Below are 72,089 nucleotides of genomic sequence, written 5' to 3' on the forward strand. Positions count from 1 at the left end.
CTTGCTTCAATTCTGCCCTGGTGAAACTACTCTGTCTTCCTTTTATTCCTCTCTTAATATTTGTAAATCTTTCTTATTGTTATTTCTCCCTTATTCATCTCTTTCATTTCTCTTGTCTCTCTGTCGTTTTCTTTTCCCCCTTCCTATGTTTTAATTTCTAACATCTCTCTCTCTCTCTCTCTCTCTCTCTACATTCTCTCATTTCTTTCTCTAAATTTCCTCTATGCCTACATCCCCAGTCTCCTATTCTTCTCTCTGATTGCTCCCTTTCCCTTTCTCTTATTTCTCATTTAGTCTCATATTCTCTTTCTATCGCTTCTGTCTCTCCATGCTTTGTCTTTATCACACACACATATATATATATATATATATATATATATATATATGTGTGTGTGTGTGTGTGCGTGCGTGTGTGCGTGTAACTGAAGTACGCAGGAACTCGGGTGCCTCAGTTGGGAGTCGATGTGCAGCTCGAGCGCTTTCACTTGTTTACAGAGAGTGTGTTTACTGTTCTCTGAAGCGCAGGACGTTTTAGGTCTGCAGTGAGTCAGAATATGTATGTGTACTGTACGTGTGTGTGTGTGTGTGTGTGTGTGTAGCCTGGATAAAACACATCAATCTGCATTAACTAAACAGTCCACAACCTCCCAGGTGTGTGTTAGTTTCTCTCCTGCGCAGGTCGGCACGTGTGTGATTTTATTCCTTGTGTGTGTTTGAGAGCAAGACTGTGTCACATCAGGACAAAAACATATCGTGATCATGTCAGGCCGTGATGAAGCCTCATTAATTAGACGTTTTTCTTTCGAACAAAGGGAGATCAAACTCCTTTTTAAATTAAGTGTCATGCATGTTGTTCCCAAAGCACTGCTTCGAGTTTGCTACAGTATGAAGTTGATTAATGTTCTGTAACAGCAGCTCTGACAGTTGTTCTGTCTACACGTCAAGTCACAGGTTGGACCGAATTAATACACTTGTCCTAATACACTGTCCTAAATATTGTTTTTAATAACAACTTGTAACGCTCAGGTTTTATTTTAGAGCTAATTACACTAATACGGGGTCTAGAATCTAGATACGGGCTAATATTATTCACTTCCGGTGTTGCGCAATCTTCGCGGAGCAAGACAAGACACGTGACAACAACAATTATCCAACCAAACCAAAGTGTATTAAAGTGAGAAAAATTATATATACAAACAAACAAGGTGCACCATAAGCCAATATATACAAAATATATACAAATATAAATAATGTGTGGAATGTATGTGTGTGTGTGTGAGTGCGTATGTATGAAAGTCCAAGTCCGTGTTATTGTGAGTATGAAATGGTGTACGGGAGAGATGGCTCGGCCTCACCGGTAAAAGATGTATAATCCAGGAGCACGAGAAAACGGAACGAGAAGGGTACTGAATGTGTCCAATGAAGATTAATCCAGTAATGGAAAGTAATCCTCCGTAACTACAAACAATCTCTCTCTCTCTCAAACCAAATGCAGCGCGCTGTCTCATCTCTCCGTCCCGAGTACTTTGCCGGTTCTGGCTTTATGCCGGCACATGTGACCCGACGCCGCTTCCGGGTTCCCTCGCGCTGCGATCGCGCATGCTCGCGAGAGCTTACCCTGGACCAACACTGTCTATGGGGACAAATAAAACCAGATCGGGCAAATTCCATTGCGCAGGTGAGCCGCATTAGCTCCGTAACCCTTTCCCTGCTACTTAAAATGCCCCTTTATGTGGCCGCGCTACATAGACCCCCCCCCCAAGCCTCCGGCGTCTGAGGAGAACGTCCGTAAAAGCGCTTCAGATTGACCACATTCAATAAATTAGTTTTTTGTGGATTGCCCCAAGACACTGTGTAGTTAATTGGTCCTTTTCTGTTTTTTATTTCTGCTGGTCCCTCCCACTTGGGCACTCGCGCAACTGAAAAGTTTTGATGGGCAGAGGAAAGAGAGGGTGTCCGTTGCCAAACCAGCTCGCCCGGTAGCTCTGGCGCCTTGTTCTGCCGGGAATTGAGGTAGCTGGCGTGTTTGGCTGACTGAGTTGCTGGTGGTTGTGCCTCTTCCTCCGCTGTGATCCTGGGGTCGGTCTGTGATGGATGTGAGGCTGGGTCGGTGGTGAGTTGTTGGGTGGCAGGCTGCTCCAGCGGTCCCTGGTGAGGTCTGGCATCTGATAGCTCCCGGGTCTTTTCCCAAGTTCACAAGGAGGTTGGGCTAGGGGCGCGGCCGATCTCCGATGGCCCCTGGTTCCCTTGGCCCGGCTCCGGGTGCTCCGGCAGACCTCGCACGCTTCCACGTACCGCCAGACGTCCTTGCGGATGGAAGGCCACCAGGCGACGTCTAGGAGGCTCAGTAGTGTCTTTAGCCCCCCCCCCGGTGGCCACCCGTAAGCTTTTGATGAAAGTCTTGCAGGAATGTCTGGGTCTGCGATGGCGGAATTACCAGCTGGAGAGCTCCTCCCTTCTTCCTCGGCACTCTACGATGTAACGCCCCTTGGTGGTGTTCGAAGGTCACCCCCTGGTTCTGGGTCTCTCCGGCATCCACCACAGTGGCCAGAAGAGCCACCTGGAGACCTTCCTGCTTTGGATGTTCCACCTCTGCCAGGTCTCTGGGTGGAGCCGAGGACAGCTCTGATGTGAAGTGTGGAGGTTCCGCTTTCTGTGGCAAGGCGTAGTAGAGCTGAGAGGGTGCAGACAGGGGCTGGGCGTTGGAGGGTCCGGCCTGGGATGGAGTAGAAGCGGGCTCTGGGGCTCCCTCCTTCACCTTCTCCTGGCTGTGTTGGGCCCCCTCCTTCTGCCGAAAATCCTTCGCCCCCAAGTGGTCCTTCTCTGTAGTTGCGATGCTTGGAAACTCGGGTGATTGTAGAGATGGAGATGGTGAAGACGCAGGGGTGTAGGCTTGTAACCTTTGTACGGTGGATGTGCTAAAGATGCGCAGCTTCCTCATCTGCTTTTCCCAGATGACATCACGGCGCAAAAAACAGTCCGTTATCGCTCTTTCCAGTTTTTCTAAAGACTCTTGGCAGTAGCGCTCCAGCTCTGCTAATCTAGCATCCACTGCCCGCCGAAAACTGAGTTCACGATTTAAACTGCTGTTAATGGAATCTTTAAAATCCCTCTCTAACAGGCCCACTTTCTCAGACATAGCCTCTACATCCCCTTTACATTGCTTAAATTCAGTCTGCATTGTTTCAACAACATCAGTAATTTTAGACATCTGACCCTCAATATCATCATGTCTATCTGATATATACAATGAGCTAAGCAATGAAGTAGGGTTACGTCGCGTCACAGGGACATCCACATCATCCGGTACAATACTAGCAACAGCAAAGTTGGCCCTCCGAGCACTACTAGCATTAGCGAAAACGTTAGCTTTAGCGCTAGCCATGTTGGCGGTTATTTTGCTGCTTAAAGTCACACAACACCGGAAAAATACCCTAACAAACAGATTCCCCGTACGGGCCACCACTATGTAACGCTCAGGTTTTATTTTAGAGCTAATTACACTAATACGGGGTCTAGAATCTAGATACGGGCTAATATTATTCACTTCCGGTGTTGCGCAATCTTCGCGGAGCAAGACAAGACACGTGACAACAACAATTATCCAACCAAACCAAAGTGTATTAAAGTGAGAAAAATTATATATACAAACAAACAAGGTGCACCATAAGCCAATATATACAAAATATATACAAATATAAATAATGTGTGGAATGTATGTGTGTGTGTGTGAGTGCGTATGTATGAAAGTCCAAGTCCGTGTTATTGTGAGTATGAAATGGTGTACGGGAGAGATGGCTCGGCCTCACCAGTAAAAGATGTATAATCCGGGAGCACGAGAAAACGGAACGAGAAGGGTACTGAATGTGTCCAATGAAAATTAATCCAGTAATGGAAAGTAATCCTCCGTCTCATCTCTCCGTCCCGAGTACTTTGCCGGTTCTGGCTTTATGCCGGCACACGTGACCCGACGCCGCTTCCGGGTTCCCTCGCGCTGCGATCGCGCATGCTCGCGAGAGCTTACCCTGGACCAACACTGTCTATGGGGACAAATAAAACCAGATCGGGCAAATTCCATTGCGCAGGTGAGCCGCATTAGCTCCGTAACCCTTTCCCTGCTACTTAAAATGCCCCTTTATGTGGCCGTGCTACAAACTTACACAAAAATAATAACAAACAAATAATATTGTATAGTTAAATACGTTACCAATCACTTATAGATGAATACTGTACATTTACATTTAGGCATTGGGAAACGCATTTATCCAGAGCGACGTCCAAAAGTGCTTGGAAGTTTACATCACTGGATAGATACTTACACTGGGTTACTAGGTTAATAACTAAGTGCCTTCAGTCAAACACACCTGGGAAGAGTTTTTTTTTAAAGGGGTAATTAGTCCAAGTATTGAAGAAACAGATGTGTCTTGAGTCGTCATTTAAAGACTCTGCTGTACTGACATCTAGAGGAAGTTCATTCCACCACCTAGGTGCCAGAAGTCTGGATGAATGTTGCCCTCGATCCCTGAGAGATGTTGGGACGAGGCGAGCAGTGCTGGAGGATCGGAGGGAACGTGGTGCGGTGCGTGGTGTGAATACGGATGGAAATCACCAGGTGCCACCTGATACGATATTATTGCGAAACCTGGGTGATGATTCGATTTGTCCAATCTTCATATATATATATATATATATATATATATGATATACATCATGTGATATATATTGACACTATGATGATTAAACTTTGCAATCCATTGCAGTGGAAAGGGGGTCTGATGAGTCCAGATTGCCCCTATTTCAGAGCGATGGGCGTGTCAGGGTAAGAGGGAAGGTACATAAAGCGATACACCCATGACGCATAGTGTCCACTGTATACAGTAAACATCTGGAGACAGTGTTATGATCTGGAGTTGTTTCAATGGCTCACGCCTAGACTCAGCAACGTTATGTGGCAATAACATTAAGTCAGCCGACCTGATAGTACCGAATGAGCAGGTTATCACATCTATGAAGTTTTTCTTTCCCTAAAGACACGGGTATATTCCAAGTCTCAGATTGTGAAAGAGTGGTTCTGGGAGTATTAGGAATCATCCTGGCCGCCACAATGTGTGCTGTAATTAAAGCTAAAAATGGTGAAACAAAATATAGATATAAATAGTAAAAGCAGTGTACGTATTCCAGGAGTGTATAGGTCTTTATTGTGGAAATACATTTTACTTAGGGTTAATTGTTCTACTAAACGTTTATACGGATGTCTTAATGTCTTTCAGAAAAGAACAACATGATTTGTAATGTAATCCAAAAGCAAGAAATGATTTGACTCTAAACTTCCTACTAAAACCCAGCTCATGTTCCTGATGGTGTCTCACGCATGCTACTGTATGTAATTATGAAATGAGAGAAGGATGTTATTAACGTGGACTAACATTGTTAACATTTACAAGACACACTGCCTAATGCGTCTATATTTTTAATTAAATACCTGGATGTTATTGATTTTATGTCATTCTGACAAGCTAATGAGAAAAGTTTATTCTTATAATGTTTAACCCGGTAGTGTTGAGCTAATAAAGAAAAAGTCATCAAGAGTGGATAGGACTACTGGGTTTTTATGCTTAAATATTAAAAAAGATTGCTTACAGTATAAAAAATAAATAAAATTATTATCCGAAATACATATACATATACATATACACACGGTTAGAGGGAGAACATACAGACTTGATGCAGATAGTAACCTGGACGCAGGACTGTTACAGAGACCCTGGAGCTGTGAGCTGACTGATGATTTTGTGTGTTTTTTTTTTGTTTTTTTTTTAATGTCTTACTTTTTGATTTTCTGTCTCTTTATATCCATATATTCAGCACTTTTCCAAGATTGTACAGCAGCCTTTGAAGTAATCATGTTTATCGTGTTTCGGTCTATAATCATGGCTGATATCTGATGCTGATGTTTAATATTATTATTATTATTATTATTATTGTTGTTGTTGTATATGTTGTTGTTGTATGTTATATTATTAGTGTTGTGCCAGGGAAACAGAGAAATATACAATAATTTAAATGAGCAAAAATTCAAAATTTATAAAACAATCTTTAATATAACCTTCTTTCACAAATATGAAAGATACTTTTTTGTGAAAAATTACTGTTTAAAAAGAACTTTTTGCCTCCCATACAAGAATTACAAGGAACTTTTCTTTAAATACCTTTAAAATACTTGAATGAAACATACATTAAATGTAATAAAAAATTTAAACGATCGGAAAAGAAAATACTAAAGTATTGCTTGTTGCACCTCCTTTTGAAATGTTACTGTCTTACACGTTGCACGAACATTTTCTGATGTGTGTACGTGTTGTTTCTGTTATGGGAGGTAATATATCACTACCGGTTTACTCTATTATATAGATATTTTTTTCTGAAACTGCAGCTGATGTCAGAGTCAGACCACGATTAGCCACGGGCTAATAATGTCATTTATTTCCTGATAAAACGGTTCCAGACAACCAGCTGAACATCGGCCCATACTGATGTCCATCTGATAAATCGGTGCCGATCTTACTGAAAACTGTGCTTGTTAATAAGTTTCATAGTAAGCCATGTTCTTTTTTCATAGTTACATGAGCGAGTGCCTTCCTTCCGCTATTATTTTGTTCCATATGGGTTTGTAGCGGCTGCTGAGTTTGTTGCTTGTGAGACATCTTAGCACTTGTATAATACTTCTAAAACAAAATAACACTAATCAGGGTGATCTTTAATTTTTTTTTAAACTTAATTCTTAGATTAGATTAGCAAAAAAGCTTGTTGTATTAACGCAGAAATGTATTACTTACATTTTGGCATATGTATAAAGCATTATCACGGCTGACCTGTTTGCGATATCAAAAATCCCTTCACAATTTTGCATCCTCGATGTATTAAGATCACAATGGCCTGGTTTAGTGGCGATCATTTAAATCCCCTAGGAGGAGTACATCAAAATCCATTTGTTTTAAAAATGACCAAAATTTGTCGACTTCCTATTGAGTAGAGCCCATGCGAAAGTTCAATAAGCTCTAGATGTGTACTGGGTGTATTGTGTGTATGAGCTATGCAGCAGAATGTCATGTGAGGGCCCTGTGCCACGCCCAGGACCCAGATTCTCAGGCATCCTAATGACAGCAGATTCCAACATGTCTGCCAGTTTTCATGACTTTTTGAGTCTCCAAAAAGTGAAAAAATATATACGAACATGTGTTCGCGCATGTTCAATCAAAAGTGTTAGATTGCACGTCTGGCATACAATGTCACGTGCTTGCAATGTCACGTGTGCATCCTCTGCAAGTGGTTGTGGTGTAGTGTACTGTATAGGGTAGAGCAGTGCGATTGCTTTCGCTGAAAACGCCAGTCAATGCCATGCAGACAAGAAGTAAAGAAATGACTGCTTGTTGTTTTATCACTTGCTAATGTGAACGCGAATATGCTAGTGTGACTTACATACTGTATGGTCTCTTCTTCCAGGAACAGCCATGTCGCCCAAAATAGACATACTCATCTTGTAATAATAGACTTTGCCTAGATTTTGTCCAGGTCTCTGGAGATGTACTGTATCTGCGGCATGCATTCAGCCAGGGTACTGAGTGAGCTTCGGGTATTTATTCCTGGTTATTTGTAGCTCGGTTAGCCGAGCGCTACAGATGGCTGTGATGACACACACCGTGAGGAGGAAGTGAAGTTTATCTGTGTGGGAAGCTGGATGGTGGAAAAACAGAACCGAACAAGTACATCCATGCAAAACCAGCAGCTGTCTGATCTTTAGTTTCTCCTTCTCCTCCTTGGGGGGAACGGTGTTGTGTGCACTCTATTAATAAGGAGTTGTCATGCTAAGCTTTAATGCCTCCCGTGAAAGACACAGCATGACATAAAGCGTGTGTTTGTTTTCTCACTCAGTAAGTAACCCTTCGGCCTGTGTTGTAGCTCAGCCTTGTTTGCATGCTTGCAGGTTCAAGAGAGCCAGTCCTGATTTGCATAACCCATCTGGATAAGGCTTATTGTGGTGCGCCCACACACACACACACACACACACACAAACACACACACACACTACTGCATGATTAAAGCAGTAAACACTAGTGGTATGTCCAGTCCAGAGGACCCCGCTTCAACTAATAGCGTCTCTCGGCTATTTCGGCTGCGGGCAGTTATTTTAATAGCTGCATGGCATGCTGGGAGTTTATGGCACACAAGGGGCTTTGAGGATACTGATGAGATGTTAAACATTAACTGCGTCGTTCCGATGAGAAGAGGATAAAAGAGTTTCTCGGGCATCTGTGTACCTCTGGGTATTTTTACAGTTGCCAGTGTTATTAGAAGAAACCACGCTTGTGTGCATTTGCACAACAACAAAAAAAAAAGGCTCAGGTAGTCAAATGGGTTCAGCGTCAGAGGTAAATTTAAGCCTGGAAGTCCAAGAGTTCCTCGTCCTAACTATTCTCTGTCTGTTGCTTCCTGCTTGTTTATTCCAAAGTGGATTTAGCCAGTGCATTTCTAATAGCGTTATAAAGCTCCCTTTAAAATTGCATTTAAATTGCAATTATGTAAAAGATCTAGTGTCCAAATCCATGTATATTAATAAACCAGTAGCGTTTCATTATTTCGTTTGGTGCAGCAGTAACACTACAGGATGTATTTGTATTGCTTAAACCACGAAAGGTGAATTCGCTCCGTTTTCATTGCCAAGAAAATCACCAAGAATGTCAATTTTTATTTTTTGTATTTATTCACCATAAACCTTATCACGTTGCTTGATTTCTTGGCTATTTGCATTGGTTTTGCTTTTGTCTCTCTAGTTACAGCGTTATAGACACTGCTCCGTGACACTACATGGTTACAGTACATCTGACGGAAGAATGTTTTATTTGCTTCGTTACAGAGCTGACAAAAACGTGGCTACTGGAATCCGAAGTGCTCCACAAAACACATCCATGTGCCAGAATATCGTACAGTAGCTAAATGACGTGAGCCAGCTAAAAATGTTTATTAAAGGCAACTCCTGAGGAGGAACATAACCAAGCTCTAAGGTGTCAGGCAGCTAGTTTTCTGATGCTTTTAAGTGCTATGTCAGTGTGTCAAAGCAGTCTAACGTAGTAGTGTTTGCTACTGTAACTAGAAAGCTTGTTAAATTCTTAGTTAGCAAGCCAGTTTAACTGGACTAATAATTATGCTGTGTTCATGACCAGGTTGGACATGGGACAGTTCTGAGTTCCTAGTGGAGAAGATTTGTGTGATGGCCTCCTACCCCTGATGGTATTTCTGAGTTTCTTGAGAGCTCTGACTGTTTATTTGGGGTCTGATTGAATTTGTAATTAACTAAATATTTGTAAAGTTTTACTTACTGGAAGATTTTTCATAACGGTAAAGCTGTAAATCATAGGTACACTGCTGAATTAATTCAGTTTGCATTTTTGGATATTACAATTTTCCATTCAATTTAATTTTTACTGTCTGATTTGTTTTAAGCTTTCATATTTCCTATAGTAATAAAACTATTAACAGTAACTTATAAGCATTAAAATCCTATGTTGTTGATTATTATACAGTATATGAATAACAGAACACAGTCATGAGGGTAAAAACACAGTCCATTTCTCTATAGTGCTTAAATACCATCAAGGTACAACATTTTCTCAGTACCCCGGAGCCATGATTGGACTGCCTGCTTTGCATCTAAAAAGCTGGCCTCCCAGGAACTCCTCTAATGGCCGAAACATGTGGAAATGGCTTGACTGGCTCTCAGCCAAGTTCCTGTAATGTGCAAGTGGTGTTGGTTAACACATGCGTCTTTTCCACAAGTTGACAACATGTTAGCCATTGAATTTCACGGATCAGGCCATTCCACTCCCTAAGTTTTCACAGGAAGGACTGTAACGAGCCACCTCGGCCGCGATCGTCATTCACCGAAATACGGGCTTTTTAAAAACACTTACACTATTCAAATGCTTTACTGCGGCTAAGTGTCTCTTGACTTGAAGTCTTCTGTAAATGTCAATCATTATTACAACTTCATTCTACTTAAATTCCCTTAAAAATCCCAGATTGGCTTAAACGGCAAAAATGAATGTGTATTAAAAGAATCTATGAATTTTAGACATTTTACCATTGGTAAGTTTACTTATATAACTTTAAAAAAGTGTGAATTGTTTTTGAATTGACAACTGACTCATCGATCCAGTGAATGATCCAGTGAATGAAATCAACCAACAAAGCACAATTTATGAAATCACCCAGCTCTAATAAGCAGTAAAATAATTAAAAAAAAACAGTTAAATAGTACAAAATAATATTAATAATAAGCACTAAACAAACTACTTACTAATTTCCTTAAGCATTAGCTGCTCAGCTAAAATCAAATAGAGCTGCGAAGCCAAACATCTACGGACTGTTAATCCCACAACTGGCTTGTAATGTATCCGCTTTTATAGCATCTGGCTTTTTTGTTAAAATAAATAAAAAAATAAAAACATCACTGTAGATTCCTGCATCGTTTTTGCAACCAGGGGGCGTGGCTGACGTCAGAGTGATTTCTGGCACGTGTTACAAATCAGACTGGCCAACTTGCAGATTTGCAGAGATAGACACACTTTAAGAGGGGTTTTATGGACACATTTCAGTTTTTTATGAGTTAGAAGAAAAATGCTGGAACAGGGCTGGAGACATGCTGTGTGCAGTGCTGTCTTACCATGATAAATTGTTTTGGGTTACGAAATCTCATTACAGTTGGAGGAAATATAATTCTTTGCTGTTCCCGATCAACAAAGGACCCTGGAGCAAGGGGTGAAGATTCTACATCATATAGAACAAGCAAAGCAAATTACCTGTTTCTTATATTGTTGTTGGGAACTCCGGCTTGAGTATACTGGAACCAATACCACACACATGCGATTGAGCTGTTGTTGCACACTCTGGAGCCAAACATAGAGGTTAAAAGCAATTTATTATGTATTGAATTAAGATGCATCCAGGATTATTTTAAAAAAAATCATTGCATCCTTACACCAAATATTAACAAGGGCCAAAAAATGTCCAGGTTAAAAGTAGCTAAAGAAGTTATAATTGGAAAATAATATGGAGCCTAAAGCAGAACCTTGTGGAATACCAGACTGCACTAAACTGATTTTATGGTGCCAGGTAGGATTTAATATACTGCACAGTTACTTAATATGACATCCAGCTACCCTGGCATCACTGGCCACAATAATATGTGGTACACACCTGTGTTCTTGAGCATTCTTGCAAATATTCAATCAGCCAGCACAGGCTTATTGCAATTGGACAGCTGAAAATATGAAACTCTATGCCTGTTCTGTTTTTTATATTCAGCTGTCTCATATTCAGACTCAGATTCCTGTCCCTGGCTGCCAGAAGTGGACCCGATGTGGGCTTCTTCTTAAGGTTAGACATGTCGTGCATTCCAAGATGCTTTTCTGCTCACCATGTTTGTAAAGAATGTTTGATGGTAGGTTATCTGTAGATGAGAAAACATTTAAATATATACAAAAAGTAAACAGACCCCATAGATTTGGAATAAAATGTATGTACTGTACAGTACCAGTGTGTCTTCTTTTTAGACATGAATAAAGTCATCTGTAAACATTCCTACTTGCTGATGTTACAATTTTAAAGAAATCTCTGAATTTCTCGCAAAGAGGTCAGATTTTTGTTCATTCTAAGGGTCAGATTTCCTAGAAGCAAATAGCTATCTTGAATTCCCTCTTTACTACCATTAACAAAATTATAGAAACAGGTAAAACAGTAATGGAGACACGACCTGGTCAACCTGGGCCTTTGAAAGATGTTTTCATGCTGTTTAAAAATTTGGCACCACAGAACAATCCTCTTGTTCCATTCCAGTTTTAGAAATTTAGCCAAATTTGGATTGACTGTACCGGATTTCCGGATTGACTGTGTGTGTGCGTGTGTGTGTGTGTGTGTCTGTGGTGTGCTACCTTTAATTTTCAATTACAATTATGGGTATCCGTTTACTTCTTTCATGTCTGTGTATATAACTTCCTGTTAAAGAGCAAATTTTGTTAGGTTTACATTTACTTGGTTGCGTTCATTGCTAGAAGTCTGAGTTTTAGAAAACAACGTGCCATCATGCATTACAGTGCCGCGAAAAGTTTTTGCCCTTTCCTGATTTTTATTTATTAATTTATTTACATATTTATTACAATTAAATGATTCAGATTAGAAAAAAATAATAATATTACACAAAGATAACCCAAGTAAAAGCAGTTTTAAAATTATGATTTCATTAATTAAAAAATTAAGGGAAAAAGCTATCCAAACCTGCCTGGCCCTATGTGAAAAAAGTAATTGCCCCCTAAACCCAATAACTGGTTGTGCCACCCTTGGCGGCAACAATCGCAATCCAGCATTTGCGATACCTGGCAATGAGTATTTCACATCGCTATGGAGAAATTTTGGCCCACTCTTTTTTGCAGAATTGTTTTAATTCAGCCACATTGGAGAGTTTTCGACCATGAATGGCTGTACTGTATGTGCGTTAGCTGTGTATGCTGCACACCAATTTCTTATGTTTACTGAAGGCTTGAAAACTCTCAAATGACTCCAATCAAAAAAAAAAAAAATTTTCTTTTTTTTTTACTCTGTTAGCGTGACATGAAACCTAAGACCATATTGGCTCACACTGAACCGTGGGTATGACCAGATGTCCAGATTTACCAGAGAAATGAAAAACAGACAACGTGGAGTTTAGAGAACATACTGATGATGTAAGCGGAGAGATAAAGTGAGAGAGGGAGAGCTTGTATTCAGTGTGGGTGCACGTGTGGGTGGCCGATGATACAGCGCGAGCGACGTTCGATGAGCCATCCACATGCCAAGCTTTTGTTTTCTCCCAGGCTCACACACCCTTCTGTGCCTAGTATGCAAGCGCAAAGAAAAGAAGAAAAAAAACGCATGCAACGTACACACTCACACTCCATGCCCTATTGTTCTACTGGCAGGATTTAACTTTTTACACCACGCAGGATGCATGTGGGCATTAAGCAAGATTCCCAGGCTGATGCAGGATGTTGTGTAACATGGTCTATTTCATGTCATGTGTTAGGCTAAATATTGTAGACTGCACCAAAAAAAAAAAAAAAACTTTAGAAATGTGCTAGAATAAAAAACTACAAGGAGTGTTCAAGTCAAACAAGGACTTGCAGAATAACAGAACACAGTTATGAGAGTAAAAAACTCCCTTTTTATATACCCCCCCCCCCCCCCAACACTTATGCACTTATCTCAGTGTTACACTACAGCTTCAATACCATCAAGGTAGAACGGTTTCTCAGTACGCTAGAGCCATGATCGGACTGCCAACATGATGCGCTTGAAGTCTTCTATAAAGGCAAGTCAGTTTTACGTTTCCTTCACAAGAAATTCCCTCACAAGTCCTGGTTTTGACTTGAGCGTCCCTTTTATGTATGCAGTGTTTCCCACACATTTCCTAAGTCTAATTGCCGATCCTTTTTAAAAATCTGTCCATCTGCCATCCGTGATCAATTAACTGGTAGCAGACTAGCAGAATAAACAGCTACTGAAGTGGTACTGTAGCACCAGAGCGGTGTACTGAGAGGCGGATGCCAGCTGCCGCGAGGAGAGTGAGAAGGGCGTACTGACGTTCGCTAATGCGTCTTTAAGACACTTCCTTAGAAATACACAGGAGAAATAATCCTTAAAACCATAGCAGTGTGGATCTGTGCGGAAATAAATCACTGGAACGATCTGGAAAAACCAACCGCTTACAAGTCAGATCACGAACATATCCATATTACCCCTCTTTCAATAAATCATGATGAATATTAGGCATTAGAAAATGAATTAATTATCCACACACACACACAGATTGATGCTGTAATCAATAGGCCTGTTTTAACCTCATCCCAGGGCACTTATTCCCAGGCAGCTCATACTGAACATCCTTTCATCACACTTTTTTTTTTTTTTTTCAGTTTACAGCACATTTGTAAAAACGTAATGATTTATAATTACACCCAGAACAGGACTGGCTCCAATCTTTGTTTCTCTCACTTTTTTTTTTTCGCACCACTGACCCCCTCACTGTGTATATTGCGTCATATTCTTGGACTCCCATTTGTCTGAGATAAGAGTTTAGTGCCCCATGGGGTGGTGTGCGGGGGGGGTGATGGGGGCTGGGGCTGGGGTTTTGGTTGTTTCAACCCAACCATGGTGGTGTGGAAGCTATCTGTTCTCAGAGTAATTTGTTCAACTTGTCAGCTTACTTCCTGTTTCTACTTCTGTGAGAAGGGGAAAGGGCTCTCTGTACTTGGCTTTCTTTCGTAATGCGAGCGCATTCACAGGGAACAAATCGGGAGTCGTGCCAACCTGCTTGGCTAAAACTCTTCTTGTACAAGATTGTTCGATGACATGACATGCAAAAAAAACCCTAATAAAAAATAGAAAATTAATATGTGTGGCTACAAATAAATCAGTGCATAGGAAACACTGGACTGTAAAGCTAGAACCGTTGAAATGGAATTTAAACTGATAAGAAAAAAATGTGTGTCCGGTTGTCGGTAATTGTTAATGATTATTGATTGGGAACATATTTGACAGTTAAGAGAAAAAAATGTATGAAGTTTTCAAATGAGCATGAAAATTACATATTTCTCCCAAGCTAATATGTGACTTTGTCTTCTGTTAACAGCCCTGAACAAGTGAAGAATAAAACTTTCAAACATACATCGTATTTTCTAGACAAAACGTCTGGCTGTGTAAATTCTCTCCGCTTAAACTTAGAAAAGATTATACAGCTTTTACCCCCAGTTATAGCTGCTTTTATAACCTAGTCTAGACTAAAATCGCCGCATGGTGAATGTCTTGAATCTGAACATTCAGCAAAAAGCTGCAAGTAAAGGAAAATAAAATCAGGAAGTGGACCCGTAAAAAAATTATAAAAACGTACACAAGCTTCCACAGCTGAAATGGAGAAGTGCCTTGTAGGAACTATGGAAAGTTCAATACTTGCTGCTTTTATTATGTTGATATTGCAGTTTGCAAGTCGTGAGTGTGTGCTAATTTGCTTCAGAGAGGTTAAACACACATATCCGCCCAAGCAGCAAGGAGAGACGTTACCTGTTTCTTATATTGAGAGAAGTTTCTCACCATCAACCACCAGGTCGCAAAAAGGATTTTACATCTATTGCAAAACAGCTGGCGTACGGTGGTGTAGTGGTTAGCACTGTCGCCTTGCACCTCCAGGGTCCGGGTGCGAGAGGTCCCTTCTCGGGATCTGTGTGCATGGAGTTTGCATGTTCTCCCCGTGCTTGGTGGGTTTCCTCAAGGTACTCCGGTTTCCTCCCACAGTCCAAAGACATGCAGATTAGGATAATTGGCGTTCTCAAATTGTGCATGGTTTGTGAATGAGTGTGTGAGTGTGCCATACGTCTCTTAGGATGGGCTCCAGGCCCCCCATGACTCTGTATATGTTATAGATGATGATCGAGTGGGTGAGTGCAAAACAGTTAACACAAGCTTATAGGGTGAGAAATACAGTATTTCCACAATATAGCAAAACCTATAGTTCATGTTTCACTCATGCATGATTCTTGTGAAGCAGGTACAACTTATTTGTCTTATTTTAACTAATTCTTAAAGGATCATAAGAAAATATTTGTGTTTATATAATTTTTATATAAAATACTTAAAGCAAGTAAACTTCAGCTCCTGTTTAAGGATACATTCTACCCCAGGAAAATCAATTTAATGAACAAACACGAGTAAGAAGACAGGAAGCAAAGGTTGTGCAACATCTCCTGAAGCCTTAAATCAATGAGGTGAGACCAGCTGATGTGTTCTTCAGTATAGTGTTGTTCAGTATAGTTAAACAAAGTGCATATTGGTTAATGTGTCATTCCTAGTTATTTATTTTTTAAATTCTTTAGAGTGAGAATGGTGTCACTGGACCGAAAAAGAAATACCAAATACAAATGTATTAATCAAACATAAAAAATAAATAAAAATGCAGCTTACATATATACAGACATGTAAAAGAAGGTACCATACCTTCTTGTGCGTACTTGCATAAGTATTCACCCCTTGAACTTGAGCATTTAAACTTGAGCTTTTCAACAACACAAAATCACACATGGTGTTAAAATGGGAGAAGTTAGGGGGTATAAGGAATAAGGGGGTAACCGCCTGTCCCAGGGCCATCAGGAATATCAGGTAACCAATATTCCCCCTACTTGAAGAGATTTAAGTGGTTGTTTCTTACAGGGCCTGGTTGCCAGCCCCATGCCCAATCGTAGGACCTTGCTTAAGGGCCCAACAGTGTCAGCTCAATGGTTCTGGGGCTCAAACCGTGGACCTCCTCAACAGCAGTAATAGATGAGAAATAAAGAAAAAACAAATACAGCAAAGATGCTGGATGTCAGTGAACTGTGTAGTGAACAAGGCCGGAGAATGTTAAATTAGTGCCCCATTAAATGCTTTCTGTTGCCTTTCACTCCCTGCAGAGGCATATACAGCTTGAGTTGTAAACCAGCATGACAACTTTATACCTAACTACTGTAATGGCAAGCGGTGTGATCACCTCAAGACCTGAATGTCTGGTTTACTGAGCTACTGTGCAGTACATTCCTGCGACACACAAAAAGGTGTAAAATCCTGGTGTGTAACGAAGTCCGGTCTGCCAGGATGTGTGCAGGAAGCTGTGCTCTCTCGTGGCCTACTGTATTGTTGTGGGTTTGTTTTGCAACCAATTAGGATGGCTAAACCAATTAGGACCACCTTTAAAAAAGCTTTATGCAGCATTTGATGTGTGTGTGTGTGTGTGTGTGTGTGTGTCAGAAAGAATTTGCAGTAATAAAAATAGATGCTATATATTTTCAACTTTTTGGTTTGGTTGTTTTTGTATAGGTGGCACTTTGTCGTAGTGGTTAGCACAGTGGCCTCACACCTCCAGGGTCATGGGTTTGATTAGTGCCTCAGGTTTGTATGCGTGGAGTTTGCACTTTCTCTCTCTGCTTGGTAGGTTTCCTCCCACAGTTTAAGGACATGCAGGTTAGGCTAATTGGTGTTTCCGAATTGTCTATAGTATGTGTGCCCTGTGATTGTGTGGCAATAGGGTGTAATCTCGTAAGTCTCCTAGGATAGGCCCCAGGCCTGCCGTGAACTTGTATACAGAATGGGTTGTATAGAAGATGAATTAATGTTTTTTTTTGCATAAGGATGTCTACAATGTGTCACTAATGTTTGGTCAAAGATTTGGCTTTGGCAATGGTTTACAGGTGTGTTTAGGAAACTTAGCTCTCTAACATTCAAATAGGTGGATGTAACGTTTGAATGATTTTTTAATAGCTTGAGCCTACCCCCACACGCCCACGTACTGTACATTCACTAACCTCCACCCACATAATCTCCCTTGGCCTGTAGTTTGTCTATAAAATGCCTGACAGGAGGAGGCACTTTCAAGCATAAACATAAAAGTATTCCAAATCAGATTATTGTTTTTTTTTTATAAGGATTCTCAGATAACCTTTGTACTTTACAGTACAATGAGTTACTTATCTTATAATGAAACTATCACATTTTGTTTAAAATTTCCCCTGATTTTGTCCCTACTTTCTTTGTAGGCAATTCCTACCCGTCTTTCTGTTAGGGCACACTTCCATCATGGTGATAATGGGAGCTATCCGCCCTTTCCACTTGCATGAGGCTAGTGTTGCCATGTTCGATGTAAGAGCGATGGCATACCCGCACTCTCACATCAATCATGGCAACACTTAGCCTCATGCAAGCGGAAAGGGCGGATAGCCCCCTTTGTCACTCTCTAGACTCTCATCAACATATGGCTGTAGCGTCACTTGAGAATTAATTTGCGACATCCAGTTGATAGCACCACTCGGGAACTGAGTCCAATAATATAACCTGCACGATTATGTTTAAAAAAGAGGAAGCAATAAAAATACCAGGCTAACACAAAGTTATCGAAGCAAACCTCAGGCTTGATATAGATAATACACACTGATGTAATAGCAACCCTTCACTTAAAAAGGCAATAAAAAATATACATCATCTTACTCTACTTCCCCCCGTCCTGTACAGAGCAGCGAATGCCCTTTGTTGCTGATTTTCTGGAATAGTGTTGTGTTGTCTTGTTGGTTTCTGATTTTCAGAGCCAAGGCCGGGCAACTACATTACTGTTTTATCATACCTAAGTAAAAACGATATTTTACAATCAAAATTATATTTATCATATAACTCACTTCTTAAACGTAACCTTGAGCAGATTAGCTGTGTAGTGGAACTTTGTAGCAGGTGAACCAGAAAATCCAGACTAAGGTCGAACTAAGCTTGAAGCTATCCAGCTAAACTTGAAATCCTGCTCTGGGACAACTTCAGAGCTATTCATTAGCCATTTATGTCAACCCGGATGTTTTTTTGTTGTTGTTTTTTTTAAGTTAGCAAGGCAGCTGTATGGTGTTAAAACCTTGAACGTCTTTCACCATGAAAGTCATAAAGATTACAGTCACTGAAGTAATTAGTTAAGGTATGTGTTTTTTTCTTCTTCTTGAAAACGTAATCATCAAGTTACATGTATTCTCGTCCTCTGCACATATTTGTAATGAAGCATGTTTTCTTAAAGTGCATTTTACACAATTTTGAAACTGAACTAGCAATGAAGCGTAAATGGATAATTAAATGTTAAATAAAACATTTTGGATTATGTTGGGTAACCTGGTGCTAACAGCTTCAGCATTATTCCTATGTGTCTCATGTAGCTACTGTAGCTAGGTTAGCCAGCATGCAAGAGGTGGATGCTAATAGTACAACAGCATGTCTAAGGCACTGTAGCAACTTTGGTGTATCTGCTGCAAATGTCACAGAAATAATTCCCTTTCATTACAATTCTACAAATGGACATAATTCCCTAAAGGGAAATTCTCTTGTTTTTATGTGAAAACTTGACCCTTGAGAGTACTACTGTTTGAGAGTATATCAGGGTCAGTATGCAGTATTACTTGCAGTGCTAGCCCTCATTAATGGTAGCCGCCATTAGAAACCAGTACAAAAGTCATCTACTACATACAACAAATAACAAACCAGTATGTTTATGTAACTCAGGATTGCACAATATACTGTAGATAGATCGGCAATATGTTTTTTAAAGATATAATTGCCGTTCTCAAAATTGCCCATAGTGTGTGAATGAGTGTGTAAGGTGTCCTGCGATGGATTGGCACCCCGTCCAGGGTGTACACACCGTTTTGGATAGGCTCCAGGCCCCCGCAATCCTGTATAAAAGATAAAGTGATATAGATAATGAGTGAGCGTGAGTGAGTATCAAATAGGCAACAAACAGCACAAATTCATAATACCATGTGTTTTTATGGGTACTTTTGGTATTTTTATAGTTTCTGTGACCAATTATAGTAATGATATGCGCGTTTTGTAAGTTGTATTCTGATAGCAGTAAAATTCACACATTTTAAAAGTAATGATAACTTTGGTTCTACAATAAATCCCCTACATGCGAACATTCAAGTTACAAACTTTTGAAGATATGAACATGCGTTCGTGCATGCTTAATGCATGCTTTCAGACGATGAAAGCTGGTACCGCTAAGAAGAGAGGCAAGCAACAATGATGGAGAATGGAGAGAGGTGAAAAGATGGCAGACATTGCTTGTTCTTTAAAGAAAAAAAATGTCATTGATCTTTTAAAAGATTCTATTCTTTGTGGAAAACTTTGTTTCTCTGCAGAGCATGTATGCTCTTCTTATTCTTTTTACGACAGCTGGTTTCCGCTGCATTTGCTGCTTCTCAGTAAACTGCTCTCATGCTTCTGCTTCTGTACCTGTTTATCCTGCCTGCGTTAATTGCATGCGGGTGGCAGAGGGACAGCTAAGATTGGTTAAAATTATTATTTTACTACTTTAATTATTATTGCCTAATAATTGAAGGTTGACTGAGAAACTTGCATTATTTAGTTTGTATCAAACATTATTGTTAACAAACCTGTAAGTTTGATGGAAGCAAATAAAGAGCCTCAGTAACACAGAAAAATATTTACTTGCAATGTGTTATGTGACCGGGGGCACGGTGGCCTAGTGGTTAGCATGTTGCCTTGTTGCCTTGTACCTCCAGATTCGATTCCCAGCCAGGTTTAATTTCCACCTCTGTGTGCATGGAGTTTTCATGTTCCCCTCGCTGGGTTTCCTCCAGGTACTCCGGTTTTCTCCCACAGTCCAAAGACATATAGGCTACGTTTACACTGCAGGTCTCGATGCCCAATTCTGATTTGTTGCCTATATCTGATTTTTTCGACCGTCTGTTTACACGTTCTTTTAATTATGACATGGGCCACTAGGTGCTTTTCCTTTTCCATGTCACCTGCGATGTTATAATTTCAAACGCGCTTCCACTGGGGAATAACATTAAGTCATTAAACCGCGAAGAAGTCGCAGTTTTAATGACGTACAAAACGCAATGCCTCAGGAAATCCGATCTGTCCGTTTACACGACAATCACATTAGCACATATCTGATTTATATCTGATTTATTTCCACATATGAAGGAGGCCTGAAACCGATCTCGAAATATCGGAATGCATGTGTTTTTTACAATTTTCATTCTGGAGTTTCAATGTTTTCACAGTTTCATTCGTTTTTTGTTTTTTTTTTCAGTGCAGGAAATTTCCTTTTGAACTTGAAAGGGGGCGAAGAAATTTTCAGATATAAACATCCAAGTGAATAAAACACACACAGTCCAGATCAGTTGAGTCTCACTTCATCACTTCCTCAGGCACGCGTGAATGTTCTGCCAGCTGAACAAGTGCATGAGGAGTGTTCTGCTGATGCTGCGTCCCTGCTGGCTTTTCACATGTAGCACGAGTGTGTGTGTGTGTGTGTGTGTGTGTGTTTGTTTTGTAACATAACTCCATGTTCCAACACTTGGCTAATACCGCATAAGTGGAAACCAACTCCAAGGAAATTGCATTAGTACATATAGTAAAAGGCTCATTTTAGACACCCAACAAAACATTGAAACCAAATTATTTCACTTATAAAAAAACATTTGGATGGTTAGAGTTCACGCTTTTCAGCTGGAGTCTCATAATGAATTATAGTTTTGGTTTGGATAACATTTTGAAGCCGAAGATGCTTCTGTAACCATTAAATTGTTAATATGGTTAAACTTGTCATTTAACCAGCTATTATTTGTAGGCTGTAAACCTCCTCCACGACTCATAAAACATTTATTACGGCAGTGATGGACGTAAATATTTTAACAGTTTAATAATGTAGTGAGAGCTGTGAGAGACAGAGGCGGTTCCACGTCCGGCTCAGGGTTTAGACTCAAGGTCAGTCGTCTTCTGCTTTATGTTTATACAAGGATTTTGTTCATTAGAGATGTTACTGTATATACACTTACAGCATTTTGACATGATAAGCACTAAAGTTGTATTCCCATCTTGAGCTTATAGGATAAGTGTACAGATGTGTGGATGTGGCTGATCATTATCATCACTAAGACCATTCATTTCATGTTATTTTATGTTTTCTCACATAAATATGCTGCAATAAAAAATATTAGGATTATTATTATTATTTAATTAATATATGTTATCATACTAGTGGTACGCTTTATTCACAGATTAGCTGCTAAAAATCCTTTTTTTTTGGACAATTTATATTTGTGTACACAACCGAAGACTCCTCAGAATGTCTAAACCTGACTAAAAGGTGAATTTTGCATTTGACTCCTTTAAAAATTTATTTAATTAACTCCATGCAATAATCATTATTATAATATAATATAATAATCAGTTTTATATTATATATATATATATATATATATATTTTTTAATACTAATGTTTGCATTAGCCTAATATAATTTAATATTTATTTTATATCGTACAAGTTTTGGGCGTTCAAATCAAACCAGGATTTTTAATTGTGCAGAACATAGTTAACTCCATTTATTTCTCTATATAACCCCCTATAGACTAACGCACTTATCCCAGTATTACACTAGTGCTTGAATACCATCAAGGTACAAAGTTTTCTTAGTACGCCGGAGCCATGATCTGACTGCCTGCTTCATGTCTAAAACGCTGGCCTCCCGGGAACTCCTTTAATGGCCCAAACATGTGGAAATGGCTGGGAGTGAGGTCAGGACTGTGCCGGGGATGTGGCAATAACTCCCAGCTGAGTTCCTGTAACGTGCAAGTGGTGCTCATGAGTTTTCATTTGTACAGGTGTCAAGTTATCCTTTGATTTTCATGGATCAGGCATTCCACTCGCTGAATGTTTACAGGAACGTCTGCACTGTCCTCCGGATGTTAAATACGTTTGCACCATTTAAATGCTTTACTGCAGCTCATCACGTGCTTAAAGTCAGCTGCAAATGTCAATCACTTTTACTTTTTGTTATTTACCAGAAATTTTATCACAAGTCTTGGTTTGACTTGAACGCCCCTTGAGTATGTTGACATTTACATTTCATTTTTTTGGGAAATAAGTTCTTTATTACTTAATTCTTGCAGCTAAAAACAGTAGGTCCTTTACCAGCATGTCTTCTCGCTCTTCAGGTCTATAATGAGTATTGAGATGTTACTGTTAAGATGCTAACGCTATAAAAAAAACTTTTTTAATATAATAATAAAATCATTGGAATCACATCTACAGTAGCACTGTCGTCAGAGCCGCTGTTACAGAAAATTAATCCTCAACTATCGACTTAAGAATTCGACACCACCGGGGTGTTCTAATTTATATGGCAGCTCTAAATAGCGCTCCTATAAATAAACATTCCTGATGAAATATATAAATAATTCTGATTATATATAGCAGCATTATTTATGGACAGGCAAAATTTTGTGCCGTATCCAAGACAGCTTGGCTGGAGCGTTCTATAAAGGACTTCTCGAGCGTACAGCACCATGCATTTTAGTGTTTATTAAATGCCGAGCTCGCTGTCACCATCCTGCGTTTCTCATATTTCCTCATGTTTCATCGAACTCAGGAATTCTGTTTGAACTGCGGCGGGGTGGCAGGTGCCGAAACAGCCTTCAATCGTCACCGTCAAGATAACCTAAATAAATATTTCCACAGCCAGCTGTGTTTGTTCGTCTGAGCACACACAGCTCTTATCTTGACTTTACAGTGGCAGTTTGAAAGAAAATAGAAAAAAAAAAAATTAATGTGAGTTTGCAGACAGAATAACGTTGGTATAAACACACTATCAGGTGATCTCGTGCTCATATCACTGACCCAGTAGACATGAGACCCAGTGACCATATGAGACCATATGTGTGTGTGTGTGTGTGTGCATACTGTATGTATACTGTATATATGTGAATAATGCCATATATATATATATATATATATATATATATACATTTCAAATTTTATTTGTCATACACAGTATGATATGAAATGTAATGCTCATACACTCGCTGATGACCTAATTTATTTCTAAATGAGCAAAGTAGAGTTTTTAATAAGAATATGAAGTATAAAAAAAAAATATGAATAAAATCTTTCAGTTTTAACAATAATTTGTATCATTTATGTTATGTCCAAATAAGAACATTATAAAATAAAAATATAATAAAATAAAAATGAATTGAAGTGGAATGTAGAAACCATCTCTAGTCATGGGCAAGACAACGTGCAGAATAATGTGTTCACAGTTATATGGTTCACACGTTATGTGTGGCTGATTTGTGCTTGTTAAACTGCTCATTCCAGACGTACTCTCCCTTTACTAGTATAACACGCCTCCACTCTTCTGGGAAGGTTTTCCACTGAGTTTTGGAGCTTTGTGTTTCAGCTCAGATCATTATTGAGGTCAGGTACAGATCCTGGGATGTCGAGAAGGCTTCAGTTCCAGGTCCAAGGTGTTCAGTGAGGTTAAGTTTAGTCATAACCTGAACACACCATGTCTTCATGTTGGAACAGGTTTAGGCCTCTTAGTTCCAAACATCAAGCCCTCAAGAAGTTCTATTGCAAGCCATGTTGACTTTGCATACTGGATCTCACTATCTTCCTCATTTGCATTCTGTACAGGACGTAGGACCTGAGGGCAAACTATACATGTTCGAAACACAGGTATAATTAGTTTATTTAGATATGGACATAGTACCTGTATTGACACATTCAATGGAAGGAAATCCTTGTTTAGCTTCTTAGAAAGCAGGGGTCAGCCAAGGATAGAGCAGTCCTGAACAAAAGGATCAAGGGTCTTTCTTAAACACTCAATAATGGTAGGTTGGTGTTGCTAAGGTCTAAGCTTTCGACCTTCTAAATATTAGCACTACCTATTGTGGCACTAATGCCCCAGATGTAACATGCAGTGTTATGCACGGGGATGCTTTTCATCAGCATGCAATAGGAAACTCGTCAGGGTTGAACATGGTTATGCACAAACAGGGCAATTCTGGAAGGAAGCCTCTTCCACTGTGCAAGAGACCTGAGACAAATGTCCTACTGGATCTGGAATTCTAAGGAAAACATTCTGCAGGTGGCAGTTTAAATCCGTCCAACATCAAGTGAACAGGATCTCGTGGTACTAGCAGGAGTTTTGCTTGGTTGTTCGGTTTTAGTTTTCTGCCCTAGAAGAGCAAGGTTGGATATAGATCTTTATCGAGGCTGGGTTGAAGCATGGGTAGGAGGGGCAGTCACCCACCCAAAAAATGCTCCACCTGCCCCACTAATAGCAAATATCCCCCCTGTACCAAGCACCGGCTTGTCCATATAGGCCAATTGCTAGAGTGCTAGAGTGGCACTTTGGCAATGGCAGTAAAATAAAGAAAAAAAAAACATACTGGAGTCTCTTAATTCTGTAATCACAGTGATTTGCTGACAAACGTGTCAATCATACTGCACTTGCAGCCAGAGAAACAGGACACCCTGGTCACCTGCCCCCAGCTCTTATGAGCCAGTGGTTGTCTGGCTAAATGATACCAATGTGAGGTTAAATAAACAATATCATGATCATTATTATAATCAGGTCCAAAAGGTTTAAATTATCTGGCTATGAATATAAAAAGAAAAGACAACTGAAGGAAGATATAAGGTATGTTTAATGCTTTGATATCAATTATTGCGCGTGTGTGTGTTGCTTAAGTGCAAGTTTACATTTTTTAATTATTGTGCGTATGATTCATTAAGGTTACCATCAAGACTCAAGTTTACGCCTAAAGTTAAACCATAATGATGAGCCCAATTTTTTTTTTTTTTATTATTATTATTATTATTATTATTATCTTTAACAGCGATGAAGCCGACACCCAGACCGCCGTTTTTCATACTGCGCAAAGCTAAGGCAAGAAAATCATGTCTATTCTCATTATAAACAGCAGGTTAAGCCTGCAGCGGGCCGTGATAGATGGGAGGAGTATTATATTTCCATTCAGACTTAGGGAGGGATGAGATGGATGGGGATGACCCAATGGAGCAGGCGAGAGCTAGATCCTCCCTAATCTGCTTTTAATTTCTTGAATTATTGCTGTCTGGAAGAAGCATGGCTGAGGTCATTCAGCCAAAGGAGAGGACATTAATCTAAGTAAGACTGGCAGTTCTAACACAATAAACTATCGATCGTTTTCCAAACGTTCTCAAAGGCTGCATTTGTCAGCGAACTGATTCATTTTCTACAGTTAATGCGAAACTGTGACATGCTGTCTTCACAGCCTGTTCGGATTATTCATAAGACGCATGACTACGGTTCAGCCGGACTAAAATCCATACAGCTGACAGGTTAAAGGTCTTGCTAAAGTGGTTTTGGCAGCTTCCAAAGACACTGAGCCTTAATGGCTGAGCCGCCGTCACCTGCAACACAAGCATGAGTTAAAACCGAAAGCGATGTTGAGACAAGCACGGACTATTCTTTACCCCTTAATGTAAACCGGTCAAACTATGAATTATTGATGAACGCGCTGACTTCGAAGAGCCTCTGAGGAATGTAAGAATGGGTATAAGTCGAGCTGTGAGATTGTAATGTATCCATGTACAGTATAAAGCAAGAGACAGGATCACGGCTTACCTTTAAGACGTGTGTAATGCTGCATAGTTATACACATCCTCATTTTATTTGTCGAAAAGGAATTTGTAAAAGGAATAGGGATGCAGGGACACTGGATACACAGCTGTGCATGTCTGTTGGATGATTTGATATAATGTTAAAATATATATATATATATATATATATATATATATATATATATATATATCTTTTTCAGAGAGACAGTGGGCAAAAAGACAAAGACTGTCTCTTACACCGTCTGCACATTTATAATTGTAGCATTAAGGGACTATCTCATGAAAAACTACAATGTAGAAATGGTTCATTGAATGAACAAGTCCATTACTTTTGATGGTATGTTGTGCCAGCCAAGATTCATGTCCCCTAAGCTGACCATAGTGCTGCATATGTTTAAAAAATTTGTTAAATTATACAGGGTATCCTTATTATTTATGGTGACTGTAGCCATCAGGTATACAGTAATGTGCAGAAATGTTAAACCCGCCTTATTTATTCATATTAAATTCAATAATGTAGATTTAATGAAAAAAAAAATAGGAGCAAATGTTTTACTGCGACAGGCTGCAAAGTGCGTAAAGATACAGTTTAATAATTGGTTGTTTATATAGCAACTTTAGCAGCGACCTCATTTTCCCTCTCGTCTGTTCCAACCATTCAGCATCAGCAGTGTCCTAATCACCCGTGTACTAATCACGTGCTTCTCACCTGGTTCATTCAGTCATGAACGATGATTTAAAAAAATTTTTTTAAAGCGGCTCAAGTGCAGGAGCTGGACAGAAAATTTGAGACAAAAAAAAAAAAACAACAACAGGAAGCTTTGAGAGCAATTTCTCAGGACTACATTAAGAATACAGGAAAGTCTGATTCTTAGGAAGCAAAATATGAAGCAATGAGGGGTGACAGTACTGTACATCTGAGTCATGGCGAGAAACAAGAAAAGGAGAGAAACTTCTGAAACGTCGTGAGTAAATTGTAAAATGATCCAGATACTGAATATTAAGTTCCTGATTACTCACACGCATGACTGAATGTACGGAACCGTAGAAAACAGGGTGGATGATTATGGACCCAAAGTTATATCTGGGTATTTTTAGGCCGATTGGTGCTACATGATAAATATCTCGAGTATTTTTTGAGTGTAAGTGGAAGCCACATGTGTGATGTCATAGTCACTTATTAAAACAGATTGTGTTTCAAGCCATTCAAGTCAAACTGGGACTTTTGATTGTGCAGAATAACAGAACGCAGTGATGAGAGTAAAACGACTTTAATTTCTCTATATAAATCACCTGCAGTGCGATCATGGCTCTGGCGTGCTGGGAAAACTTCCCACCTCGATTGGTGTCCAAGCACTAGTAAAACATTAGGATAAGTGCATTCGTGTAGCAGGGGATAGATATATAGAGAAGTAAAGAGCGTTTTTACTTTCATAACTGTGTCTTGTTATTCTGCACAATCAAAAGTCCCAGTTTGAATTGAACACTCTTCATTTATATTGTTCTTTAAAATATTTCAAGTGAGAATGTTGATCTCAATCCTTAGCAGAAATGTCCTGATTCGGAAGACCAACGGAAAGGTTGCGGGAGTCGAGACGAAAGGGTTATACAGGGTTTAAAGTCTGAAAATCATAATTAAAACGCTTACCAGTGTTGAGTTTTAGGAAACTAGCAGGCGAACATTATAATAATGCATGTTTTAGAGGCATATTTTAGATCCGGTTTTATAGAAAGATACGTATGTGAGTATCGTCTGCATAACTGTGCAAAACTGAGATTGCATTTCTTTATAATAAACCCCAAATGTAAGGGGGGGGGGGGGGGGGGGGGGAGCTTGCGAGGGGGGTGCCAAGAATAGGGCCACAAAGTGATCTCCAGAGAGCACCTTCAGCTGGAATCACATTAGATTTGTTTTTGCTGATGGTAACAAAATGGTGTCTGTAAGTGAGGAGTGCTGAACCAGGCAAGAGCCAAGTGTTTAACACAGACAGGGGTTCGCTTTAGTATGTCTTAAAATGTACAATTATACTTGTTTACTAGTTACTTGATGTCACTTAAATGCCTGTTTGATCATCTGATGCCTCGAGTTGTAATTATACTGATGTACTCACTCCACATGTGCAGAAGGATAAGCTAAATTGATTTCCGAAGTGCTTAAATAGTCCCCAGCAGAAATTTTTTAATATGTCAAAACATTGTGGTGAGGGTAATTGGGCGATGGTAAGGACGTTGGGAGAACATTAGTATTAGGTTGTTTTTGAAAGTTAGAATTACTGTGATTAAATAATGTCGGAAGAATATTGACTGCATGAGGGTGGGATAATGTTGAATGAATGCCCCTAACACAGTGTCTCGGGTCACTGTGGTAGAGCACTGCAGGCTTACCATGGCACATCTGGGCATCTGGGATGTGGTCGGATGTTGTGCCAGTGGATGATAATCTGAATAAATGCGTCAAATTGCATTCAACGTCAATTTATCCGTCGTTCTAACTTTAAAAAAAACATAATTATGAGTGTAAAAACTACCTTTATTTCCCTATACAATCCCCTGCTACACTAATGCACTTGTCTCAGCATTTCACTAGTGCTTGGATACCAATAAGGTAGACTATTCTCTCAAATCACGACCCCTTCGTAAGCTCTTGTGATGAGGAAAAACAACCCACGGAGTGAAGAGACCACACAGATGTTCATCCTCTGTATGGCTTTTATAGTTTTGTACATAAAATATATATAATCTATCTATTTTAGATATTTTAAAGGGTATATAGTGACGTTAAATACTCTGATTCAGAGCTAGCCTGCTCAGGCCAGAAAACCTACTTGGAGTCTTTGAGAGGCATTAATGTTACACCAGTGCAGTTATATCAAGACAACGGAATCAGGAGTTTTCTCTACATTTAGGGCCTTCGCACAAACTCAGAAAAAGTTTTCTCAGTATGCTGGAGCCATGATCGGACTGCCTGCTTCATCTCATCGTCACTGCTGAAACACTGGCCTCCCAGGAACTCCTCCTAGGAAAAATAGCCCCTTTCTTCAATAGAGATAAAAAATGTCTGGTTTGATTACCAAAAGTATTCTGCTTACATTACAGAGACAGGATGGGAGTTATTGCCACATCTCCTAAATAATAAATTAAATTCTTCTTTTTCCTTTTTTTCTTTAAGTTTATGTTTATCTTATTGTCACCTACTGGACTGGAGTGTAGAGCAGGAAAAAAAGATTATCACTTCTTACAAGACATAACATTTAAACAATCAATAAGACACTTAAACAACATTTTATTATGTACTATGGTAGTTTTTAGTATTTCAAAACCTGTAAGAAATATAGCTACTTAAGACAGCTCTGACGATAAATATGAATGCTATTTATTAGAATAGAATTCCTCCTTTATACAGGACAAGGGGCAGAGGCAGGACCAAAACAATCATAAGTGCAATGGAGTTTTTTGCCATTGATTTTATTGGTTGCTGACATCCTTTCAAATAAAATAGTTCAGCATGTACACCACGAACATAAAAAAGAATTAGATATTTGGAAATAGGAGGTCATGGCAGCGCACTGTGGCCTCCAGGGTCGAGGGTTCGATTCCCATCTCGGGTCTGTATGTGGAGTTTGCATTTTCTCCCATGCTTAGTGGGTTTCCTCTGTTTTTTTGTTTTCCCACAGTTCAAAGTCATTTTGGCAGATTGGGCTAATTGGCCTTCTGAGACACTGTATAGGATAAGCAGTATAGAAAATAAACATTTGGAAATCTATATGCAGTTATGTCACATCAGAGCACTGCAAAAAAAAAAAAACGTTTGCTTATTAAGATATTCAGCTGTCATTTCATGGCTGTTTCTCATTAGCAGATGTCAAAATGTTTTGCACAATCAGTTCCTGTTCTTCCAAATCACGACCTCTTGGTGAGCGCTTGTGATGAGAAAAACTCCCCACAGAGTCCAGAGACTGCACAGATGTTCATCATCCGTGGTTTAAGAGATTACATAGTGACGTTAAATGCACTGAGTCAAGCTAGGCTGCTCAGGCCAGAAAGACTATTTTGAGTCTTTGAGAGGTATTTATGTTACACGAGTGCAGATAGACTATGACAACGGCGTCAGAAGGTTCCTTTACGGTTTGGGCCTTCACACAGACTAGACTCTGCATGATGAACCTGCGTAATGAACGATGAGTTTAAACCCAGAACATTGCGTCTAAAGACCAGCCATGTTTGGATCTTTCTCCCACAGTACTCTTTTGCAACGCCTGTTTTGCATAAAATGTGTTGTGAAGGCAGGAAGCAGGTTGCCGATGTGATGTGATGATAGACTGAGCTGGAAGATTCTCTTCAAGCTAGAGATGTAACGCATGATTGCACAAGCAGTTAATAGGATGCGTTTTCTTTACAGATTGACTCTGGAAATGAGGATGGACTGGCGGTGGATGGTTCCTTTGTTTGTGCTTGGGATTAGAGCAGAGGTAAGCATTTCTATAAGTAGTAAGTATAAGTGCAAGGTTCTCTGTTTTCTGGTTATATTTTATTTGTTCCAAATGCATTATTTTGAATTGATACGTCATTAGCAGGTGTACAAATGGGCCAGTGACAAATCCCACACATTCTAATGTTCTAACTTCTCCATCTTAGTTACCAGTAATGCTAGAAACCAGCTCCTCTCTCCTCGCACAAGCCAAATCTTCAAACAAGGTAGCATCCTAATCCATCTGCACATGTTCCTTTTATACTGTATGATTTTACTTTACCTGCTATTACAGTTTATGTATCACTAGGGTAGACAAAAAGGCATAGTCAGGTCTTTGTGGAAATATGGTAAACACCCTCCTTTGTGCAATACAAAAGTGTCTACAGTACATGTGGTTTTTTTTTACAATGTTTGTTTTGCATAATATATTTCCATTGCTCACTTGTTTGCTCACCAATATATGCACAATATTGGACGTTGTACTTTTAGTGGCCTGGTTTTTGAATAAAGACAGAGACAAGAGCATTTTTATGCACATCATCCATAACATTGTAACCATTAACATTAAAACCAGCTAAGTTTTGGTTTGTCTGCTGGGCCTCTCTGCGGTGTCCTGTGGGGTCTAATAACTAATCACGAAGATGCAAAACAGAGAAACGCCACAACCCCTGTGGACTCTTGTGTATAACGTGTTGCTTATTGGTTTTATTTCACTTCCTAGAAACTGGACTGGCAGTGCTATTATTGTCCCTCAGTGTGGTTGATGGTTGATTGGATTGCACTGTATAATTTATAACTTTCCAACGCAGTGTAACGTAATTCATTTTAAAATACGCCATCCTTGGTCAACAATCCTTTTTGTGTGTGTTATGCGTCTGTAGACTGATGTAATGGCGAGCCCGGAGGTAAACAACAGCCAACAGGAGGTCCCTGATAATGTATACACCGACATTGGATCCACCAGACAGAAGATCATGACGGCACAGTTCGAGTGCTATCAGAAGATAATAAATGACAACAGCAATGTTAAAGGTACATATTTGACAGTAGCTGAATAGTGAAGCTTGAAGTTTCTTGTACCACAGCCCTATTTAATTCTCAGTTTTGATTGATTGTTTTATCTTATGTAACACCAGCAATGACTGGTGCAGGTTGCACGTAATATTTGATCATTTCGACACTGCTTTACTTAAAGATTTCATTCCATCATCTTTAGCTTCGGTTACACAATGTGGTGGCCAGTTTATGTGTGTAAATGATTCCTCATTCTCCCAGAACCACTCTTTCACGATCTGAATAAGTTCATGCCATCAGGAAAAAGTTCCATAGATGAGATAATCTGGTCATTCAGTACATTCAGGTCATCAACTGACATTTTATTGTGACATAACGTTGCTGAGCCTAGACCTGAGCAACTGAAGCAACCCCAGATCATAACACTGCCTCCTACAGTATGTCTACACATGATGGGTGCATCACTTCCTGCACGACCTTCATACCCCCACTCTGGGATAGGGTCAGTCTGGACTCATCAGACCACATGACTTTTTCTATTACTCCTAAAGCAGTCTTGCCTAAAGACTTTATCTGTAGTCTCACTAACAAGTGGTTTTCTTCCAGTACCTCTGAACAGTGGTTTAGTCCCATTCCCATGAGTTCTAATCCCATTGTGTGTGTGTTGAAATGCTCTTACGCTCACTATTAAATATAGCTATGTTTTTTAACTGCTGATTTTTTACCATACAACTTAACTTAGTGTTTAAATGATCATCACTCATGAATTCTTTTCCGACCACATTTCATCTACAAAGTTGACGGTTCAGCACCATCCTTCCAGGTTTTGGTAATATGTTGAAGGATTCTTAACCCAGTTCCGGTAACTTTAAATCTTCAAAGGGTGACTTTTTTTTAAGCTAGAGTCAGCCACGTAGACAACATTATCCCACGGTCATGTAGTCAACCGTATCCCAGTGTCATGTAGTCAACATTGTCCCAGGGCCATGGAGTCAACATTAGTCCATCGTCATGTAGTCAACGTTATTTCAAGTCATTCTAAATAAAAAAAAAAAACACACTTAAACCAGCACAGTCCCAATGGTCCCAATGTCCGTAATGATGACTGTATTACCATGACCACAAGTTTAAGACGAACAAAAATTCCTGCAGGGTTTTTGAGTCATAGATGAGCAGATGAAGACAGCCATAGTGAAGAGTTTGTTGCCATGGTATCAGTTCACGCTTCCAGTCAACATGCATATGTCTTGTTTTTTAAAGCTTTGATTAATTTTTGCCTCTGCTGGGGGAAATCTGATTGCCTTAGGTCTGAATCAGGTGTGTGTGTGTGTGTGTGTGTCTGTTGAGACTGCACTGAAAAAATAAAAAAGGAATTTTAAAAAATTAAAAGAATGAAAAAGATTTGTGGTATTTTTGTCCCCAGGGTAATGTAATCTCATTCAATGAAGGAATCGGTTTAACAAGCGTCTCATATATACAGTATGTAGTACTCGTCATTAATCAGTTAGTCCTGTCTTACTAACACAAAGCGTTCATGGTGAAATGACAAGCCTTAGGACATCCACTGAACGCTTGGAAACATCACGCTGATTGACAGCCCTGGAGTGAACTGCATAAACCTTACTCAGACACTTCAAAAATCATTAAGCACCTGGATGGAGTGTTGATAAAAGGCTTGAGTGGATGTGCGCAGTTTTATGGTTCGAAAACATTAAACGACCACGATGACTGCGGGATAATTACTGACATTTATCAAAAGCTCTTGCCATTGTTTTTTCTAATGTTCCTCTAACAGCTCTTCGTTAAAAAAAAAATAAAAAAAAGTGAACTAATCCTAAAAAAAAAAATAAAAAAAATGAACCAAGCCCTGCCAATATTACAGTACGTAGCTAAAGAGACATTTAATAAATAAAGGTCTGAGTTATGAAGATAAGTGGCTACTACAAACAAGATGACTTCAGGGAGAAGGTAATGTTGTACAGAAGGATTTCTCGATGGTTCTCATGTTCCCTGAAGTAGTTCTCATTGACATCTCTGTCTAATACAAACCTTAACTTAAGCGTTTTACATAGAAGTTTTAAGTGCTCATCAAGATAAAAAGGTAAAAAAAAAAAAATTTTTAAAGGAAAACATTATACAGTGCCATGAAAAAGTATTTCCATATTTGTCACACTTAAATGATTTAGATCAATCAATTACACAAAGATAACCAGAGTAAATACAAAATGCATTAGCCAGGGCCAGGTGTAGCTCAGTGGTTAAGTCATTGGCCTACGGTTTGAAAGATCCCAGGTTCAAACCCCACAACCACCAAGTTGCCACTGAGCAAGGTCCTTAACCCTCAGATGTGTAATGAGATGAAAAAAAAAAGAGCAAGTCTGCTAAATGCCTAAATGGGAGCTGTCTAAGACTTCTTGGCGCTATGTAAAAAAGTAAATTCTAAATCATGAATGAACTGGGATTAGCCACATTCTTTGGAAAGCTGAGTTTAATTTATGTTGCTACACCCTGGCCTGATTACTGCCAGACCTGTCGAATCAAGAAATCACTTAAATAGAACCTGTCTGACAAAGTAAAGCACGCTAAAAGATCTCGCATCATGCAGAATTCTAAAGAGTTTTAACATTTTGCCAGGTGTGTGTCCTCTTACATTTGGCATAAAACTAACACAGGGTTAAGGGCAAGGGCCCTAAACCTTATGCCCATCTGTAATACCCAATACATGCTCAGTGCAAGTCCCAAGGCTTGAGAAATGTGTGGGAATAGAAATGAGAGGGGGGGTGTAAACATTTGATAATCTGCTAAGTAGGTCAATATTAGCCATGTAAACACTTGATCAGATCGTTTCTCTATTTGCAGAATAAATATATTATTTCTGTGCATGTTTGCCCAACATTAGATGAGGGACATTTTTCCTTCAGTCTTGATTGATAAATTCTACTTTACTTTCATCCACTGAGATTCTGGCTAAGAAAATAAATGCTTTCTTTCCACACATAGGGAAGCATCTAAACAATCATACAGTAGATGATACTAGAGTACATAGAGTTATTGTAACCAATCATAACAAGGAAAAATACTTTTTCAACATACATGTAACAGGTTAAGTTGAAATCAGAATAATTTCTAGGAACTAGGAATTGACATCAAAATCAAATGCTTTAGTGTTTTATGACTTTGTTGAATAGCAAATTTAAATAAGCATGTTGAACTGAATGGGCGGCCCAGTGGTGTAGTGATTAGCACTGTTTCCTTGCACCTCCAGGGTCTAGGTTCGATTCCCGTCTCTGTGTGCATGGAGTTTGCATGTTCTCCCTGTGCTTGCTGGGTTTCCTCCAGGTACCTCGGTTTCCTCCCACAGTCCAAAGACATGTATACAGTGGGGCAAAAGAGTATTTAGTCAGCCACCAATTGTGCAAGTTCTCCCACTCATCTCACCAAGATGAGAGATAATTTTTTGCTCCACTGTATTAGGCTAAATTGCATTCCCAAATTGTGTATGTGTGCGCCCTTCAGTGGATTGGCACCTTGTCCAGGGTGTACCCCGCCTCATGGGCATAACTCTTCTGGGATAGGCTCCATATTTCTTGCCTATGTGACCCATTTATTATTATTATTTTTTTGCTCAGTCATGTTTGTATAGTTGGTTAACATGAACTAAAATTCAGTTGATCTTATTGCCTATATTGTGCTAAAAAAAAAAAGGGTGTGGGTGTGTCACTCTATACTGTACAATCCTGTGCCCTATATGTTTATTTAAAAAAAACAGCAAAACAATGAATGGCTGAAATGATTTGAGCTTTAAGGGGAACAGAAATCAGAGAAGTCTTGGATGCATATTGTTTCTTGACCAGAGTGAAAAGTCAGTCCAGTCAACAGCCACTGTAAGGCTAATTATAAAAACACATTCTTGTATCACATCCTTGCACCCCTGTTTGTGTTTTCCTGTTTATCTTAGCAGCTGGCCTGATATGTAACCGAACGTGGGACGGGTGGCTGTGCTGGGACGACACAGACGCGGGTGTCATTGCTCACCAGCATTGTCCTGACCACTTCCACGACTTTGACATCACAGGTAAATGTTTAACATCTATACAGCAGTTTAGTCATTTCAAGTAGCCTGTGGGAATGGGTTTGGTTAAACTTTAATCAAAAACACTGCTTTAGAGTCTCTTGGTGCTGTGTACAGTATGTGATCTCTGGTGACTTTAACATGCAGGCAGCCAATTGTAATTATAATAGGGCGATGCAGAAAATTGCTGAGATACTGATCAATAGCTAAATGTAAACATTAAACATCTGATAACCATGCTTTCAGCGACTTTGATCATGGTGTGGTTGTTGGTAAGAATTTTGGGATTTTTACACTAGAGTTTAGGTGCAAAAACTAAAATGTGGAGGGGGATCCAGTAAGCAGCAGATCTGTGGGTGGAAACACTGAGAGATCAAAGAATAATGGCCGGACTGGTTCGAGCTGGCACATAGCCAAATAAGCACTTTTTACAACCACGATGAGCAGAACAGCGTCTAAGCAGCCCACATACAGTAGAGTCCCAGTCCTGTAGGCCAAGAACAAGAACGTCAAATCGAACGAATGAACAGGAACATTTGATGAGAAAAATAAGAGAAGCTCTCGACCTGTACCTGCATGGTTTATGCATTGTGCTTCAGCTACACGATTGCCTGACTGCATAATTGTATGAAAAAATATAATTATACAATTCTTAAGGTGAATTTTTATATTGTGAAACGCGTTTTCTCATAGGAAATAATGTACATGCAGATAATCCGTTCCAACCACCCACAAATATTAATAATTTTACCAATTTCCAACACTATATTTACATTTTGCATATAAAAACAATAAAAACATTTAGACAGTAATTTTGTAAAGTTTTACAATATAAAATAAATAGACATTAATCTCACTTAATTTACGATTCCTCTTGGCACCGGCTGCTTTAAAACTGATCTTGCTAAAATTTCCCCAGACTCATGGTGATATGTCTTTACTAAATCTTACACAAAAAGCAAGCATCGTAGGTGCAAGCTGGACGTACGTACGCGCAACATTGACATAAGCTGGCGCTCGGTTCAGTTTCTTTTATTGCGAAAATTCTTCGTATTCTAAGGCAGATTTTAGCGAAATTTCAGTTCTTAAAGCTGTTTTAAATTAAGTGAGGCGGGGCATTCGTATTTCAGTTAAAGCATTAAGGTTAAAACGTTGATTTATAGTTAATATTTATATTGCTTTACACTCTATTCCAGCCAACAATATGGGGGAGTAGAGCTTTGACTCTTGTTTTGTTAATTGTTTTAAACAGAACTAGCCACTAAAGTGTGCATGGATGATGGCCAGTGGTTTATTCATCCAGAGAGCAACAGGACATGGACGAATTTCACCAGATGTAATGTGCACAGTAAAGAAACCCGAATGGTAAGTTCCCTCAATTCCATTTTTTATTGTCTGTTTCCCTCACTTCTTTCAATGTCCCAATGTACTTAGTACAAATTTTACTTTTTTCTTTCCCCAGAAATAGCCATATGGCTGAAAGGAGCGTATGGTTAAATCACAAGGGTCTCAGTGAAATAATTAAATGAGCATTAAATACCCCAGAACTTTGAAAGATACCAAATTGATTAACCTTATATGAGTCTTAGCTGAACTTTGTAATGCATTTTTACACCAAACGGAATTTGTAATTGGGAAAATGTGGAATTTGGCCTTGATTGCTTAAGTGACAAATTTCACGTTTTCTTTAATTTAACTAATATTTCACATTAATAGAAACTCCAGAGTCAGTGGTAAAGCTGAACATTTTTCCACTTACATTTTGCTGGACTTGTAGAACTTTAAGACAAAAGTGATGGAATAAGATAAGATTAGATAAACTTTATTCATCCCGAATAAAATTCTTTTGTCGCAAACATGCTCAATGCAGGCAAGAACAAGGGTTAAAAATAATTATTAGGGAAAAAAAAAAAATAATAATTATTAAAAATTATATTATTTATAATAAAAATATAATAATAATAATAATAATAATAATAATAATAATAGTAAATCAGTATATAATAAGTTCAGTTTAATAATAACAGTAGAATAGTGCAAAATAGATAAAATAAAAAACAATAAAATACAATAATATAACTATTATTGTAACTGGTTCTGAAAAGAAAAACAGTGGGATGAAACAAACATTTAATGACATACAGTACATATGTGTAATATTGCACGATTTGACTGAGGACAAAGTAACATTATTATTAATATTATTATTAATCCTGACAAATCACCTACAGAGCAGTGAAGTGTTGTACAGTCTTATTGCCACAGGTAGGAAGGATTTCCTGTGACGGTCAGTTCTGCATTTAGAGGCGATGAGTCTATTGCTGTGTGTGCTCCGCTGGCCCGTCAAGGAGGCATGCATGGGGTGAGAGGGGTTGTCCATGGTACCGAGAATAGCTGTTAAAGGTGTTATACAAGTTAGATGTGATAACATCAACTTGTTACTATGAACTTTTTCAACATTCAATTTAACTGTATTAAAAAATAAAAACAATTGTATTATAAAAATACTGCGTAATAAAACATCATAATTTTGCGTCAGGACGCATTTACTGCATGCCACTTTTTGTTTGTTTGTTTTTTAAATAGCTATAATTGCATGCAGGTGATTTATCCAATACTTAATAAATGCATGCGTTATAAATATGTTTTGTATTCAACATACAACATAGTATAGAAACGTAAAAAAACTGTGTTTATAGGATTAAACAATTAAGTTCAATTCAGTTTAATTTTATTATTATTTATTTTTTTACAGTGGACATTGTCACAGTGCAGCTCTATAGAATAAATATTATATATATATATTGAATATAAATTAAAATAAAAAAAGTTAAGTTAAGTAAAAAGATAAAGATTTATTAATTTAACTCTAATGAGCCGGTGGCGAAAAAAAAACTCCTTAGAGGGATAGTTTGTTTGTTTTTGTTTTGTTTTTAAATTACAATTGCAGTGCATGTGCAAAAATAAACTTGTTCTATAATTGTGTGATATAAGGTTAAAAGTGCTATTGTGTAATTTTAGCTAACACGACAGTGACTATGTTGAGGTCACTAACAGTTCATTACAGGAGACTTGCAAAAATGTTTCCTATAATTTTAGCCCTGAAACTGCAGTCCTGAGCCATCATACTGTGGCAAAACTGTTTACATTACATCCAGTCCAAAGCCCTTTTCATGGTTTCGAAATGGCACCGTTCTCACTATTCACATCTTTAATGGTTTTTCCATTTTAAGTAAAGAACTTCATGATGTTTCTTTTACTAATAACTGTTTATAGGAGCCTATTGGACATGATTGTTTAAGACTCTCTCCAGAGTTGGTACAGTAAATCCAGAGAAAAAAAGATATAAAACAAACAGCTAAGCTGAAGTCATCCAGTCAAAGAGCAAAAAATAAATAAATATGGATTACCCTTTAATCATTTGTAAAAAAAAAAAAAAAAAAAAACTATTTTCTTTTTTTCTTCCTTTCTTTTTTTCATCAATTAAGAAATACTCTAAATAAATAAAACACCTAACAAATCTTTTCCTCTACAGAAATAATTCTTAATGTTTTTGTGAATTTGTATATTTAAGAGAATAACCAGACAGGCCACACAAGAAGCTGTTTACAATGAGATGAAACGTTTATCCTTTTTGTTCCTCTCTTTCAGACGACAATAAACCTGCTGTACTTAGCACTGATAGGACACGGACTGTCCCTGATCTCCCTGTTAATTTCGCTTGGGATATTTTTCCATTTTAAGTAAGTGATAAACACGGTACAGAAGCAACGCACTGCGGTTACAGTGAAGATGTTAAAGATTTACTTACTTTGTGAAGATCATTTTTTTTTTCTTCCTGTTTTGTGTCTGTTTTTTTGGCAGAAGTTTGAGCTGCCAGAGAATCACCCTGCACAAAAACCTCTTCATTTCTTTTATTTTAAACTCTATCATTACTATAATCTGGTTAACGGGCGTGGCCAGCAACCAGGAACTAGTGCAGAGCAATCCGGTGAGCGTGAGCATTTGATCTACTTTATAGAAATACATTTGATCTGAATTTATCTGATTTAATCTGTCACCAAATTGGAAGGCTGTACCATCTCCTAATTGGATTTCTGATTTGAATCCGAATCTTTTAAAATCGAAATTTAAACAGCATGTGCAGATCCATATATTTTTGTAATATTTTTTGTTCAAGTTTGTGCTATTAAACTTGATTTAAATTCACTTGCTTTTAATTTGTTTGATTTGATCTAATCAATTAGGCTATTTCTTTATCTGATCTGTGTGCTTGAATTTGATCTAGAATTGGTCAAGTGTGAACAAATCTGAATTAATTATTTTGGGATTTTTCTGGATATACCATTAACTTGGATTTAATGTTGGACTTGATTTACTTATACAACATATCCTGATCAGAATCTGATTTAAAGTTTATTACTGAATCTGATCTGATAACCAGAACTAATTGGGGTTTTCCTCTGTGTGGACAGATTTAATGCAAATTTATCTGTGTGAATGAATGTAAACTTCATTATGTTGAAACTGTACCCAGTCAAAGTAACTGATCCTTATTTGATTTTCTTTTTGTTTTGTTTTTTTATTTTAGGATAAGGGAATAGTTTCAAACTATGGATATTGCATATTACTTATGGTACAGACTACTATGTTAAATGATCCCAATCTGGCAACTTTATCATTAACAATTCTGTTCACTGCACCTCTCGCAAGCATGGGGCAGCATAATTCCTACCCCAGTGGGCTTCAGGATATTTATTTTTCTGAATGAGCTCGGATTATACCGTATCTGATGTGATTACAATTTGACCTGATTAAATCAGTTGATCTATTCTGTGCAACACCAAATTAAATTGGATTATTTGAAATGACTCTGTAGCTAAATTTGATTCAATCTGGGTAATCCCAGTTTACTGTGAATTTAATAACCTTTATAATTAAATTTGTTAACAGCATGTTTATTTTTAAAAATCTCCCCTACAGACGAGCTGTAAAGTTTTGCAGTTTATTCATCTCTATCTTATCGGGTGTAACTACTTTTGGATGCTGTGCGAAGGAATTTACCTCCACACGCTCATCGTTGTAGCCGTATTCGCCCAAAAACAGCATTTAAAGTGGTACTATCTTCTCGGATGGGGTGAGTTCTCAGAATCTATAAGCTTAAAAACATATTAGGTCTGGTGTCAAAAAGAAGAAATGTCATTAACATTTATTAATCCTTAGAGAGCGATGATGTGACTTTTTTTTTTCTTTTTTTTCAGGCTTTCCACTTTTACCAACAACAATACATGCCGTAGCGAGAAGTTACTATTATGATGACAAGTATGTATAATTTAATTCATGTAGACGGTATCCTGAATATACCGTTATATATATGGTGTCGTTAAAATGGAGAAAATAGGCTGTATTTTGGCTGTATTTTGGCCAAAACTGCCAGAATACATTTAAGCAAAGGATACTGATCTAGAATCAGTTTTATATTTTATACAGTTATATAAAAGAGAGAAAAACTGATCTCAGATCAGCAGATCATTTTTAAATGTCTACAGTTTATATATATAAAAAAAATATATAAACTGTAGACATGGCCACTATGGCACAGTGGCGTTCACTGTACAGTATCTGCTTTACTTGCATTTTAAAAACACATTACAGTAAAAAAAAAAAAAAATATATATATATATATATATATATATATATTTTTTTTTTTTTTTTTTTTTTTTAGTGTAATGTATTTTTAAAATGCAAGTAAAGCAGATACTGTACAGTGAACGCGACTGTGCCATAGTGGTTAGCAATGTGGCCTTGCACCTTCAGGTTCGAGGGTTGATTCCCACCTTGTGGAGTTTCCTCCAGGTACTTCAAAACCCGACCCTGGAGGTTTAAGACAACAGTGCTAACCGCTACACCACTGTGCCATCTAGCTTTAGCAATTTATCCCTATTTCTGTTTTTATGTTACTGGTGCACATGGACCGCAATGTGCCTAGCAATCTGTTTTGTGCCAACAACAACTATAGTGGTTATAATTATCAGTTTTTAAAATATTTTTCGGCTGCCAATATATTTTTTTTTTACGTCTGAAAAAAGAATAAGACAAAGAGGCACAGTGTTTTATGGTTTGGTAATAAAATATCAGTATGTTCGTGTAATTACTGACACTTAACTCCTAACTTACATTCATGCTAATCTTTTCCTTGCAATCTGTAGTTGCTGGATCAGTTCAAACACGTCTCTGCTGTACATCATCCACGGGCCGATCTGTGCCGCGCTGTTGGTGAGCCGTCTGGAGTTGTTTTGTTCTTGGTGTTATTCCCTCACTGCGCACAAACTAATCATCCATCATGCTGGAGTGTTTAAAAGCATGTCATTTATATTCATGACAAGTCTTTAATGGGTGTTTCTCATGTTTCCTAGTTGTTACATGTTACCAATTATGTGGTTGTCTGCAACATTATTTCATCCTTTAACTGACAGCCGAAGACATTTAGCAGCACCAAAAGTGTACTCCATCGAAGAGGACATTGTTGCATGTGAAATTTGCAAGACATAAAACAAACAGTGTAATACATTGTAATACATTGTTGCATCTGAAATTAGTAATTCATAAAACAAATCCATAAATTGTTACACCCTCTTTCCAAACCACTGCACAAAAAAGATTTTATTATTGTAATAAGATTGTCTTCAGTAACAATGATAAACCTAGCTATAGAAAATGTATAGAGAGAAGATCTGTATTAGTTATTAAGGGTTTTGGGTTCAGAACCCCTTAATGCAGGACCCTAAATGTTCAACTATAAACAATTAGTAAATCTTTGTTTTATATCCTCAGGTGAATCTCTTTTTCCTGCTTAACATCGTGCGCATCCTCATCACCAAGCTGAAGGTGACGCACCAAGCCGAGTCGAGTCTGTACATGAAGGCCGTGCGTGCCACCCTTATTCTCGTCCCACTGTTGGGAATCCAGTTCGTCCTCCTGCCTTATAAACCTGCAGGACGGGTCTTCTCTGAGATCTATGACTACATCATGAACATCTTAATGCATTATCAGGTGAGAGTGCTCTCTAGCAACCTCTTTAGTCCACCCAGGCCAACGATGCTGATTGTATTTATTCCCACTTTTACAACCATGGTAGGACCTCTGATTAACATTCACACAGTACAGGCAATTTGGGAACGGCAGTTAGGACTGTGGGAAGAACCTGAATTACCCGGAGAAAACCCAGCAAGCAGGTGGAGAACCCTAGAGGTTCCAAAGCGAGGTTCCCCTAGAGCCCTAGAGGTTCCACACAAGGACATGGTATCTCTAGAGACAAGGAGTTCGAAGCATAGAAGAAAATTTAACTTTGAATTAATTTGACTTGCAGGAAATGTATCTGATGTAATAGAGTAATTAGCGATAGTACATAACAGTTCCAGAGTCTCTGGTTCGACTGTGGCATGTTAAATTTTCTTCTTATCTTCTCCTGCTTCCTCAGACCACCCAAGAACATTCCAGTAGATGATCTGGCTAAGAATAAATTAATAATTCAATCTAATTTACGCCATCTTATTCATGGGTTAAAAGATCAGTTTGTAAATCTTAAAGCCTTTTCTTCTTCTTTATTGTTTTTGTTGTTGTTGCTTTTTCTTTCCCATAATCACTGACAACTCCTCTGTATGAAATATAAACATCTCATTAATTCCTTTTGGGTGACATATGACAAAAACGCATCCCAATAGTATATATGTGGGGCGTTCAAGTCAAAACAGGACTTTTGATTGTCCAGAATAACAGAACAGTTATGAAAGTAAAAACTCCCGTTATTTCTCTGTATAATCCCCTGCTGCACTAATGCACACATCCCAGTGTTTCATTAGTGCTCAAGGTAGAACATTTCTCAGTATGTTGGCGCCGTGATCGGACTGCCTGCTTCACGTCTGAAATGCTGGCCTCCCAGGAGCTCCTTTAATGTCCCAATCATGTGGAAATGGCTTGGAGGTCAGAACTGTACAACAATTTTCAAGAATCAGGTGTTCTTTGAATGTTCACGGGAATGATTGCGGTGGGCTCTGAGACACCTCATTCACGGACCTACAGCCTTCATTAAAACATTTGCACCAATCAGATGCTTTACTGCGAAAAAGATTCTCATCACCATGCTTAAAATACTACGTAAATGTGAAGCGGTTTTGTGAACACGAAATTTAATTTAACTAAGTCCTGATTTAATTTGAACGCCCCTTAAATATATAAATATTTATAGCTGGGCTGAACACATGCTTAAGTTGATTTTCTTTGTTCTTTATTTAAATCGATGTAAATCACCTGTGTGTACTACACAACTCTGGAGGTTGCCAGATATATAGAATAGAATTGTTTGAGATTTCCATATAGGTAGGGGTTTAAACTGTAGGTGTATAATAATATCCAGACAAGCACCTTCCCAAAAGAAAATAATCTGTTATACTATAGAAAATGTGAACTGAACTATGGCACAAATTCAAAAATCTTGACTTCTATGATTAGAAGTTGGCAAGCAATGGGAAAAAAAACATATATTGCTAAATAAATAGTCTTAATTATAATGATCACATTCACCCAAATGGCTTCTACTGTCTTTTTATCAAATAGAAGTTTATTCTAGTACGCTTTTTCTTTTTTATATCATGGTTTAACAGCTAATTGTATGTATGAGTTATTGTAGGTAATGAAAACATACAGTAGAAAGTTTGCATGGCTTGTAGGTGACGTTTACAATTAATGTGCTATTTTAAGTCACAGTATTACAGTAATAATAATACAGTAGTTAATATGTTAATTCAGTGCTCTCTCTCTTGCAACTGGTTTAAATGCCAAACCGGCCACGCACTCATCTTCTACACTTACAGTTCACATTTACTTAAAAATCCGAATTTTATCCATAATAGTTTGTGATTCAGGATGAGCAAAGTCTCATTTACAATTGCTTTGTCTTCCTAAAATGTAGCACTTTTAAAAAGATACTATAAAATAATTCACAGTAACATCAGCTCAGAGATTATTTGAATAGTTTTCTGAGTGTGTTTGTGAAAATTAAAGGCTGTCGTTATGTCTGAATACTGATGGGTGCAGTTTCCGTATTAAATCCACTTAACTCTGTCTGATGCAGCATGAATTCAGGTCATCACGCTTCTTAGCTTTGATTTCCATCCTGAAGCTAATAAGCAGGAAATAATCATCATGTGAATTATATCGTGAAGAAGTCCAAAGCTCAGTCTGCTGAGTGAATAATGCAGTGGAATGAGCTCGTTGATGATGTGCATGTTAAACACCCTACTGCCGAAACACATTCCCAAAAAGAGATACTGGGGGTATAAAAGGTGAAACTGTAACTCAGACGTGATTTGTTCATTTTTTTTTATTATTATTATTAATATTATGTTTTTTTAGGGTCTTCTGGTGGCCACCATCTTCTGCTTCTTTAATGGAGAGGTAAGAAAGAGCACTTTCTCCTGTAACTAAAACCCCTTTATCCTGTTTATCTATAAATCCTTCACAGCTTCAATTTCATCCACACGCTTTTTCCTCCCACTTTATGATCAGACACACGATTAAATCCCCAAGGCTGTGTTACGAAATCCCATCTCCCTCCCTTAAGGTTTCAGCTAAACACTGGATAATTAAAGACTTTGGCTGATGTCCTTATGCGCAGATTTATGAGTCATGCTGCCGAGTCGCCTGATCCAAGTTCAAATGAGCTCTGTGTTTTTTTTTTTTTTTGTAAGAAGCTGCTGTTTGAGCGCCGCACCGCTTGCATAGATATACCCATTATCGAGCGAGGAGCTAATACAGCAATAAGCAGAGCTGGAACGGATGACTAAAAGCCACAATTATCACTCGACACAATGTGTTACGAAAGACAAAAAAAAGTCTTAGAATGGAAAAGTGAACGTTATACCCATTTATCTGAACTAATGGGATACTAAGAACTGTTTTATTCCAACAATCATGAAGAATCAGTGCTCATAAAATGTCAAGTTGGATTTGGACTCTGAACCACTTTACACTGTTCTCTACTAACATTCTCCGAGAATGATACAGTATGTGTATAAAGACTTGTTATATATGTCGTAATGCATTCCTAAGTCATTATACACATACAGAACCTTTAATTATTCCTCAAAACATACTCGGCCAAAACACAGTACTGGTGCTGATTTTTTATTTTTATTTTATGTTATACATATAAAACAGGAAATGTATGTGCCAAAGAAGCTACTTCTGAAGTTTACGCAACATAAACAAGAACAATCTTGCTTTTTTAAATATTTCAAGTTGCTAATTTTAGCTGTATTGGAGAGATGATTTTATATGTGCCCCAAAAATGGACATTTTTCAGAGTTATACTGTCTCACTTCAAACTATAATAATTTTAAATGCTAATTTATTTCTTCATGAGTATTGATACGAAAATTGGTCTGAGCTTCTAGAAGCATATGACCTGTAATAATTGTTGTTGAAATTAAAGCATTCCCAAAAATCTGTAGTGTCTGTAACCATGTCAAGTTCATGTTGCAATATCTTAACAATTTTGCATTTTATAATAATAAACTTTTTCAGGTTTATGTCTTTTCATCTGAAATATAAATTGGCCAAGTTTCATCTGAATGAGTAAAGAACATTAAAAGATTTGAATTAAAAAAAGTTACGGACACTATCAAAATAAGTTTTAAATTTTATCTGATAAAAATATAAAGCATGAATCCAGAGATAAGAAACATTAAGTATTATTTAAAAAAAATTGTGTTATATGATCTTATCTAAAAAAAAAAACACTCTTTAACACCAATACCCTGTATTGACTGATTATTTGTTAATAGTTATACATTTTTAACAGGCATTATAAAGAGAATTTATGCCTTTTTATAGTGCAGATGATTAATAAATATTTAACTAGAACAAATACGAACTTCACAAAAAAAATATAGCTATAATGTAAGGGGAAATTGAATTGTAATTAAATGTTACTCATGGCTCTGGTTCTGGTTTTAACAAAGCATTACCGGTTACCTAGACGTAGAGTTTCAGAAATGGATTGTTCCCCAGGTGTCCCCCATCTTTCTACTCGGCTCTTGGCCCTGATGTCATGCAGCACCTGAAATGGGAGTCCTGCTGAGCACGCAATTTCCCGAAGTCTAGCCTGTGAGCAGGATAAGGCTGAAATGAAGCACAAAAATAATGGATGGAGGTTATGGTGCTCTTGATGGTGAATCTGAAAGAGGCAGGACAGGGTCGAGACCAGTGAAGGACGAAACTAGGAAACACAATGGAACACAGAAATCGAGGCATCCATGGTATAAATAGGGAAATAATGTAGAATGAAATGTGTGGAGTGATGGCTTAGGCGACTAAGGCTCTAGGTTGTTTACTTTGGGGATCTGAGGATCTAGGTTCAAGCTCCGATTTCAATGTTTGCCACACCCCATACTACCCAGCCACTGCATGCAGTTCTGCTCCCAAGCCTAGGGAGGGTTGTGTCAGTAAGGGCATCCAGTGTAAAAACGTGTGCCAAGTTGTGTGTAAGTCAGATGGTCTACTGGGGCGACCCCTTGACAGGAGCTGCCAAAGGGAATGGAGAATGAAATACGGTACAGGTAGCAAACCAATAGTGGAGTATTTTTGCTCAACTTACATATTTTAATTTGAGGGGAAACTCTACTCTTAATTTAAATATGTTGATACATGAATTTTTTTTGTGTGCTTAATGATTTTTTTTAAAAGACCATACATTTGTCACGTGTGGTAATGAAATAGTTTTGTTAGAGAGATTATAATGTAATTATAAGAGTCTGTACTGCACTATAACTTCTTTCAGCTGTCTTTTTTTCTAAATGTGGACACAGGGAACATTCTGTCTTATTCCCAGCCAGATTAATCACTTAAACTTTGACATTTGATTGTGCAGAATAACAGAATACAGTAATGAGAGTAAAAACTGCCTTTATTTCTCTATAATTTCCTGCTACACTAATGCACTTATCCATCAAGGTAGAAAGTTTTCTCAGCATTCCGGAGCCATGATCAGACTCCCTTCTTCCTGTCTACACTCCTAGGAATTTTATTCCTTAATGGCCCAAACATGTGGAAATGGCTTGGAGTGAGGTCAGGATTGTACAGGAAATGTGCCAATAACTCCCGGCCAAATTCCTGTAACATGCAAGTGGTGTTGGTGAATGATCGTGTGTACTGTTCCCACTGACAAATGCGTCTCTTTTTCAAGTTGGTGTTCAGGAAATGACTGCAGTGGGCTCTGAGCCAGGATCATCATTCACAGCTGAATGGTGTTCCTTAAAACCTTCGCACCATGCATGTTTTACTGCGGCTGAAAGTCCACTCACTGTACTGTGCTTGAAGTCTTCTGTAAATGTCAATAGATTTTACGCCTTCACCAGAAATATCATCACAAGTCCCGGGTCCAAGGATGTAGAGTTTATAGAAATCTTCCAAAAATGTAACTTTGGTTTTAGTTCATTTTGAAATAGGACTATGGACATGTTTTAAAGATTGTGAGTGTGTAAATGTTTTTTACTTTATTCTTTACTTTTAATTTCCTTCTTGTGGTTATGGCAAATTTTTGTGTCGATTAGCACAGTGAATTTAAAAAAGTGACCAAATGAAAATCCTTTCTTCAGGTACAGAGTGTGTTACGGAGACACTGGAATCAGTATCGGATGCAGTTTGGCAACGCGATGGCTAATGCCGAGGCGCTGAGATCGACGTCCTACACAGCCTCGTCCATCACCGAGGTGCAGGGCTGCTACAGCATCGACGGCCACAGCGAACACTTAAACGGCAAGAGCTGTCTCGAAACTGATAAATCTGAGAACTCTTTCAACTGAGCATGTCACTGAACATGGCGAGACTGCATTCTGATCGTCTTCGGGTTACCGCTGCCAGAGTCCCATGACTGCACCTGTCCAGAATTCTCTGCCGATGCATGATGGAAGTAATTTGGAAAGGAAGGTTTACCGCACCGCTCTCACACTGCCTTATCTTACACAACGCTTACTAAATAGATACTCTGTAAGAACAGAGATGCTTTGATCATCCAGAGTGTTAAGCGTTAGTTAGTCTTCTAAGCATAGAAACCATTGGCAAGTGACATTCAAGTAATTAACACTAATTTCTGTAGGTAATATATGTTACACTAAATGACACTTTTAAATATTCTAATCCTTTCAGGGAAACTCAATTGCCTGGGAAAATTGTCAATATGAGAATATCTGACGCACCAAGCAAGAGTTATTGCATCATACGATATACCAGCACACTGTCATAGTTAGAGTCGTTAATAGTTAAGAATACTGATTCATTGAAATTATAAAGACATTTTTCATAGGACTGCAGATATGTAGCTGTACTACTGCACTGGTAATTTTACAGCTTACAATGATAATCTTGTTTACTTAAGTTAACTGTTATATAATCAGTGATTTATTTAAACAATGCACATCTTAATAAATTATAATTCTAATTAAGAATGTAAAAACATTTCTGAATATTTCCTGTTATATGATTACAGTAAACCGAATATACACTGTAGGCTCAGTGAAACCATTTCTAGCCATTATTGATCATTTTAAGTAAGTAAATCTGTTGCTAGATAATATTTTGCTCTATAAATCTATGCTTAAAATTAAAAGATTACATTGCCTGGCCAAAAAAAAGAACAATCATTTCAGTTAAGCAATTTCTTGATGGTGAGACTCATCAGGGGAAAAAAAGTGCATTGTGATCGGATTAATATTCCCTTGGAAGTATGCTCCACAGGGTGTTTTGCCATGTCGAGGGCGATTCCAAACCGCAGGAAGCGATACTGTTCAGTTAGAATAAAACTATAACTGCTGTAGGGAAAGAGTAAACATTGGGTCTTCATTTCAGTGGAAGTGGACATGAAAAAAATTCCCATCACGAAAAAAATGGCGACCACCAAGTTGTCACTGTTGGGCCCTTGAGCAAGGCCCTTAACCCTCAACTGCTCTGATGTATGATGAGATAAAAATGTAAGTCGCTCTGGATAAGGGTGTCTGCCAAATGCTTAAATCTGAATGTAAATTATTATGGAGGACGACAAAATTAATATGATGCAATAATTTTACATTGAATTTAATTCATAATTCCCCACTATAGGCTAGTAATCTGTAAAAAAAAAAAAAAAAGCACAATAATAATGATTTCTCAGTACATCATGTACATTTAAATAATTTACTCCTGTTTCAATAGTATACATTTTATAATGTTTTAATTGTTGCTTTTACAGATATTCAATATTTAATATTCGTAGTGTGAAATTTCCACAGTAGCAGCGACAAGTACCCGAGGTCCTTACGTTACCATGGTAATGCACGGAGGAGGTGACGCTGGTGACATTGCAGGGTGTTTCGCATACATGGTGGATTTTTTTAACCAACATTCCCTGCACAGGGAGTTGGGAGCACCCCGTGAAGTACACTTCAGAATGGAACGCAGCCAAAGGCTTCAGTTTGCTAGGGAGCATAAAGATCCGCCTTTAGAGTGATGGAAGGTGGTCATGTGGTGTGCTGAGTTAGGATTGGCCCTATTCCAGAGCACTGGACGTGTCAGGGTAAGAAGGGACGCAATGCACCCGCCATGATTAGTCCACTTGTCCACTGTACAAGCCTCTGGAGGTGGGGTTATGATCTGAGATGCTTCAGTTGTCACCTGACGACCTGAATATACTAAATAACCAGATTATCACATCTATGGAGTTCCTATTCCTAGGCTGTAATCAAAGCTAAAGACGGTTGAACAAAATATTATCGTGCGCAACTTTTACTTTTTTTTTTATGGCCAGGCAGTGTATCTACCAGCTTTAAATGAGTTAAGAGGGTTTGTTGTAATCTTATAATAGGATATATCTCATATAATAAACTATAATTAAGCTCTTTCCACTAGCGATCGCTTTTTGCAGTGTAGTTATCTGTAAACACAACTTATTCCCCAAAGATGATGAATGTATTTATTAATTAATACCGCTCAAACGTGACAATACATGACAAAATCTTCATATACTTGCTTTACATCTATTTAGTAACTAATATAGTGATTTTATTACTGCTTTGTAAAGCCATTGAATTGTAAATAATATTGTATTTTATACTCTCATTTCTCTTTGCTTTCCTCCGTGTTGTTTTTAGACTGAAACACTTTGCGGACTTTCGCTGTATCAAACGCTGACGTTTTCCTAACCGTCATACAAAAAAAATATATGTATATGTACAAATATATAAATATTTAAATATTTGATTATATAAAATTATGAATATTCCCATTCAGGGAGACAGCCAGTATAATTTTATAAGTTATATCCAGGATAGTACTGTAAACTAATGATGTATGGTGTTGTGTGTGTTCATGCATCATGTCTTGTCTGAAAGTCATATGTGTTTTAAAATACATAAACCCCCAACACTTCTGTTCTTATGTTTTATAAGATATTGATATCCAACATGCACAATGTTGATAGGATGGACTTGTCAATATACCGACTGTGGTCGATTTTGTAGGAGGCCACACAATTTTAGGAATGTCAGGAATAAACTCAATTTGCAGGAAAAGTGTAAGACAAGTGGCTCCTATGCTCCGTCAACTGTGTGTTGTGTTTGATGTGCATTTCTATAAATGTATAAAATGCAAAACAATTATTAGTTTTGAAAAATATAGATATTTTATGCATTTTAGGTTCTAAAGAAATAACACATGTATAAACTAAAACTATAAAGTGTGTGTGTGTGTGTGTGTGTGTGTGTGTGTGTGTGTGTGTGTGTGTGTGTGTGTGTGTGTAGATTTACAGTATATATGTATCTCCGTATTAGGCAAATACAACCTCAGATGAAAAACAACATAACTTTTTTTTTCACTGTGCCATGATTTATTAAACAAAAATTAAGCTAAAAATAAAATAAAACATGGGCAATACTAAGTACTCCCTTACTGCTTTTTACAGGTTTTAAAATTATAAGTTGCAGGTTGGTGTTGCTAATCATCAGCCCTTTATTAATTGATCATCAGCAGATGTGCATACCTTTATAAAGTTACAAGTTTTGGCAGTTTGCTGGTCTGGAGCGTTCATGTGTGTGTTAATGCCATGGTCTTAAAGAAGAAATTGAAAGGGTTTTAAAACCATTTCCAAACAATTCGGTGTTCAGCGTTCTACGGTGAGAAATATTATTTAATACATTTTAAGTGAAAAGCATTCAAAAGATTCAAGCATTCAATTTCCAGGAGTGGACATCCCAGCACATTCACACCAAGGGCAGGCCGTGCAGCGCTTTGAGACAAAAATACAAAAAACACAAGAGCTATATCTCAGCCCCTACAGGACTCACTGAGTATGTTAAATGTTAAAGTCCATGACAGCACAATTAGAAGAAGACTGAACAAGACCGTACAGTTTGTTTGGAACGGTTAGCAGAAGAAAACCTCCTCTGTTTTCGACAGAGTTGTGCCGGAGTTGTTCGGCCTTTGACCAAACACAGGATTTCAGCAGAAACCAATCTAATGCTAAGTTCTTAAACCAATACAGACTCCAAATACAGAGTATGGTTTATATTACGTTTTATGTCTTTGTATAATACAGTTCACAATTAGTAAATCATGGCCATGCTTTGCTTATACTTTGTGTGTATTATACAGAATGCTAAGGATAATTATGGCATCTGAACTATGATTAGTGAAGCGCACCTAGGACTATAAATCTTCCTTGGCAATTCTTTTATTAATATACAGTACACAGCTCATTAATGCTAAACAAACCTTCATTAAATTAGACATTATGTAATTCAAACACTATTTGCTGTGCTATGAAATTTCACACTCGAGGTTGTGCTGGATATCAGCAGAGCTGTGATGCAGCTATAAGCATGAGGCTCAAGTGCTGAACATGTCACACCTGGGGACTTTGGTCAAGTCAACACATTGAACTCTTCGCCATGTTTGTAGTATGTCAGGGTGCATGAAGTGGGAACATTATTGGCATGGAGGTGTGTTCTGCAACAATGTTTAAGTAGATGGTACAGTACTTGTGCAAATTACATCACCATGAATGGCAGGACCCAAGGTTCCCGGCGGAACATTGCCCCGAGCATCAAATTGCCTTCACTGGCTCACCTTCTTCTGATGAAGGTGCATCCTGGTGCCATCTTTTCCCTACGTAAGTAATGCACACATACGCTTACATTTACCATGAGGCGTATGTTACCACATACGCCTCATTACCATCCTCATCTTACTGGACCTCTCAGCAGCTTTTGACACAGTCTCACACTCCATCCTCTTAACACGGCTTTCAGAGTTCACTGGACTATCAGATACAGCACTTTCTTGGTTTCAGTCATATTTATCAAACCGGCAACAATACGTCACCCTGAAAGATTCACACTCCACAACAACAACAATCAACCATGGGGTCCCCCAGGGATCTGTGCTTGGCCCCCCTCTCTTTACCATATACATGCTCCCTCTAGGACAAATTATCCGCTCTCATGGACTCAGTTTTCATTGTTACGCTGACGACATACAACTGTACATCAGCACTAAACCCTCTGCCCAACTCCCCCCAATGCCTCTCGTCCACTGCTTGCAAGATATTAAAACCTGGATGACCACCAATCTTCTCAAACTAAACAGCAGCAAAACGGAGCTCATGGTGGTGGCACAGGCACCACTGCTTAGGAAGGTTGCGGACCTCCACCTGGATGTGGATGGCTGTTCCATCACTCCATCCCCTGAAGTCTGCAATCTGGGCATCATCCTGGATCCTACCCTATCATTTCAGTCCCAAGTCAAAAGAATGACCAAATCTGCCTTCTATCACCTAAGGAATATCTCCAGACTTAGGCCCTCACTCTCTGTTTCAGTAACAGAGACCCTCATCCACTCTTTCATCTCCTCCCGTCTGGACTACTGCAATGCCATCTTGTCAGGTCTGCCAAACAAAACCCTGGATAGACTGCAATACGTCCAGAATGCTGCTGCAAGGGTTCTAACAGGCACTAGGCCCTGGCACCACGTCACTCCCATTCTCAAACAGCTTCACTGGCTCCCCATCAAATCCCGCATTAGCTACAAAGTCCTCCTCCTCACCTACAAATCTCTCCACGGACTGGCTCCCCACTACCTTACTGACCTCCTCCACCCCTACACCCCCCTAAGGTCCCTGCGGTCCTCTTCCAAGGGTCAGCTGATCGTCCCCCGCAGCAGACTCAAAACCTTTGGCGACAGAGCTTTTAATGTAACTGCCCCCACCCTCTGGAACAAGCTACCCCTTCATGTCCAATGTGCCCCTTCACTACCCCTGTTTAAAAAGTACCTCAAAACTCATCTCTTCACAGAGGCCTTTGGCCCCTAGTTCCCGCCCCTCCCCCCTTACATGCTTACATTACACACGCCTTATTCTGTAAAGCGACCTTGGGTATTTTGAAAGGCGCTATATAAATCTGAGATATTATTATTATTATTATTACATTTACATTTAGCTGACGCTCTTATCCAGAGCGACTTACATTTTTATCTCATTACACATCTGAGCAGTTGAGGGTTAAGGGCCTTGCTCAAGGGCCCAACAGTGGCAACTTGGTGGTTGTGGGGTTTGAACCTGGGATCTTCCAAACCGTAGTCCAATGCCTTAACCACTGAGCTACCCCTGGCCCACTTAGCCATTCACATTATATAAAAGCAAATGCGAGTGATCAGAACAGGCCAAATTTTTCAGGTCCTGCTGCTTTTGCGACTGATTTGGGGTCAGCATGGGCACCATGACCAGCCTAAAGCCACGCAGCCCTTTTTACAACAAGTGAAAGCAATATGTGTTCTGAAATGTTCTAGTGAGAGCCAGTCTGAACTTTTTCAGCAATTTACTTACCACCGGATACCAGGAACATCCCACAAGACCTGCTGTTTTGGAAAGGCCCTGACCCAGTGTCCTAGCCATCACAAATTGGCTAAAGTCGCTCCTTACACTTGCCCACTGATCAATTTTGAAAACTGACTGTTGACTTGCTGCCTGATATATCCCAACCCGTCAGTGGTTTTAATGTTATGCCCAATAGAGTTATATACTGTATACTCCACACACATTACTGTATCAAGTATATATTTTGGCATGGTTGTTAAATACACCTTTTTTTTATCATGGGTGGAATGACATCAATAGATCACCACAGTTAACATCAGCATGCAGGGAGATGATGAGATATGCGTCATCCAGGTGCCATAGAAACAGCATGGCACTTCAGACCTGCACTCCATCCTGCGTGAGTGGGATATTTATAGAAAAAAGGGGTGGATGTTAAAAAAGAAAAAAGAATGACCTTGAAAGTTGAAAGCAGCCAGATGTTGTGGGTTTTTTTTTTGTTCGTCCACACATGTCCTGTGCTTATATGTGTGACCTTCACACATAACATTAATCTCTATCCTCTTTTCAAGTGCTACATCTCTACACTCTACACTCCATCCTCAAGAGATCCACTGAATTTTCAGCCCATTATCACATTCTAACCCGGATTCGACGCGTCCACTGCAGTAATTGCCAGACCTCGCTATGGATTAATCAGGTGATTGAACAAAGGGAAAAAATCCTGCAGTCTGCAGTGCCCTAACAATACAAGACTAAAATTCAATAATGCTGCTGTACAGAGGTCGATAAGTGGCACTGTTCCCATTTTGGGATAATATGCAAAACAAAGAAATGCGTGAAAATGTGATGTTTGAGGCATGCTCCTGAACCTGAGCCTCAGAGACACTGGTTTGCACAAAAACTTCTGCATAATAAATGAGTATAGAATTAAATGGACAGATTTGTTTCATGAAAAAAACAATTCAGCTATTCAATTAGAGTATTAGGAAGGAAGGATATTTAACTTAATATTTAACTGGGGTAGTGACTAGCACTGTCACCTTGCGCCTACAGGATCCAGGTTCGATGCCCGTCTCTGTGTGCATAGAGTTTGCATGTTCCCCCCGTGCTTGGTGGGTTTCCTCCCACAGTCCAAAGATATGCAGATTAGGCTAATTGGTGTTTCCAAATTGCCATGTGTGTGTGTGTGTGTGTGTGTGTGCGCCCTGTGATGGATTGGAAACCTGTCCAGGACTGTACGGGGGATGTGCCAACTCCCAACCAAGTTTCAGTAATGTGCAAGTGATGTTGGTGAATGATTGTGTGTACAGTTGTGTCTCTACCACATGTTGGCAACAAGTTATCCATCGTTTTTCAAGAATTAGTCGTTCCACTCGCTGCATGTTCACAGGAATGACTGCAGGTGGCCCTACAGTATGTTTGGGATCATGATGTTTGCACAATTTAAATATTTTACTGCAGAGAACAGTGTCTCGGCACCATACTGCGATTGAAGTCTCCTATAAAGGTCAAAGTCCTCGTTTTGACTTAAACACCATTTAGACTTATTTTATATTTGATGGATAAATGGATGGTCCCATCTACAGTACATGCTAGTTAAAACTATTTTTGCTTGAATATGATTTGATCATGCATTTCTTTAAACTACTGTATGAATGCAAACAGAAAATCAAACGCAAGTCACTGATGTTCTGCCACAGCCATGTTACTGAGTATGTACAGTATTTATCATGTTAGTTTAATACTATACTTAAAGGTTTTTGTCATTTCCTCATCATCCTTGCAAAATTTTATAATTTAATTGACATACGTTAACACGACATGACTTGCCCATGCTCACTAATGTAATCTAGTAGTTAGAAAGATATTTACATTTATTAAGTATAAGCACTGAGATTTATTTCATGTAAAATACTTTGTATGTAATATATTCTCTTAAATCAGACCAGCCACATATTTATTTTAATTTTTTACTGTAAGTGGTTATGTTAACAATAGTAGATTAGCTAACATATTAAACTAGCTGCTTTGCATTGATGTGTGATTAAAGCAAGAAAAAGAAATCCTAATTAAAAATACATCTTCCACATCACTGTCGGTGAAACGCCTTCAGATGATCCGTGTATCATTGTGTGATGGAGTGATAGCTAAACTTAAAACACTTAGCAGCTCTTCAATAGCACAAGATAAGATAAGATAAGATAAGATAAGACCAACACAAACACATTCGAGCTCAGAGGACTGGTTCTTTTGTTGTTGTTGTTTTCTTCCCCAAAATATCTCCCTACACATATATTCTCTGAAATGCCTAGCCATTGCATATAAAGTATCTGCTGACGAGAGCTCGTTATCAGTTTCCACAGATGGATCGCAGTACAGGCTGACGGGTACATAACTCTGATAATCACGTATGCTGTGCGCATAAGAAGCTATTTTAAATTAGTAAAGTAGAACTCTTTATTCAGTTATAAGGGTAAAGAAAATGGTATAATGTTTGGAAAAAAAATTCTGTGCAACAAATTTCTATTTAGCTTTATCATACGAGAGGGAGTGCTGTTGTGCTGGTTATCATAAAATGATTGTGATATTTAATACAACAGCACAACCTTGAAAGTTATATTGCTTTTATACAACAGGTCTACTGTACCAATGCTATTTATTATCAACAGACTATAGTTTGATTATTAGCACGTTATTTTGCGCTGCAAACGAACACGCGCATCTGGTGGGACTTGTGACTGACAGTTAGCAACCAACAGTTAGTGTAATTTACAGGGGCGAAGGTTTTAAATTCTAATTGGTACCACTGTATGTAATCAATTGGCTACGACTAAATTAGGGAGAAAATCGGGGGAAAAAAATAAAGTTAAGTTCAAAGATTTAGCAATCCATCATCCAGAATTGTATTTATCTTTGTTAAATTTGTATGCTCTTTCTTTTTTTTTAACTAAAGCACAAAAGTTTTAAGACCTTAAGTGGGATATTGTTTTCATACAATAGCTCTGCAAGTGTCAAATTATTTATTGAGCTTTGTTCCTTTTATTTTGGATAATTTCATCTGCAACATTTGGCACAGGCATTTCCTATTTTCTAATTGGGACCAGTACAGCATGCAGTGGCTGGGTTGCATGGGGCATAGCGTTAAGGGTCTTGCACAACAGTGGTGACCCGGCGGTGTCAGGGCTCAAACCAACATCCCATGGCATAAACCACCTCAGCCACCACTGACCCACAAATGCCCTTTATTGTCAACAGATTATGTTACTATGTTTTTTTATTAAATTAATTATTTGGCTTCACTAACACAAATTATTAGAACATCTGCGAAGCAGAATAATGCATATATTTAAACTATAAAGTGATGTTCTTTATTAGCACTTATGGAATGTCTCTTGTCCAATTACATTACTTGGTCAGAACTAATTGTTGTATAATATTTGTTTAACCACCACATTAATCATGCAGTACATCAGTCTGTTTCTGTGTTCCAACAGTTTTGGATAATCTACAGTAACAATGATAGACAAGAGTTAAGACACATTTGAGAATCAGTCAATATGCTTGTGGTTTTCTTACTTGATTAAAATGCTATCAATAGTACAGTTTAATTTAATTAGCAATTTCCACTGTGTTGCGGTTTGAAGTGCTCCTAACCAACATACAGTCATATGAAAAAATTAGGACGCCCTATGAAAGCGAGGTTCCTGAGGCATCCAGAGAAGGACTTCAGATTCTGCTTTATGATGGTTGGAGCTACACATCCTGCTCCTGTGCTCCCAGTGATCCAGACCCCATCTGCCCTCTGCACCTACTGACTCATCCCTATGCTGGATTGGACTTCATGTTAATTTAAAGAATTTCTGTTATAATGAACTTTCAGCTGCATAACACACATGATGTTATATAATTTCTATCCGTTAAATGAGGATGGGTTCCCTGTTGAGTCTGGTTCCTCTCAAGGTTTCTTCCTATTGCCATCTCAGGGAGTTTTTCCTTGGCACTGTCGCCTTCACCCTTGGCTTCCTCATTAGAGACATTTCATTCATCATTCATTCATTCATCTCATTATTATCTAGACATATTTTTTTCACACATACACACTTTAAAAAATGTTCTTTTTTAATTTTTGTTTCATATTTGTGAAGCTGCTTTGAGACAATGACTATTGTTAAGAGCGCTATATAAATAAAATAAATTTGAATTGAATTAAAAAGCCTATTTTTTTGTATTTTGTAACATTTCCTAATATACAGTATGGATATTTCATTTCAATGTCAACAATACTGAGATTCAAAATGCTGTCATTCATAATGCTGAGTAATGATCTATACTAATCATGTGTACCTGGTGTGATCCACCTGTTCAATTTTTTCACATGACAGACTGTACATGTTACTGCTACAATAATGCTCCTAGCTTCCATATTTCCTTATTTTACTCATCATTCTTCTTAGTGCTTATTTCACTGCATCATTCTTCTCCCTAAAGGCTTGCAGGAAGCCTGAAGCCTATCCCAGGGGACTTTGGGTGCAAGGCGGGCCTACTGTACTGTATATGTCTTTGCCCTGGGGAAGCCATTTCATTGTTACTGTACCCTAGTAAATGTGTGTGCATAACAATGTGCATCACAAAAATGGACACTGGACAACAGCAATTTATTAAAACATTATATTAGAAAGTGGCCAAATAACCCACTTAACATCTGAGGTCTGTCCTCTGAAAGCAGACCCAGCGAGAATTGAACCCTCGCCCCTGGAGATGCAAGGCCACAGTGCTAACCACTAAAACTCCATGCTGCCTAGGGAGAAACTCAATTACCACAAAAGTATACAACAACAGTGTAATGTATTAGACATGGAATTAAAATGGCTTTTACAATGTAAGAAAAAATGTGCAAGTCTTTGACATTTATTTATGACTAACAAAGCAAAGCACTCTGGTGTGTTTTCTCCAGTCTCAACATCTAGTCGTCTCTCCTATCAGTTGGTGAGCATAATGCTTTCTCAGAGACATATACAGCTAATGACTAATGCTTTGTCATACATAAAACTCACGGATGCCTGTGATACAGTAAGCTAGTGTAACACCATCCATCCCACCTATTTGCCAGACATGGATCTGCCATTGGCAAGATTAAAATTGTCGGTTTCTGACTGGAAGGGCAGCCACTTTCTATAGCCTTAATATTTTTTTCTTATTTCGTCTGATCAAACAAGGTGTTTGGGTTATTATGAATACAGCCACCATGCTGCGAGCTACATGTTGCCCTATTCCCATTCCGAGCAGTGGCCAGTCTCCTGCTGCTTTTGATTCAAGCCAAAGAACACTTTATAATTAGCTAAACATTTAGAGCGGGTGGTTGTTTTCCTATAACTAGAGAATAAAAATAATGCTAAGGTCTTTTTTTTAAGAATGCTTTAGAGGTTGATAGAACAGGAAAGGACTGTTACCCTGAGCGGCAGATAAGCTCTTATCCGTTTTGCTACATAAGTTTAGTTCTCACACCTTCACTCGTCACCATCTTTTCCTGAAATGGAGATGTGGCGATCATAAACACATGAAAAGGTAAGAGACCCTTTAGTGAAATTTGGCAGTATTTGGTTCTGAGTAGAGAAGGGGGACATAAATGAATGAATGAATGAATGAATGAGAGTACTGCATGTACAGTATTCTGGCACATTTCACTCCACACTGACTCACTGAAGAAGTCCAACCAGCAGCACATTTTAAAATCTGCTGAGAAAGTGTCGATAGAAACAGACGTGACACTCCTGATTCCTTTACTGTTTTATGCCGGTTGCATTTAAGATTCAGTAGTTTAAAAAAAAAATCTTTTATAGTCCCATCATCACATGTTCTAATTTATGCCTGATTTGGTGCGTCTCAGAGTGGAATGGGAGGCATTTCTTAAAGTTACATCTTAAATCTGTTCCTGCTTTGTCAAAGTGTTAAGGCGATGTTAACTTGGCAGTATTACAGACACGGGGACAATGGTGGTTTTAGGTTATGAACGTTAGAATTACTTGATGACTACATGATGAAGGGATAATGTTGAACGAATGTACCAAACACAATGTTGCAAAAATGAGATCACTCTCAAGACATCACGCCCTCACCTTAGGGTTCCTCGCCTCACGCCCTTGCCACGGGGGTTCCAAGCCTCTAGTCCTCACCTCAGGGTTCTGAGCCTCAAGCGTCAAGTTTTTAAGGCTAAAGTCTTGACCTACCAGCTTTTTTTAAATGTCTTCTTTTTCTAAAACTCTTGCATAACAAATCAGCAAGTAAAGCTGGCACTTTCTACCCTTGCCCTTCCTACTTTGATTAACCTCACACTTTCAGTGTGCTGACCTCAGCTTGTTCACACCGTCTGCCTATTGGGCCGACTCATTGTTCTTGTTTAAATTGCATCATTCATGCATTCTTAGTGTTGCTTTTTTAATAATAAATTTTGAAAAGTCTGAAGCCTTGGTCTAGTGTCCTTACATGTGACTCAAGGTAACGTGTCAATCATGTTGGTAAATGTGTGTGCATAACAATGAGTTCTGTGAAAGTGGACATGTCATGTGAAGGAAGCTGTTGTATTTGTTTCAATCTCCAATCAGAATTCAAAACTCTATTATAAACTTAAGGGACCTTGGGTGTGGTCGGACATTGTGTGAATGAATGTTGATCAGCGTAAATGTTTGAAATAAAGGATCAAATTTGATTGTTTTTATGGTATATTTGCAACGTTGTCTTTGGGACATTCATTCCATCTTATCTTAAAGTCTTTCAGCTGCTCCTATCAAGGGGTCACCACAGCAGACTATCTGATCCACATGCAGCTTGCACCAGTTTTACACTTGATTCCATTCCTGATGCAATGCTCCCGTATTTCTAAGCGGGATTGGGATCGGCACTGCATGCAGTGGCTGAGTAGCAGGGGGTGTGGCAACCCTCAAACGGTGAGGCTTGAACCCTGATCTCCAGATCCCCAAATAAACAGCCTAGAGCCCTGGCCAGAAAACAGATCCACTATATGTAACCAGGGTTCCTGCTGAGATGTTGATGTATTCTGTCGCATGACCATTTCCTTTCATTAGAACTAAGAGCCCCTAACCTGTTCCAGCAAGACCGTGGAATGAATGATGGTATACAAAGTGAAAGATTGAAGACAGTTGGCCAAGTTGAAAAGAGGAAAAGAATTTGAGTGTCCTACACAGAGCCTTGACCTCAACCTCACTAAAAGCGTTTGTAAAAAAAAAAAAAGGTTGTTTTGTCAGTGTTTGTAGATCTTTTTTGTTACTTGCATCAGCAAGTTTTGCAGCTCTCTAAAATCATTTGGATGGAAGGCTATCTGCAAACTTAAGGGGGAAAAAAAATCAATAAAAACCCTCTCAAGCATCATCTCATCTTTATGGAACAGTACAGTACTGGTATTTTTTTTCTTTTTTTTTTTTTCTTTGCTAAGACTTTCTACATCAAATCCTCCTCTCTGAGTTAAATGTTCTCCATGTAGCTGCTGCATTATTGATGTTCCCCTGAGCTGACCGAGGGAATCTGAAATGAGTCTCTCTCATAGATTTCAGGCCAAAAAACTGCTGAGTTGCCCTCCTACACCTCAGCTACTGTATGTCCACCAGGCACTGTTTATTTTAAGAACGTACACTTTGGGGAAAAAACTTAGAAAAATATTAGCAACCTTCAACAGGCCTGTGTTTAACTTTAGTGTTTTGCATTAATAAAGAAAGTCAGTTATTATTATTTTTTTAGATCTCGTTATAAGGAGTTTGTTTAGCTTTCACTGAAAGTAATAATGCCTGTACAGGTAATATCTGGAAAGGTTTCCTGGAGTGTGGAATCCTGAAGAACCCAGTGAGATGAGAGTGCTGACCGGTGTAGGTGGTGATCTCAATCTACATCATTCCTCCCAACTTTCATTTAAAGCAGCCAGAGGTAGAGTTGGGATTCTGTTGAAGTTTGGTTTTTGTATGTGAATGGTTTTTGAATGTCAAAATTGAAAATCTTTCTTATTTTTTACACAAAATTTTCACAACTACAATCCTTTATAAAATACTTGTTATTTCTGATAGCTATTTAAAAATGTGCAAAGCAATTTCCAAAAGCTGTTAATATTACTTGTTTTTCTAGGAAAGGACATTTATACATTATTTGACCAGTTTTGAAGATGTTGTGAGTTGCTTAAGGAGCGACAAGAATGGACAGGATTAGGAATATAAGCGGGACAGTGCAGGCAGGACAGTTTGGGAACAAAGTTAGAGAGATCAGATTAGGATGGTTTGGACATGTTAAGAGGAGGGATGAGGGGCATATTGGGAGATGAATGTTAGAGATGGAGCTGCCAGGCAGGAGAAGAGGCGGTTTATGGATGTGGTGATTGGAGGACATGCAGGAGGTACGGAAGATGTGGTAGACAGAGTTAGATGGAAACAAATGCTCCAGGTGCAGCCAGAAGAAGAAGAATAGAAGAGAAGACAGTATGCAAATTTTGCACTCAACTGTTGACCTATAGTAGAATGGTAGGTACAGCAAACACCAAACCAGTCCAGATCCAAAACTCTGGTTGTAGACTTTGCTGGTGATTTTCCTAGGATTCGCTACATTAAACCTCCCCTAGGTGTGAAAGAGTGTTGGTTCCATGTGATGGCAGTAAGAGGTGATTTGAAAGGCCGTTGGGGCCCTAGGAGACATTTTCAACCATAGACAACCAGCATTCATCACCATTATCCTATAAATAATAAATAAGTTTGTCATCCCTTGGCAGGCCCCTACTGGTCTGGGGCTCTAAGCAGTTGCCCACTTTGCATGTTGATCAGCAGCGCCGAATACTGTGACAGTGCTAAATACTATTTGACCATAAGAATGCTAACAAATCAATGGTGCTGTAAGACAATTTATCATCTAGCAAATACAATTCTTGCAAAAAAAAAAAAAAAAAGAAAAAAGCGTATGATAAGTGGCAAAAGTTGTAAAATGTGTTCATAATGAAAATGTTCATATGGGACTGTGCTGTAAAGATGCCCACTGCATTGATCTTTTTCTATTTTATAACTTCTCCTGTATTTTTATTCATTTTCCCCCAATATAGTCGTATACAATGCCCTCACAACCTCTGAGTCTCTCAAAGCTAAACCCTGTGTTATTTTTTTCTTTTATAATTGCTCATCATTGAGCATGTTAACTGCCCTATTCTAACCACATGAAGAAAACATTGGCTGTGATTAGCGTGTGCCTCTGTGATGGATGGAGAGCAGAAGAACAAAATTCAGTCGAAGCTGTTTTATACCCATTGAAAATGGACAGTACTGTAAATGTCTCATAGCCATGTGTGCTGGAGTTGCCTTACACATTATTAATATAATAACTTTTAAGTCACTTGTCCAAGGTAGAAACTGTATTGTTTATAGTGTATGAAAATATTTTTAAAAGCAAAATAGATAACAATCATCAATAAATAAAAAAATAGGATGTAAAAGTTTTAATTTCTACAATATTGGATTTAACATAAAAACTTTTGCCCTTTTTTACATACCACTGAAAAATTGCCATTTTTGGCGCATCCTCACTAACCAATACGCCACCACTTTGATGCCAAATTATAGAAATGAGAACCTGTTTTATTGCAACAGAAAACAAAGGGCCTAAAGATACAGTTTAAAAAAATGGTTATTTGTGTAACAACCTCAGCAGCAACCTCATTTCCCCTCTTGTTTTTTCCAACCATTGAGCATTCAGCATCACCAGTATAGTAATCACCGTTCTGATCATCTGTACCTGTTCCTCAATGGTTCATGCCATAAGTTAGATGTTTTTTATGCTTGAATGATTTATTACTCCCTGTGTGGCTTAACAAACAAAAAGCATTCCTCTAACACTGCTCAGTTACAGGGACAAGGTGAACATGAGAGCATTCGAGAAGCCTGGAGAACTATTTCTCCATTTTTGCAATACATTACAAATACAAGTAAGTCTGACTCTTTGGAAGCAAAATATGAAGAAATGAGGGCTGGCTCAAGACTTTTGCACAGTACCGCATGTCAGTTGGCCGATCTGACATTTCTATCAATAGGGAAAGAAGTTTGCTTATGCCTTTGCTGTATTTAAAACCAATTTGTAGCAACAAATCGTGTAAATGTTGGCAGGTTTTCCGAGCCTCCTGCATTTAGGACATGTTTACTCCTCTTTGCCTGCTCTTAAAAAAAACGCTGTCTCTCTAACAATGTTGTTCCTGTTGATTTTCTGCTCTACTGGGTTTAATTCCAGCACTGCAGCTACGCAGCCGGGTGTAGTATTGAGTTCCTACTGAGGTCCGTGATTAGCTGGATCAAGTGTGCTGCATTAGGATTTGGAATTAAATCCTGCCGTGAGCCTATGTATCGCTGCTCAAGCTCAATGTGCTTCCAATGAACATTTCTTTCTCACTAAGATTTTGGCTTTTGCAAAATATAATGCTGCTTTTATCTAGTATGATCTTACAGCATACAATATTAAAACAAGGATTAAATTTTTTTATTTTCTTTTACTATAAGTTAGCTCAGACAGGTTTATCCTAAGTTTAACCTTTTGGTGCATATGATGTATCTGTTAAGTGAACATTGTATGCTGATCCATCTCTTGTTTGCTGCTGGAACGTCCTTACTGACAATTAAGTTGTGATCAAACTGGGATGAAATTATACCCAGTTGTAACACTGAGTTATACAAAGTCAGCTGATAATGACATACCCTTGGTGTCTAATGCAATAACACAATCTGTATCCGTATCTGTTTTCAAATCTGTGTCTGTTCTCCCAGGCACCACTTTGTAGCTAGAACACAGGGAGGTGCAATATGATGTAATTCCGAGCTTCGACTTCGAGTCAGTGATGTGTGACCAAATGTTCTACTGTCAAAAGATAAACATTAAGGCGGCAAGATACGGCCAGTCGAAACCCATGGGAAACTTCACTGCTGTAAAAAAATCCTGCTTGTAAATTCATGCCAGGAAACAAGGCCTGGAATAGGAATCCCACGAGACATAGTCTACCCTTCAGTAATGACAATTATGACAATAATGACAACAAGGATGGTAAGGAGAATAGTAAACCTTGACACACGCAGACAATGGATGTCTGAATTATCACTCTTTCAATCTCATCTCATCACATCCGTGTTGTACTGCCAGTGTGTCGTTAAATCAGTGATTGATCAAATGCTGGCTTAAGAGAAAGTTTACAATGTAAGCCTCCGGTGGCTAGTATATGGATATTTTCTTATATTACTTATAGAACTGACTTCTGGTAGCACAAGATTTAACTAGAAATGATTTTGCTTTTGGGGCAATGAATTTCAGAAACAATCCAGGAACAACAATAGCCAATAAAAATGAATAAACAAAATTCTTGACTGCAAAACCATAAAAAAGGGTGTGTGTGTGTGTGGCAGACACTCTTATCAAGTGCTTTGAAGTTTCCATTACTATACTATATCCTTATACCAGTTCACTAGGTTACTAACTAGAAGTACTTTTTTGACTGGTAGTGTGTGTGTGTGTGTATATACTGTATACATATTCACTGTACAGTGCCTCTGCAAAAGTATTTATACCCCTTGAACTTTTTCATCACAACTGTTAAATCCAATGCATTCTATTGGAATTTTTTGGGATAGACATACCGTGGACATGTTCTTTTGTCTTTATCATGCTGTTTGCTCATTAATGTTCTCTAACAAACCTCTGAGGGCTTTACAGCACATCTGTATTCATACTGAGATTAAATTACACACAGATGGACTCTATTTACTTATTAGGTGACTTCAGAAGCCAATTGGTTCCACTGAAGGGAGCAATGCATGCCACACACTTTTTAGAAATCATATATCATTTTCCTTGATTTCCTGGTTTTAATGTGACAAATGTGGAAAAGTTCAAGGGGTATGAATACTTTCGCAAGGCACTATATATACACATAACCAGTCAAAAGTTTGTTAGTTTTTATTTTCATTTCTTTTCTAAAACAATGCTGAAGGCAATAAATTCAATAATCTCCTTTGAACAGTTGATATTGGAATTTGTCTGATACTTATGCTCTAATCTCATGTGCTGTTTTTTAATTGGTGATTTCTGAGGCTGGTAACTCTAAATGAACTTCTCCTCTGCAGCTGAGGTACTGTAAGTTTTGGTCTTATGAGAACTGTTCCAGAACAGCTGACCATCGTGTCTTAAATCACAAAGAAGGTCAAGAAGAACATGCAGTGGATCAGATTTACTGTACTGCAACAGCAATGCAACAATAAACATAAAGCAAAGGCACGGATTTGCGGCAATGTAAACTATGTAGATTACCCCGAGGACATCCATCAAGCACGGGGAGAACATGCAAACTCCACACACACACACACACACACACACACACAGAGTGAAGGCTCTTAGAATTTGAGTAGAATTAGTAAGTTATTATTTGGTTTTGTAACACAGCGCTGTTGGATACTTAATTCCTTGGATCCTTTTAGTTTTTCATATTAATTTTGATGTGTTTTCAAGTTTAAAGTCAAGTTCAAGGCAAAATACCTCGGCAACCCCTTAACAGAAAAGCAAACAACAGCAATAACACACTGTAAATACTGTAAATTCACCACCAGCTTGTTTTTTCACTTTTTTGAAAAACCTCCAACTCATTCGTCCTGAAACGTTCCCATGTAGAAAACATAACCTTATCACGTCGTTGTGTCTCTCTCAGCCGAGCACCGTGGTCCTGGTCAATGCACTCATTACATCTCACATTGACTATCTCACACTATAACTCTATTATCATATTACTTTACATCTTTATTAACATTGCTCCATGTACCTGACATCTCACCATATGCCCCCAGCTCAATCACTCACAATCAGTACCAGGCTTTAATCTTAACACAATGGGTGTTTGAGCATTCTTTAGGGTCTGGAACAAACTCCCTCTTAACATTTCACACTGTAACTTTGACTCAAAACAGCTGTCAAGCACATCAACTTCAGTATGTCTGTTGTATGTACAAGTGTATTTATTTTTTTTTTACTTATATTGTTGTTCTTGTTATTGGCGACACAGTGGCTTAGTGGTTAGCACCGTCACCTTGCACCACCAGGGCAAGGGTTTGATTCCCGCCTGGGGTGCATGGAGTTTGCAGTCCAAAGACATGCTTTAGGTTATCTGGCTTACAGTATGTGTGTTTGTCTTTCGATGGATTGGTGCACCGTCAAGGGTGTACCCCGCCTCGTGCCCTCCTGCTCCAGGCCCCCTGCGACTCTGTACTGGATAAAGCAGTGTAGACAATGAGTGGTGGTATTATTATTAGTAGTAATGGTAGTTATGCTTTACTGTTGACACTGAAGAATCTTTTAAAAATACAAAATAATCCAAGAAGTTCCTTAAAAAAAATACTGTTACTGTAGGTCTCAGAACAAGCGCATTAATATACACCGTTCAGCTTTTGCCGAAACACAACCGATGCATTGTGACCAATTCGATTTGAGAATTTAGCAGCTTTGAGCTATTAGGCCTTATAACCCCCCACAAGGCTTGTGCAAACAGACGCCTATAATTGTCTGGCACATCTTAGAGATCAGGGCCAGTTATGCTTAATTAAACTCCTGTCTGCACATGGCTGTGTAATCACCAGGCTTTGAACTTACAATCTCTAGATGATATGGAGCTTAGACTCAACAGATACAGCATTCAGAAGTTGTTCCACCACATTTAATTTTTCGCTAAATGAAAGAAAATGGAGAGTGGCGGGAGTTATTAATAAAGCACCTTTAATCAGAATCAGCATTTACTGACTAAGTGTACACATGCATTTGGTTATTGATAACTTATAGGCTGTATATATACACTGTACAAATGACAAGGCCATATAGGTATACAGTAAACCATTGCTCTGTTGCAGTTCATCTAGTTGCATTTAGGTAAATTGTTGTGATGTGACTTAAAATGAGATACATTTTATACAATTAAAGACGATGATGACTTGGCGTCCAAGAGAGTAAAACTGACTATGTTCTCCTGGAAGAGGAGAACATCACAGCAGCATTAGTCAATCATCTGTTATGCAGAAGAGGGAGGATAGTACTGTCTGTCCTGATTGTTTAGCTCCATATGACGTAAAGGATGCACAGTCAGCGCCCTCTGCTTAGTAGCTGTCATACCATAAAAGAAATACGGCAGATGGAAATAAATTGCCTAAAACAGAGTAAAATTGAGGGAAAAGATACAGTTAGAGCAAACAAAATCAAACCGAGACTTAGTGATAAAAAATTTCTGTTAAATAAAGGTATAAAAATGATTGACATTTATAGAAGTGAACTGTGAACTGTACTGTACATACAATCATTCACCAACACCACTTCTACAGTACATTACAGGAACTCAGCTAGGAGTTATTGTCACATCCTCCATAGAGTCCTGACATCACTACAAGCCATTCCTACATGTTTAAGCCATTAAAGGAGTTCCTGGGACTTTTGCCTGGGTAAAAAGTGCAAAAACAATCCATTTCTGCTTATTTAGTAATCCTATATGAAGAAAGAGTGTCTAGTGGTCTTAACCACACATATTATTTAAAGTGTGTTGACAGGGTGTAGAAAGTCTGTCATGATCTCATCCACGATCACTTCCTGGCCCGTGGAGATTGGCCATGCTTCTACTCAGCTCATGGAAAGTGACTGGACTGGGAGTCAGTGTAGTATTGTATAAAAATAAAGAAGTTGGTTTCTGAATGAACGTGACCAGATCATGACCTTCGCCTTGAACCGAACAGGATACAACAGAACCAAACATGCTCCTTTATTATTTAATTAGGCCAGGGGAGGAATCTCTGAGGAAATGAGGAACAGGAAGGACTTTTGAGCAATAAAAACAATTAGGGGTGTGCAGTGGACGCTGGTTCGACTTCGGCAGTGGCTCGGATTTCATGTTTACTATCACGATTCCTGTTTACTGTCTACATAAACAAATGATTAAACTAAACAGGAAAAACAAGAATTCCACCCTTCCTGGCTTCCCGAACATCAATTACACACACACACACACACAATGTTTTTTTTATTATTATTTTTATTTATTTATTTATTTATTTTAAATGAATAATAGGTTGAAGATGTTTGGAAATTACACACAGGATACTTTTAGATATAATTTGTTTACATCGCATGCATTTTCATTTCAATAACACCCTATTCAACATAAGTCACTTTAATAGTGCTGTACAGTAGGTTCTGAATGGTTATTTGCTATTATCTCTAGGTTGGACTATTACGCCTTACTATCTGGTTGTTCAACTAGGTGCATAAACAAGCTTCGGTCAGTCCAGAATGCAGCAGCGAGAGTCCTCACTAGAACCATATGAGCACATCACCCCTATCTTATCTTCCTTAACTTCCTTGGCTTCCTGTGAAATTTTGCATTGATTTTAAAATGCTACTATTGATGTATAAAGCATTAAATGGCCTTGCGCCGCAGTATCTAAGTGCTGTATCTACAATGTCTTACGATCCGCCACGCCTACTTTGAAACAAAGGGTGCAGGCTGCTTGTCAGTACCACGTATTATGAAAACTACAGCAGGGGGCAGAGCTTTTGGAATAGTCTTCCAAATAATGTTCGGGACTCTTAGGTAAAGAAGCAGATCTGGGGGACTCATGGACGTAGAGTATTACATTATGTTTAGATGCTGTCTTCCCCACTCTCACTGATCACTCAGGTTTGTTGACGGTGAAACGAATAGTCGCCTTACACTTCAGGGAGCCCTCATGTCTGTGTTTCCTTCTGGCTCTCCCTTTCAGTTATGCTGTTATACTGTAGTTAGTCCTGTCAGAGTCTCTGATTGCACTCTGTGCTAAATATACATTTACATTATACATTGTTTGACTGTGACCATACCTAACTGTTATCTCTCTCTCTCTCTCTCTCTCTCTCTTTCTCTTTCTCTCTTTCTGTTGAGCTGTACACGTTGCTCCTGAGCTGTCAGTCATCCAGACTCTGCCCTCTGGAGCTGTCTGACTCGTCCTGGTGTCCCGCTCCTGGTTGGAGATCTCGTCACATGGACGCCCCTTGTCCTGACAGTTGTTCTCTGAGAACTTGTGACTGCAGTCGCTCAATAGTTCAGGACTGGAATTTCTTACAGTCTACCTGTGCTTTCAATAATGAACTTTAACTTAAAGACATTTTCAATTTTCAATTTCAATTTTATTTATATAGCGCTTTTAACAATGGTCATTGTCTCAAAGCAGCTTCACAAAAATGAAAGAAATTCATTAAAAAATAATAAATAAAATAAAACAATTATAATAATAAATTATAAAGCCATTAAAATATAACATTAAAAAAAGACATCAAATGTTATATTGATCTTTCAGCCTCCAAACACACAGTATGACTGCAAAACAATTCCTGCTATCTGTCTGGTTCCTCTCAAGGTTTTTTTTCTATTGCCATCTCAGGGAGTTTTTCCTCGCCATCTGACTATGCATGCACATTTTTGTCATTTTATTTTGATTCTGTAAAGCTGCTTTTGCAATAATGACAATTGTTAAAACAACCATACAATTAAAATGTAATTAATTTTAATATACAGATACAGTATAATATGAGAAATATTACACATTGTGCTGTGAGACGTGCTGTTATAGAAAATGTATCAATGTTGAAGTTATTTTTTATAAAGATGTGTTATTTCTATCTGACAAAGTTGATCATTTTCAATAGTGTTATTGTTTTTTTTTTCATTTAACAACAATTTTTCTATTGATCATACTTTTTACATTTATTAAAGAATTACACATCTATTTATCGTTGCGTTAAATGTTATGCATCCATGAAACTAGAGGCTTTTATCACTGTATTATCTCATTAGCTTTTAAAATTTTATTTAGCTCATTATCTTACCAAGAATCAGCAACTCTTCGGTCAAAAGTTAAGACTTCCCTGCTGTAATTATAAACCTATGTGAGTTAATGCCCCTTATATCTATAGTAATAAATAAATAAATAAATAAATAATGGCTCTATTAAAATACTTGTTTATCCTTTCTAAAAGTAAACTGCACTAAACTTTGATTAACATTTTACCAGGATGTTCTATTGTTATTTAACAAATAGGAAATTGTTATTTTTGCCATGCAAAAAGATTAGCAATTAAAGAAACAACTTTGCTTAAATAAATGGACATAAAGTTTATTATATATTTAAACATTTTTAAAGTTTTTAATTTTCTTCTCCTTTTTTTTTTTTTGGAAACTTAATGCTCCCTTATTCTAAACTTTATAATTCCTTTAAAGTCTCAACAAGCAACCAAACACAAATTTCCGGAAATTGTCTTTAATGCTCTGGGACTCCAGTAAACTGTATCCAGTAAATCCTGAGTCTTCAAAGAGACAAAACATTTTTGGAAAGCAGAGAATCTTCCCATGATCTTTCCAGGAACCTGTTGACATTTCTCCAAGGCAACATCATGTCCACAATCTTGCAGGTCTCACTGGCCTCTGCTAAGGTCAGTCTTCATGACCTCGGCATAAGAAAGCGACTGGTTGATCCTCGGATTCATGGGTGATTG

General features: G+C 38.4%; 1 protein-coding gene across 1 annotated transcript; it reads left to right on the top strand.

Moving 5' to 3' along the window:
- The first annotated feature begins 18,515 nt into the window (after positions 1 to 18,515).
- Positions 18,516 to 49,654, top strand: calcrla (calcitonin receptor-like a). Its single transcript, XM_053496422.1, has 13 exons — positions 18,516 to 18,565; positions 30,463 to 30,532; positions 31,416 to 31,566; positions 35,507 to 35,623; positions 36,873 to 36,985; positions 39,272 to 39,363; positions 39,485 to 39,611; positions 40,604 to 40,757; positions 40,882 to 40,942; positions 41,830 to 41,896; positions 42,455 to 42,673; positions 45,035 to 45,076; positions 48,277 to 49,654. Exons 2-13 carry the CDS (start codon positions 30,476 to 30,478, stop codon positions 48,481 to 48,483), a joined length of 1,407 nt encoding a protein of 468 aa, XP_053352397.1. The 5' UTR covers positions 18,516 to 18,565; positions 30,463 to 30,475; the 3' UTR covers positions 48,484 to 49,654.
- Positions 49,655 to 72,089: the final 22,435 nt, after the last annotated feature.

This window comes from Clarias gariepinus, chromosome 5, assembly GCF_024256425.1.
Source record: "Clarias gariepinus isolate MV-2021 ecotype Netherlands chromosome 5, CGAR_prim_01v2, whole genome shotgun sequence".
Lineage (NCBI taxonomy): Eukaryota > Metazoa > Chordata > Actinopteri > Siluriformes > Clariidae > Clarias > Clarias gariepinus.

Bases quoted from the DNA above. Each gene is read 5' to 3' on its own strand.
- calcrla (XM_053496422.1), top strand. From the start codon at position 30,476: ATGAGGATGGACTGGCGGTGGATGGTTCCTTTGTTTGTGCTTGGGATT. The intron at 36,986-39,271 runs GTAAGTTCCCTC...CCTCTCTTTCAG, and splicing joins ACAGTAAAGAAACCCGAATG to ACGACAATAAACCTGCTGTA. The intron at 39,364-39,484 runs GTAAGTGATAAA...TTTTTTTGGCAG, and splicing joins GGGATATTTTTCCATTTTAA to AAGTTTGAGCTGCCAGAGAA.